The sequence below is a fragment of the Prunus mume genome, linkage group LG2 (genome assembly GCF_029339155.1).
Source record: "Prunus mume cultivar Tortuosa linkage group LG2, ASM2933915v1, whole genome shotgun sequence".
Classification (NCBI taxonomy): domain Eukaryota; kingdom Viridiplantae; phylum Streptophyta; class Magnoliopsida; order Rosales; family Rosaceae; genus Prunus; species Prunus mume.
The window spans coordinates 29,862,092-29,933,030 of record NC_142699.1 but is presented as its reverse complement, the minus strand read 5'-3'; the positions used below and the strand labels follow the sequence as shown (position 1 = coordinate 29,933,030).

Genomic DNA, 70,939 nt, shown 5'->3' with positions numbered 1-70,939 from the left:
TTTTTGAATTTTTGAATTTTGTTTATATATATGATTTAGCAGGTCTTGAATTTTGTTTAATTCATGTAGCCATGGGAGACTTATAAGTCAGACTTGTCGATTGATCTGAGCAAGCATCATGTGCCGAAGACGTTTCTGGACAAAGTTGCGTATAGGACCGTCAAGCTTCTTCGGATTCCAACTGATATTTTCTTTCAGGTTTTTGTTACTTTTGCTTATTTTTATTCTTTTTCACGTTATGCAAATACTAATTTTTCAATACAATCGATTGACACAAGAAGCAGAACATGTCAATTGTAGAATATTTTTGGTTCATGTTATCATTGTTTTCCTCTCTTTTTTGTTTACTGAATTCTACTGAGAACATTGGTGTGAAGAGAAAACAGCATTGTTGATCAGACTGTTTGTTATTGCTTATATGGTCACAGAGTTGTGCATAGCTGGTGTTCTTTAATTAGTTTATGTAAACATCAATTAGGGGAAATGTAGTTAGCTCTATAACTTCCTGGGTTTCAAGTCGAAAAATTTAACCACTTTTTATTGTAAATGCGTGTCAAGTTTGTTGATTTTTGTGGGTAAACACTTGCAAATACCATAACTGCAATTTAGTTTAGATGCCTCTTCGTTGTCAGGAGTTGTAATCTGTGTAGAAGCTTCCTAAGTTATTGTTCATAATCATACTAGTTAAAAGTCATGGTCAAAGCTTTTTTTTTTCCCCTTTTCTTTCCAATATGATCTGAAGTTCTGAACTAGTGAAATGTATGTTTCAGAGGCGGTATGGGTGCCGTGCAATGATGCTGGAAACTGTGGCAGCTGTACCTGGTATGGTGGGAGGAATGCTACTGCACTTAAGGTCTCTCCGCAAGTTCCAGCAGAGTGGTGGTTGGATCAAGGCTTTACTTGAAGAGGCAGAGAATGAGAGGATGCACCTCATGACGATGGTGGAACTTGTGAAGCCTGTGTGGTACGAGAGACTACTGGTTCTCGCTGTGCAGGGAGTGTTCTTCAATGCCTTCTTTGTTCTTTATGTGCTTTCCCCAAAACTGGCACATAGGGTTGTTGGGTATCTGGAGGAGGAGGCTATACACTCTTATACAGAGTATTTGAAGGATATCGATAGTGGCAAGATTGAAAATGTACCGGCTCCTGCAATTGCAATTGACTACTGGAGGCTTCCTAAAGATTCTACACTGAAGGATGTTATTACTGTGATTCGTGCCGATGAAGCTCATCATCGAGATGTCAACCATTTTGCATCTGTGAGTATTAAACACCTTTTCTATTATCATGCCTTTCACTGGTTTTTTACAATTTGTCACTTCTTTAGATGCGTTGAGCTCTGTTTTCTGTGGAAGCTTTCACGATTCTAATTCATTTAGTGAAGCCTATAATGAGCACCGGTCCTATAACCAGACAACCACGTTCACGTGTTCTTTACATTATCTCAAGGCTCGTCTTATTAATTCTGGATTTCCGGATTCTGTCTGCCTTTGTGTATGCAGGATATTCATTTTCAGGGCAAGGAATTGAGAGAGGCACCAGCTCCCCTTGGTTACCACTAGAAGGCATCTTGTATGCCAATTGTTGGAAGTGTTATATGTCTATCTGATATGATCTGTTTTGTAAATGATGGATGAAGGCTATGGTCTATGCGGACATAGATGGTTTTACAATTAGATATGACTCATGAGAGGGTAAAACAGTACGTAATCCCTCGCAGTTTCAGGTTGCCTTTTGATTGAATTTGATTGGCGATATATTCAGTATTGAGAAGGTTGTCTGGTTTTGTATGGGAATTTCCGATAGCCTCTATCAAGCTTCCCTACGTCAGTATTCCCCCTCTCGCAATATTGCTTGGAGCTAGTAAATGAAGAACCACCAACAATGCTATCTATTTTTCAATATTAAAATATATTTTTGGTCTATGAATTTTATAGAAAATTTCAAATTGATCACTGAATTTTATAGGAAATTTCAAATTGGTTACTGTTTTACTCAATGTTTACAATTTATAGAAATGCATTTAGTTTCCGTTAAGTGGTTGGGTTAAGTACCCACTTGGTTATTGAATTTTATATGAAATTTCAGCAATGAAAATGATATGCTCTTGCACAGGTTGCTCGTATGCTAAAAATTTATGGTAGGTGTAGTATCAATTAAATCTAAACTTATTCTTCAACTCAATCGTATTAATAAGGTTTAAGAATCCCCTCAAACAGTCAAGGTAACAAATAGCAAAGAGATTTTAAAAAAATTAAAATCATATCATGATAAAATAAGTTCATATCTAAATGAAATTTCTTAATCATTCGCCAAGGGTTAACACCACGTAGAAAGGCAAATCCATCTGTTCAAAAAAGCTCCAATTATAATCTTAATCCGCAGGCGGAGCTACATATAGGGCTCGGGTGGGCTATAGCCCAGGGAAGGTTTTGGGGGAAACAAAAGCTATACATCCTACTATTATTTTTGTTGCGTACAGCCCACTACGTTAACCGCAAATACCAATACGGCCCGACAACTAATGCAAAATGCAATACATATTAGTTTTTTTAAAGATGTATTTCATTTTAGAAATTACTTGGGTCATGTTGTATCTAATCAGGCCACCGTCAAAAAGACATTATTGTCCCAACATCACTTTTTGCCCTCTGCCACATATTGTTTGGATGTTTGATTGATTAATGTTTTCAAATAGCTAGTTTAATTATATTTTTAATGTTTATAATTTGAATTATCTAGTGAAAAAAAAAATGAAGTGAAAAAAATTCAATTTTAATATTGGTTTCATTGACTTGGATGGGCTCCGAAAGTTAGAACCCAAATACAATACACAACTAATGCAATACATATAGTTAAAGGTCTTCCATGTTGTGGCCATTGTCAAAAATTGTCCCAACATCAACGCTAGTCCTCACATTGACTTGTCTCCGAAAGAGAAGCAATTTTCTAAGTGAAATTCACCCTTTTGCTAGTATGGCTCTAATTTCATTGTTTTTATGCTTATAACTAATATATATGTGAAACTTAATTATTTATATTTTGCAATTTGCATTTGTGAAGCTTTTTTGTGTTCATTTAATATGGTGGAACTATAAATTATTTAAAGCTTCACAAAATACTTTAGCATAAAATGTATTAAATGAGTGTTCATTTCTAACTCCTAAATTTTCAATAAGCTTTTTTGTGTTCATTTCTAAACTCCCAAATTATTTATACTTATTTTATGTTAAAGCTTATTGAAAATTATTTGGTGGAACTATAAATTAGTGTGGTTGATATGATTTAATGAATCCTTTTATTTCTAGAAAAACTTTAGAAACTGTGGGTACCAAAAAAAAAAAAAGATTATTAGATTTTAAGCTAATAATTTAGTTAGCACACCCGTTGAAAATTTTGTGGTTCCTCCCTTCAATCATTATCACATTCTCATATTCACAAAAATTCAAATTCATAACTATGTCAATGCATTGATTTGACAAAAAATAAAAAGTAAAAAAGAAGTTTATAACAAAGTTGCAAGAGCTTAACATTTGCATGGTTTTTTCTTAAATTTTTTCTCTTTTGAGTGACCAAAATGAAATTCTGTGTAAAATCCAAAGGTATTTAGCCCACTAACTAAATGGAAACTAACAACAAGTCTACATACTTTAAAATTTTGGTAATACAGTGATTAATTTTGCTAAATATTTTTGCACGAGACCAAATTGAAATTTCGTATAAAACTCAATGACCAAAAAAGTTATTTAACCCTTTAATCAAAGGAAAATGGCTAATGAACAAAAGACACCCTGCAAGGTTTAGAGTGGTTCTCAATATGGACCCTAGGACATCAATTTTATCAATTTATGCCCTTACGTTTGCAACATCGTCCAATTTCATCATTCTATTAAGTTGACTGTGTGGTTAATCGTTAAATACTGATGTGTCTACTATGGGACCCATCCACTAATCAATTCCCAAATTTTTATTAAATAAAATGATAAAATAACATATAATTAAACAAAAACTATATAAATATAAATATATATATATATATAATTCCCCTTCTATTGAGGGATCCCTCAAATAATTTTATTTGAGGGACGCCCTTTAGGGTACACAATTTTTTTTCCATTGATCCAAACCATCTATTTTGAGGTATTCATTCATAGATCATCCTTACAAAAAATTAGACAAATCCCGTTTCGACATCTAATTGAGTCCTACAAAATCAATGAACAAGGTACTTCAAGAAAGTACTAAAATTTCAATAACTCAATTGAATGGTCAAATGATATCAGATTCAAGTGATTTTTTGTAGAGATGATCTTTGAATGTGTATCTACAAAATCGGTTTGGATTAGTGAAATACAATCCGGAGTGGGCCCTATAAGTGTCCCAAATAAGCTTATTTGAGGGATCCTCAATGGAAGTTCTATATATATATATATATATATATATATAATTAAGACGCACAGCCAGACCCACCCGACCCCCTCCCTATTTTCGTCCCTCTGTCTCTCTCCGTCCCTTTCTCCCCCATCCCATCTTCTCGAGTTCTCTGATTCCACCCCCCCTTTTGCCATCGACCTTTCCTTCGAGAGGCCTCTCGAAGTCTAGGTCCTACGATGCCGATCATACCAAGCTCATCAATCGGGCTCTTCCAATGGGCTCTGTGCTCCTCGAGGCTGCTAATCGTTCTGTGAGAAAACGAGCCTCCAAGCACAACTCTCTCACTTGGGCTCTCCCTCCAAACCTCCCTCCAAGCACAATTTGTATATATTGATAGGGATGGGAAGCTGGGAGGAGAGTGGGACGAAGAGAAAGAGCAGGATGAAGAGAGGGAGGGTGCTCTGGTGGTAAGGGGTAGGCACGCCGCTGTCGAGAACACATTTCCACCACGAGTCCACACAAGTTGAAATCAAGCTTCTCCGTTTTTCTAGTTCTGTAGCCACTTCGTCCCATTCATAGGCTTATCATGCTGCTTTCATTTTCCATTGATATTTGCTTTGTTACTCTCAAAAAAATCTTCCTTCCTTTATTTTTTATTTATTTCGATTATGAAATATGAATTTTGAATTGTGTGTTGCTTTGTTTCTCTAAAAAAATCTTCATACCTTTTTTTTCTTCTTACTGGAATTGGGTGTCTGTACCCAATTTTGGTAAACGGGTCAAAAATGGTCTCAAGGTTTAAAAAAAAAAAAAATGAGTTTTTGAGAAAAATAAAATCAGGCCTACGCAGCATTTGTTTTTTTATTAAAATTACCCATTTCCCAACTTGGCCCTTCATAATAAACAAGGGAAAAAGGCCCAAGTCATGAAAATCAGGTCTTTATCTCGCGTTACAAGTTCGAAAGATTGGTAAACGTGTTCTCTAAACCCACGTGGGAGGTCGAAAGAGGTTATCGCATTTAATGCGACTTGACCTTCTTCACTTCCAGCAAGAAAACAAGATGTACTGAAGCCTTCGAAACAAGAAGAGATCAAAGTTGTTAGCCAGGTTTTCAAATACAGATGAGTCAAATCAAGAAAGCTCCACAGAGGAAACCGACGGTTCTTGCCAGAAATCTTCCATCATTCCCCCTACGAACTGGTTAAGATCAACGAACTAGCAGCAGACCGTAAACCACAAGCCAAAGGTCTTGTCGCAGTTTCCATCATTACGAGTTCTTCCACCTCTATAAACAATAAGGGTCTATTTCAGACAAAGAGGATTCTCTCTCCAAAACCAGACGCAATGTCTCAAAACACTCAAAACTCTCAAGACAACAAGCTGCCCACTTTTTCTTTAGATACCCAGTTGACAACTCATGCGCTTATCTCCCATAGCTCTGTCATCTCTATGGTATGATTTTCTTTTAAGACATCTTTCTATTTCAATACATGTAATCATTTGGACTGGATCGAAGAATCTCCAGTTTTCTTTCTTTTACTCTGTAATTCGAATTCAAGGGTAATTAATGGATTAGTTAAAGAATCTTGTGTCAAATTTAACGTAAGAATCTATATTGATGAAATTTACTTGATTATCTAAAGAACGAATCACGGACTTTTTTAGTACATAAAATCGGATTCCCGCCCTTTTATCCTCAAACAGCTTAGAAAACTAGTGTTCGGGCCAGAAGAGTGTGGGGCCTAAAAAGCAATAATAAAAGTAAAAGGAGTTAAGTTTGGCCCGAAATTGCACTAACGGGCCTGGGTGAACCATTGATTCTGTTGAAAATGAAGAAATATTGAAACATGTTAATAAAACCCGGGCAAGGGTTCTTACTAACCACAAATTTGGTCTTGCTCTATTGTCTGTTTAGGTACTGCTCATACTTGTCAGGGCGACATTCATGAAGAAAAGAACATTGAAGTCCTCTTAACTGAGGCACAGAAAAGAATCTATCTAGGCCAAGATTACCCCTCCGGGGCACAATGGCTTGGTAAGAAGTCCAGGTAGGAAGCGCGAACTCCAGCAGCACCAATCATTCACATTCACACTAGATCTATTAGGCTAGTTGTATACCTAATAGTGGCACGCCTACGCAACGACAATAATCAATATTAAAAGAAGTTGTTTGACAAGGCCTCAATCGGGCCCGTCCGCTCTGGCAACTGATTCAACTTTCAATTTTGTTCGAAAATTGAGGGAGTCCACTCTACGAGCCAAGAAACACCATCCGATCGGGGCATTGGTGTTGATCCAACGATTCCTCCACGCCTCAGAGTGAACCGACTGCGGTTAGTGAAAGGACGAGAGACGGAAAATGACTAATAGGTGTTGTGCCACCAAACCGACGCCAAAGAGAGAGATGGATGGGGGGGTTAGTGTAGGGCGAGAAAGGGTAAACAGGGGGTGTTGGGTATGTTGGCCTCGGGAGGGGCTGAGGTTTTTTTTAAAGTTTTATTTTTATTTTTAAATTTATGTTATTTTATCATTTTATATAAAAAAATTTAGGAACTGGTTGGTTAGTAGGTGGGTCCCACAGTAGACATGTCAGTATATAATGATTGATCACATAGTCAACTTAACAGAATGATGAAATTAGATGATATTGCAAACGTAATGGTGTAAATTGATAAAATTGATACCTTAGAGTCCATATTGAGTGTTAGTATTGTATTAGCATTTCCTAGACTCTAGCATAGGTCTGGAATTAGTGTGTGAATATGTTTTATTGGAAGTTTTTAGCGCAACACATTCAATCCTGGATTTTTGAAGTGTGACTTTATCGATATGAGATTTCAGGTAAATCATGACATAATCATGCATTCATTATAGGATTCCTAGTTTGATTTATTTTCACTCAAGTACTTTTATGTTAGTCCTATTTTTAATACGATTAGATTTTATCTCTTGAGATTACTTTCCTAGTTGGACCTTATTTTGGTTTAAGTTAAAATATCCTTTTTCATCTTTGACTTGGAGAGCACGTTCTAGTTGGTTTAATTGTTTTATCTTTGTATGTATTGTTTCCTTGTATAACAATTGATGGGATTGGGAGTTATTTTAAGAATGCATAAGCTGATGAAATTGTAGAGAGAATCAAATCTGATTAGGCAAGATTTGATCTCTTGGTTTTATGCAATTCTCTTGGAAATAGGAGAATAGGTTTGTAGAAAGATAGGACGTGCTGGATTGTTTCAATTACAACTTTTAGACATTTTGGTTAAGCATCTAAAATTCCTAACAAAAGTTGCTGCGCATATCTTTGAGATAAGTCATCAAGTATTCCATGTTTACTTGGTGATTTATCAAATACTTTCATCATTCATATTGCATTCATTTGCATATTCAGTGAATCATACAGTTGAGGGCACCAAGACCGTGATGGTGGTTTTCCTCCGGTGAGCTTGAAACAATTCTGACTAGTATTGCATTCAACATAAGTTGAAAGATCATTCCGTGATAGAAGTTGAGTTACGAAGAAGTTCCATAAACATTATCTAGAATGTGTCTAAGATAAGTATGTGAGTGCTTCTTGTAATCATCGTTCTATAGTGGATTTGTGTTAAACTGAGGAGTTCCGTACATTTCAGGATTGATAAGTCATATCAATCATGCTACCGATGAAATGACCCTACCCAAATTCCACTTTGAAATCTGAGCCGAACCCTGTGTGTATCCGACACCTGGTGGGTGTCGGGCACAAATGACTGAAAAGCCCCGAATAACAAAAATACATTGACAATCTCAAAGACTCCAACTCGTGGCTGCACCTTGTAACCTTAGGCTGCCTACGTGCCCTTATTGAGGGATCAAGCCACACGTAGTTCTTTCCCCTACTCATAACTGTCACACACTGAAAATAGGTATGTCATACACTAAACTCCCTTATCTATCCTTGCATGCCTCGGAGATACTGCTTCTATCCAGGCCGGCACCTGTAAATAACTATCTATCCCATAACAGGATTTAGATAACTCATTTTAGTCCGGACTCGTTTACTGTATCAAAACCCGCTTCTAGGATTGGCATTTCTGGGTGTCCGAGACTCCGTTTTACAATCCGTCAAAAATTATAAGAACCTGGTACTATCTAGATCAATATATCTGAAAATGATTGTGATCTAACGGCTCAACATGATGAATCTAGAAATCACACACTAGCTGAGATTCGTTCGGGGTTCAAACATTATCCGAATTGAAAACCATAAGTACCCACACGCTCATGAGGACCAAGGAATTATTCTAGGACTAAATGTGGTGCCCAAAGGGATAACACTTCACCGGAAAATCTCCAAACCACGGCTCAAGGCTCCTACTCTAGGTGTAACACCATATTTGGAACCACTTTTGTTCTTGGACCTAACCCAAATACTGGCCGGTAAGGTGTCAAGCCGCCCATCCCATTTAAACTCGTGCTTTTAACCTCCCCCGAACCAATCCATTTAATTTGAATTTTTTTCACTTCATTTTTTTTTTCACTAGATAATTCAAATTATAAACCAAGAAATGATGAACTATTTGAAAACATTAATCAATCAAACATCCAAACAATATGAAAATGGTAGGGCAAAAAGTGTCAAACTCTACAAAGTCCACTTCAACTTTTCATCTTTAAACAACTTATTATTTTATATGTGAAATAATGTCTTACTTTGATTATAAGATAAGCATATATGTCATATGTACGATTAGATATCAAGTCCAATATTGTTTAATTAATTTGTAGTTGATATGTTTAATTAATTAGGACCCAAGTAATTTCCTAAAATGAAATACATCAAATATATATTTATGATTAAAAACATATAAATAATGACATTAGATGTCAAATTATTGCATTTTGACTTTTGAGAAAGCAAGATGTCGGGCCGTGGGCATCCATTGAACCTCATTTTTGATCAGGCTTAATATTCATGAAGCCAAAACCTAGTTCCCAAAATCGTTCTCCTACACACAAAATCAACCAATTCCTATCCAACAGCAGAAGATGAGATTTCATAACTTGATCACCGAAAATGGTGGTGGAGGAGAGAAATCGAACGGCTAGAAATTTGAGCTAAACCGGACTGTTCTCGGGTTCTTTCTTGTGGATTCATGCATAGCTTGACCAGGAAGGGAAAAGGGAGGCTGCCCAGTTCATTTGGGTCCGATCCCTTGGCCAGCTGTGGCTGTAGCAGTGATGGCGGCTTCTTGGAGCCTCCGGCTAGTAAATGAAAGGGATGAGTGGGTCGCAAGGGAGGGAGGGAGAGAGAGAGAGAGAGAGAGAGAGAGAGAGAGAGAGAGAGAGAGAGAGAGAGAGAGAGAGAGAGAGTGAAGTCAATTTTAAAATATCTGACCTGGCAAAATTACTATTTTGCCCATCAATGTATTTTGATCGTATATCCCTCAATACTACTCGAATTTGGGCCCACTACGTGTCTACTAACTCGTTCCGCCATGCTTTACGCAACGGTACTATTGAAATTCCCAAATTCCTTCCCAGTCAAAAATCAAATTTTAAACCATATAAAATATTTCGAGGGTATTCTAGTCCTTTCTTTGAATAAAATGATAGTTAAAAATTTATTTAAGGATTGGGTTGTTACAAAGTACCCCCTTATAGAAATTTCGTTTTCAAAATTTACATACCCACACTCGAAAAGGTGAGGGTACTAGGCCCGCATCTTCTACTCGAGTTCCTGTATGCTCCTCCAGAATTACACTCACCAATCGCATCTCAATATCCTCGAAGCAAAAACCCACACTTCTACCAGTATTATGTCATAATAAGCCTTGCCAACATCATCCCCTATATGAATATCACCCAAAACACTTACTTAAATGTCGGGACTTTAGTACCTCTCCCAACTCTAATCCCTTGATCAATTTCTGAGGAAACCAAATTTGGAACATGTTGCATTTAGAAATAAAGGGGCCAAGCAACTAATCGGCATGAGGAAAATCTTAGATTATGCAATCAAAGTGTAATCTAATCTAGAAAGGGTTGGCTCATGCTGTGAACATCTACCTCATGCAATACTATAAATATCCTTTTGCTTCTAATATTTCACATTGCTCAAAACTTTTGAATACCTTAGCATCAAGGTCTCTCTCTCTGGAGTCAAGAGAAGTCACAATCATGTTAACAGCCAAATCAAAAGCTTTGACTAAGCAAACAGAAAAAGAGAAATCTATCTCATCCTTTGATGGCTAATAAAATGCTTAATCTTCCATTGAAAGCTAAATGCTTCCATTTGTGATTTGCTTATCTTAATCACCTCAAACTACAAGTTACCTGTTCCAGGGGCCCACAATCAATGTAACCTCCTACTAGCTCAACCTGAACCACACGCATTCACATCTGTCTATAAGCCAATCATACTCTTAGTCAAACATTGATTCCTTGAAAGAATTCAAATCAACTTTAATCTACCACCTAGGTGTACCCATTTTATTTCCACAATTCTTGATTTTCCAGTCAATTCCCTCGCATCACCATTGGTGACACGCCCTCGCACGTCTCTATGACACAAGGTCAACACGAGCCGCCTTTCTTGTAGGATTCAGAGAATCCGCATTCCTTGCTCCCACAATCCGGATATTCTTAAGACTCGTGGGGCAACTGTCAAACATGCTGACCTAACCTAAGGCAACCGATTTATTATGCAGGGGTACCTAGGTGGTTTTAAGAAAATATAATTTTCTTGAAAAAGATTAAAATTTATAATCTACCTCTTTATTGACCTGAAATCCTGCTGTCATCAATCGAACAAATTTCCTTAGTCCTCATTCTCAGCTCGGCAGCATATAATAAGATATTGAACTCGTGCATTCCTATTTATACATAAATTAGCAAACAATAATCCTGCTGAAAAACATTGAATGTAAAGTTCATCCTATCATCTATGAATACTTATTTGATTCTGTCAAACCCTAAATTACTATCTATTCCTCGTGCCACTATGGTGACACGTCCTGCCTTGTAATCATTGCTGGACTCAGGAGACATCCGATCAACCTGATTCGCATTTCTCGCTCCCACGGTCCAGATATCTCTAAGACTTGTAGGGCAAAGTACACTAGAAATACTTGAGCTATTTAATACCATGTCCAATAATAAAAAGATAAGGCAAACAACTGAAATAAAATACAATATGATAAACAAGCCCCAAATACCCTTGTATCGAACTCATGTAAGGTTCATGAATAGTTAATTATGTATATATATATATATATCCGTCTTTCTCCTGTGACATAAATATATCGATTAAGAAAATGATAGTAAATGTATAAAATTCTTCCATTTTACTTTAAAAGCATTTTAAAGCTTAAATTCTCCTAATCCTGATATGTCAATTCCTTTAATACCGTCAATTCCATCCTTGCAGGTCTCGGAAACGTTTGAAGCATCCCTGAGACTCATGGGGCATTATCAAAATGACCAAACTGTTTCAAAGTAACTAGGGGTACCTTCACGGTGGGTTTGAAAACCATAACTCGTCTTTATATCAACATAAAATAAGTTAGTTCTTAACTGAACTTAGAATATATACATAAATACATACCAAAATCTGATAACAGCCAAAGGCTATGACTCATCCTTTTCAATTACTGGATATACATATATGAAACACTTAACTAGTATGTTAGTCATATCGATCTCTGATTAACATACCATTCAAATATTATAGTTCCTCTTGAACCTGTTTATTTTCAACCTAGGTACTATGTTTTTCATATGAAAACCTCAACAATTTTTTTTTTCCAAACCCTTCTGGATGCCTTAAACTCAATCACGCCGACAAGGCACTACAACATAAAGGACATCCAACAATTTATTAAAATAAGGATGCACACGTGGTGCTGTGTCTACAGAAAGTTAAACCTAATGTGCTGATACCAATTGAAAGGACCCGACCCAAATTCCACTTTGAAATATGAGCCGAACCTTGTGTGTATCCGACACCTGGTAGGTGTCGGGCAAAAATAATCGAAAATCCCTGAATAACAAAAATACCTTGACAATCTCAAAGATTCCAACTCGTGGCTGCACCTTGTAACCTTAGGCTGCCTTACCCTTCTGAGAGATCAAACCATGTGTAGTTCTTTTCCCAACTCATAACTGTCACACACTGAAAATAAGTATGTCATACACTAAACTCCCTTATCTATCCTCGCATGCCTCGGAGATACCGCTTCTATCCGGGCCGCCACCTGTAAATAACTATCTACTCATCCCATAACAGGATTTAGATAATTTCTTTCGGTCCGAACTATCTTACTATAAACCTAGCTCTAAGGTTGGCGTTTCGGGGTGTCTGGGACTCCGTTTTACAATCCGTCGAAAATTATATGAACCTGATACTATCTAGATCAATATATCTAAAAATGACTGTGATCTAACGGCTCAACATGCTGAATCTAGAAATCACACACTAGACGAGATCCGTTCAAACGTTATCCGAATTGGAAACCACAAGTACCCACACGCTCATGAGGACCAAGGAATTATTCTAGGACCAATATGGTCCCGCCTCGCTTACGCACCGCCACATGCGCGGCAGAGCGTGGTGCCCAAAGCGATAACGCTTCACCTAAAAATCTCCAAACCACGGCTCAAGGCTCCTACCCTAGGTGTAACACCATATTTGGAACCAATTTTGTTCTTGGACCTATCCCAAATCTGGCCGGAATCTCAACCTGAAAACCGGCCAAAACCTAGTTCCCAAAATCGTTCTCCTACACACAAATCAACCAATTCCTATCCAACATGCAGCTAGAGCTCAAAAAGTAAATGAGATTTCATACCTTGATCATTGAAAATGGTGGCTGGAGGAAAGAAATTGAACGGCTAGGAATTTTGAGCTAAACCGGACTGTTCTCAGGTTCTTTCCTGCAGATTCCGGTGGCTCGACGGCATAGCTTGACCAGAAAGGAAGAGGGAGGTGCCTAGTTCATTTGGGTCCGATCCCTTGGCGGTCGTGGCTGTAGCGTGATGGCGGCTCCTTAGAGTCACCTGTGCGTAAACGAAAGGGATGGGAATGGAGAGAGAGAGAGAGAGAGAGAGAGAGAGAGAGAGAGAGAGAGAGAGAAGTCAGTTTTAAAATATCTGACTGGCAAAAATTACTATTTTGCCCCTCAATGTATTTTGATCATATCTCCTCAATACAACTCGGATTTGGGCACTAAGTGTCTACGAACTCGTTCCGCCATACTTTACGTAACGGTACTATTGAAATTCCCAAATTCTTTCCCGGTCAAAAATCAACTTTTAAACCATATAAAATATTTCGGGGGTATTCTAGTCCTTTCCTTGAATAAAATGATAGTTAAAAATTTATTTTAGGATCGGGTTGTTACAACCAAAGTTTATTTTTTGTTTATTAATTATAATTTTAAAATGTAATTTCATTGAGAACCATCCCAAACCTACAAGTGTCTATTTCGTTGAATAGAAGGGAGATATTTGTAGGCCCGCCATTTGAAGAGGCTCGAATGTGTACACAAAGTCTCCCCAAGGCATGAAGGGTCACGTCCCCTGATTCGCCCTCCTTGTTCGCTTTGCGCCAATTGCGCGTTTCCAAAACTCATACGTGGCAAGCGGACATGTCCCCGTCCATCTCTACCAAGCATCTGGACTCGATTGCGTCCAGGTTACTTCCTTCACATTTCGTTTCATATTTCATACAAAAAACGAAGACGAAAGAAGCTCTTCGAAATTTGTAAATTATCCTCTGCATTTAGCTCCCTTCCAACTCCAGATCGTCTCTTCAAATCCGTAATTCTCTTATACAGTCTGGAGTTTTCAGAAGTTGACGTTTGGAAGAAGACGATGACGAGCCCGAGAAAAAGAGAGAGGGCCGGTCAGGTGCAAGTGCAGCAGGATCCTCCTTACCATGTTCTTCATAAGCTGCCTCCTGGTGACAGCCCCTACGTCAGAGCCAAGCACGTTCAGGTCTTTTTCTTTCACCTCATATCATATACTTGCGTTTGGGTTGAAATGAGACGTTAGATTAGATTATGGGTATTTATTTAATTGCTCTGTAATTGTTCATTATGTTTATAAATTTTGGATTTTGGGTTTGGTCAATTGATGAACTTTCAGTTTCATCTCAATTTAGTGATGCCTTAGACAGAGATATGATTGTGTGGGAAATTAGGGAAGCTTTTAATTTTCATTAATGGGCCCTTTGAAGTTAAGGTTTTGAGGATTCAATCCAAAAACAAAAAATGGTTAGTTTGAGAAAGTTTTATAATGAAAAAAGTATTAAACTTGCACTTTCCTATTTGGAATTTAACTTTCCCTATTAAGTTATTCTAATCCTTTTTTTGTGTGAGAATAACTCATGGGGGTTGGGTTGTTAGTCATGACCGTAGTGTACTATTAGAGTGGTAGAGTGATATGTGTCTTTTGATTTCATAACAAGTGTTTGCAATATCTAACTACATTCTTTTTTCTCTGTTTTTATTATGTTTTAATAGTTATTCATTTTCCTCCAAATGGCAAATTCTAAGAAGAAAGTTTGGAAATGCTTGCTCTTCTGGCCTGTTTGTAGAAATGGCATTAGAACTGAAATTCCAATCAGCAGAGGAATATGTTGAAAGCTATTTTTCTTATTAGTTATTATTATTGGAGATTTTTCATCAATTCTAAATGGCGTTGAAGCATGCGGTGCTATTGTCTTCTTGTGTTATCTTGGAGTCTTTCAGAATAAATATTGGTGCCGTTTTTATGTTTGATTGTGGATTGGTTATGAATTTTTTTTTTATCCTTTGGTAAATCTGAGTTTGGTAAGCAACTGTCAAATGGTCTACTATTTAGCTAATATTGTTCTGTTCATATGTTCTTTGTGCAAATGCAGTTAGTTCAGAAGGATCCAGAAGCAGCTATAGTTTTGTTCTGGAAGGCAATAAACGCTGGAGATAGGGTGGATAGTGCCCTCAAAGACATGGCAGTAGTCATGAAGCAGCAAGATAGAGCAGAAGAAGCAATTGAAGCAATAAAGTCTTTCAGGGATCGCTGCTCTAAGCAGGCACAAGAATCCCTAGACAATGTACTAATTGACTTGTACAAGGTAAATATAGAAGCTTAGCTCTCATTTCCGAGGCTTGATATCCTTTCCTAAAAGAGGCATATGGATATCTCATCAACAAATGCCTATTTTTGTAGCAGGCCTGTATGATCCTCATGACTTTAGACCCACCCTCAGTTCCTAACAAGTGCTAATGTTTTTTCAATTAATTGGCAATTGTGGTGATGTCTTCACTATCAATCACTTCACCCTCTTCTGTGGATGTTAACCTCAAATGCCAAGGGTTTGGCAGTTTTGGAGAACACTTGTGGGCTTATGCTCTCTCTTTCCTCTCCTCCCTGTTGGCAAAAAATTTATTGCAGAAGCTTGCGCATGATATAGAATGGTTTAGGGTTACCCACCCAAAACTTAGCTTTTGTGTCCAATACCTAAGTAGCGTCACTCTTTCTGACCATAATAAGAATTTTCAGGTTTTGGAATTTGGTTCTCACCATATATGTGAACTTGGCAGAAATGTGGTAGAGTTGGAGGAGCAAATAGAGCTACTGAAGCAGAAACTTTGGATGATTTACCAGGGAGAGGCCTTCAATGGTAAGCTTACCAAGACAGCGCGCTCCCATGGAAGGAAGTTTCAAGTCACAATCAAGAAAGAGACTTCCAGGATACTGGTTAGTACTAAGCTACATTAGTAACTTTTCTCTCCATTGCTAAACCAGACTGCATAAAACTTGTGACTGGACCTAAACTGTTGCCTTTTTGAGATTTTATTGAACTTGTCATTCAAGAAAACAAGGTTTAAAAATAATAAAAAACTCAGTATAACCTAGTTTTCTCTGTAGGTTGCTTTAGAATCTAAAAAGTACTTAAATCAATTATCCAGCACGGTCATGTTTTCTGTACTATTCTGTTTCCTAATTTGTTTATTTTGTAGATTTAGCTTTTGTAGAAAAAAATAATATATAAACAGAAAGAATCCACCTGCCTACTTACGTATGCAGAATGAGTTGCTTGCTGGTCAGGCGATTCAGCTACTAAGTATAACTCCTTGTCTTTGCAAATAATTCTGATTTGGTAATAGAACAACATGATGCGTATTCTAATCAGATTTTTGTACTCTTTCCGTAACAGTTATAAAACAAAAATGAAGGTACGGTCATAAGCATCATTTCCTAGCTATAAGATTCACCTTTCAGCTAATGAAGTATTTCATAATCAATGGCTGTTTTCTTGTGCAAGAACAAGCTTCTCAGATAATTACCTTAATAGCCCCCCTGAAAGATCCTATTGTACATAAGCGCAGCTGACTTCAAAGTTTTCTCACCATGCTTTGTTTCCTCCATCATCCGAATCAAAATCTAATTAATATAGATAATGCTGCTTTCTAAGCATCTGAATGAATTGTTTTCCCTTCCCCCTTTTTTTTTTGGTCAAAGTTTGGAAGGGGAGGGGAGGGGGAAGGTGCATTTCACTTCTATTTATGTCATCAATTATTTGCCTTGCCATCTCAAAGTCTGACCTAACAGATCTGTGATCAGGGGAACTTAGGTTGGGCCTACATGCAACAAGGGAACCATGTGGCTGCAGAAGTGGTGTATCGTAAAGCCCAAATCATCGACCCTGATGCCAACAAGGCCTGCAACCTATGCCTATGCCTGATGAAGCAAACACGATACGTCGAGGCACAATCAGTTCTTGATGATGTCTTGCAGGGCACGCTTTCAGGATCTGATGAGCCCAAATCAAAAATTCGCGCCAAGGAACTGCTCCAGGAGCTAGAGCAATGTCAAACTGTAGTTTTGTCATCGAATTCATTGAGTTTGAATATAGAAGATGCTTTTCTGGAGGGGCTTGACCACTTGATGAAGCACTGGACCCCTCTAAGGTCTAGGAGACTTCCTATCTTTGAAGAGATTTCTTCATTTAGAGATCAATTAGCTTGTTGATTTTGTAGGGAGTTTGTAGATACTTCTCCATTATTTTTTGATGTTTGTATAAATACTATAGGAAAGTATAATCACTTGGCCATCTGTTCTCTTTGCTCAAGTGGATATCTTGTCCACTTTTTGTACTTTTTTCTCTTGTTAATGAAATTTGTTCCCAATCAAAAGAATGAGGAAAAAAACACTTTTAACAAACGAGTAATCAAAGGTATACAACCGAGTGAAATCTTTTGTCTGCTGTCAAAAGAATAAGAAAAAAAAAATACACTTTAACAAATGAGTAAAACCAAAGGCGACGAGTTGAAATGTCTCAATATTGAAAAATGAAATATTTTTCTCACCATTTATTTCTTGCAATTATCGCCACACTAATTGTCATTGGATGAGTTGAATTTTTGTAAATAAAATAAAGAACAGATTGATGCAGACATGCTTTGCTCTCACAAGACTATTTCAAACACTTTGCCCAATTGCTACAGAGCTTCAATGGAGTATAGGAGAGTTAGCATCGACTATTTCAAACACTTTGCCCAATTGCTACAGAGCTTCAATGGAGTATAGGAGAGTTAGCAAAATAGTAGACAAACCTCATTTGTCTTGCCATATCAGCATTTTCATACTCCAACGGAAAAGGCAAATGAGTAGGCAAAATATATACACTCTTCTCAACAAGGCAACATTGCCTACTTTAAAGTGAAGATGTATATTGGACCCTACGTTCTTTTTATAATAAGCTCCATGACATCTTTGAGTCGAGCAACAATCTTATTGGGTTGAGGCAGTCCAAAAGGAAATATACATATATAAGTAAATGTATATATGAGAGGGGGCCTGAGCCTTAGGTCCCATTTGGGATTGCTTTTTGGCCAAAAACCTGCTTAACTTTAAGGTTAAACAGTTTAAGGTGTTTGGTAAAAATAAAATATCCTTCTTATTTTAAAAGCAATGATCTTTTGACAGCAACTTTTAAAAGCAACCTCGGGGTTGCTTTTTAAAGTCGCTTTTAATTGAAACAGCGCACTCCCTTTAATGAAATTTTCACAATTCCACAAATAACCTTTATTAGGTTAGAAATTTATCCTCACATATTTCTCTCAAATCTGTAGACACCAAAGTTCATCTTCACGTAGTCTCCCAAGTTTGGAGACGACCATTCACTCAATCTCTTTCACAATGTAGATTATCAATCTCTTCAAAGTTATTGATTATAATTTTCTGGGATATATTTATTCTTCAATCTCTCACACTTTTTGTCGACGTGCTACTTCTGTTTTTTTTTTTTTTTTCTTTCTACTAGTTGTGCTTTGCTGTAAAACACAAGGATGAAGATTTTAGAAACACAGCCGAAGATTTAAGTCCAGCTGCTTATTATGTACATCTGATTCTATTATGAACCTACTAACGTGGTGATCTTTTTATCTTTGTTGGAATTTATTCAATACATAATTATTGTTTGCTTATCCCAGACCTTGAGAGTTTAAATTTGTACATACCCAAGGTTGTTCTAGTAGAATATGAAGTGATTGTGTATTATGGTATTTGAGGCTAAAAAAAGGTATGTTATATTTGGTCCGAAAAAAATTGATTTTTTCTTTTTTTTTGAATCTTGAATTTGAATTTTTACTTTTCTTTAAGCAAAGATTAATATTATTTTTAGGGAGAAAAGTATAAAAGCACTTTACAGTTTTATTTTTTACCAAACAGATTAGTAAAAAGCACTTTCAGCATCATGACCATTTTAGTCATTATAAATAGTTACAGCACTTTTAGGTAAAATTTACCAAACGCTTTGATACTGCTTTTCATACTCACAACACTTTTAAAATTACAGTTTACCAAACGTTCAACTGCTTTACTTTACAACTGATTCTTTTTAAAGCATAGTAGAAACATCTTTTTTTTTAAAGCGGCAGCAATCCCAAACTAGGTCTTAGGTGGCTCTGCCATTGGTTACGGGTGTTAATATCCTACTATTTTGTGGAGATTAGATGGGATAAAGTTTCTTCATTAGTTATATTCATCTTCTACTTTCAACTTGGTCAATTTATTTCTTCCTTTAACATGCTTTTTAAATATATGGAGTTATCCTACCCAATCCAATTCCAAACGAACTTGGTCAATTTATTTCTTCCTTTAACATGCTTTTTAAATATATGGAGTTATCCTACCCAATCCAATTCCAAACGAGAAATTTGGAGAAATAAAACATTTCAATGATGTGCTAATTACCAAATCCTTTCTCTTTTGATATAAAAAAAAAATGGCTTTACGTACCTCAAATCTATCATCTTTATGTTAATGACTTTATTCTGCATCATTATTTGAATGGAGATGTGCACATGCTTCCCCTTCATCATTATTTCAAGCTTATAAATAGCATGGTAGAGTATAATCACTTGTTTTTTTTTTTTTTTTTTGGTTGGTCAATTATAACAATACAAATGAGTAATAAACCCAATTCTAGACATGTATTTATATGCACTATTTAAACATAGAAACACACCCAAAATCAACCCCAAAGTCAACTTTTTGGGTGTGTTTATAAATGAATGTGTCTAATGAAATAAAGTGTGGGTGTTGGGTTTTTTTATAATTTCAACCTCCATTTTGGGTGTTTTAGTGAAACTCCCACAGAAATAAATAATTTTTTTCCATGATAGTTGAGCCCCAAGCAACAACGGTCTAAAATGGTTTGATGTTCCCTCGAAACAGACGATCAAAATCCCTTTCCAGCAACATCCTATTCCTCTGCCCTCCCAACCGCTTGTCCACGAAGACCCAAAATCACACAAAACTAACTAAGAAACCGTTCATTTCCAAAACCTCCAACGTTAACGATCTCTCTTGGACCGGAGAAGATGAACAGGATCGCGGTGAGGTCAGTTGTAGGCGGTCTGCGCGGTAGCCAGACCCAGAACTGCAACAGCTACATTTCCACGGCGGTGCCCCTCACGCCATTGGATGGCGCCGAGTTTCTGCATTCCCTGAAGGGTGACGTTTCGGGCGGCTTTTACAGGACGAGGATGATGAGCACAGTGCCGCAGTCTGCTAAAACGGTGGAGGAGCGGAGGGAGAGCAAGAGCTCAGTCTCCGATGATGCGAAGAAAGGAAGTGATAGGGTAGTAGTTTCGGATTACTGGGGGATTTATAGGCCGAAGATCACAAGGGGGGACGTGAGTGAGTGGACTTGGAATTGCTTCATGGTCAGGAGGACTACTCTGAAATCACATTTTCTTTAATTTTGTATTTAATATATGAATTAGCGGATCTTGAATTTTGTTTAGTGAATGTAGCCATGGGATACTTATAAACCGGACTTATCGATTGATCTGAGCAAGCACCATGTGCCGAAGACGTTTATGGACAGATTTGCGTATAGGACCGTCAAGGTTCTTCGGATGCCAACTGATATTTTCTTTAAGGTTTTGCTACCTTCTCCCTTCTTTTTTTTCTTTCTATAATTCTTTTTCATGTTATGTGCAAGATGACATATATTATTCTTTGTTTTTTTGGTAATCGATTTTATCATCCGTCTTATTTTGCTGAACATAAGTTTAGCTTGCTTGCTGCATGTGTTCTTGCAGATAATTTTATTTTGATGCCAATCCCTAGTCTTGATTTACCCGCGATTTAAGATGTTTTACACTCACTATTTATCATACATGACATGGTCGCTAGAAGGACGATTATAGAAGCATTTTATAAGAAGCAAACATGTTGTTTTGGTTAGGTATGTTATTGTTTTTTTCCTGTGTTTTGGTTACAGAATTTTACTGAGGACAGTGGTTCAAAGTCCAAAAATTGAACCACTTGTAATTGTAATGCATGTCAAGTTTGTCTCTTCTTTGTCAGGAAATGTGATCTGTGTAGAAGCTTTCAAAGTTACTGTTTTTTCATGTTTCAGAGAAGGTATGGGTGTCGTGCAATGATGCTGGAAACTGTGGCAGCTGTCCCTGGCATTGTGGGAGGAATGCTACTGCACTTAAGGTCTCTCCGCAAGTTCCAGCAGAGCGGTGGTTGGGTCAAGGCTCTACTTGAAGAGGCAGAGAATGAGAGGATGCACCTCATGACAATGGTGGAACTTGTACAGCCCATGTGGTACGAGAGGCTACTGGTTCTTCTTGTGCAGGGAGTGTTCTTCAATGCCTTCTTTGTTCTTTATTTGCTTTCTCCCAAACTGGCGCATAGGATTGTTGGGTATCTGGAGGAGGAGGCTATACACTCTTATACAGAGTATTTGAAGGACATCGATAGTGGAAAGATTGAAAATGTACAAGCTCCTGCAATCGCAATCGACTACTGGAGGCTTCCTAAAGATGCTACGCTAAGGGATGTTATTACTGTGATTCGTGCCGATGAAGCTCATCATCGAGATGTCAACCATTATGCATCTGTGAGTATTAAATTAAACACCTTTTCCAATTTTCATGCCTTTCATTGGTTTTACAATTTTGTTACTTGTTTAGATGTATTGAGCTCTGTTTTCTGTGGAAGCTTTCAAGATTCTAGTAATCCTTATGTTCCATTTTGTGAAGCCTATAATGAACACCTGTGTATGTATGTTTCGTGTTCTCCAAATCTTCTCATCTTTCGTCCTATTAATTCTGGTTTCTGGAATCTGTCTGTCTTTTTGTTTGCAGGATATTCAATTTCAGGGTAAGGAATTGAGAGAGGCACCGGCTCCCTTTGATTATCACTGAAAGTTATCTTGTATGCCAATAGTTAGAAGTGTTATGTCTTTCTGATATGAGCTATGTTGTATATGATGGATGAAGGCTATGATCTATACGGACATAAATGTGATTTCAATTAGATATGGGAGAGAGGAGAGAGAAGGGTAAAACAGTATGACGTTGGATTGAATTTGATAGCTTATATAATCCAAGTATTGATATTGAACAAAGTTGTTTCGGTTTTGTATGTGTATCTCTGATAGTTTACCGGAGGAGAGGCCTTCAATGGTAAGCTTACCAAGACGACATCACGATCTTACCCAAGGCTGTACATAGCATAATTCTTTTTTACTTTTAGCGTATAGCCGCCCGGCTATACTACGGTAGGTGTTTTTTTTTTAAAGTATCGCCACGTGGCTATGTTTTTTTTGACACTTGGGTCCCCCCATTTTTTTTCCTACTAAATTGTGTAGCTGTGCCATGCCGCGCTGCGCAGCGCCGCATTACCACGGAAATTTTTTTTTTAAATAGTATAGCCGCTCGGCTATACCGGGTGGGTCCTCCTTTCCTATAAAGCCGCGGCGGCTGTATGCTCGGTTATTTTACAAAATCGTATAGCCGTACGGCTATACGGTTTTACTATACTTTTTATTTAGTATAGCTGTTTTTTTTCCCAAAAATACCGACTAGCAAAATATTTTTTAAATAAGGGAAAAGTATAGCCAGGACGGCGATACTACAGCATATATATATTTTACACTCTCTATCCCTCTCAGAGTACCTAGATATGTTTGATGCAAGTTCAGCCGCAGATGACTCAACCGTTGAACCACAAAAATTATTTTCAGAACCAGTTAGGATTATTCAGAAATATCCTTCTGGTGAAGGTGGCGATTCAAAGAAGAAAAGCGCAGTATGCTTCAGTTGGTTGCTTTCTGATCAACCCCTAGACTAGGAGACTCAGGATAACGCTTGGCCTTTTGTCTATTATAATGTTTAGAACTCCCGCTTCTTTACTGAGTAAAATCTTGCTGGAAAGTTGGGAGAAGAAGTTTGTGTTGGATTTGATGTTCATTTACCTCAACATATATATAGTTATTGTATGAATGGTTTTCTGAAGATGACATTCAAAAGGTACAAGAACTAGTCATGAGTACAGTTAAAAAGTTAGCAGAGGAAGGTTTCGGTACAGATACGTAGAAGCGTCGGTAAATATATTGGAGTTCAACCTCAGGAAAAACAAAACAGGATCATTTCCTCGCGGCATGTTCTTAATGCAAAAATCCATTGTAAGATATGCCCCTTTTCAGTTTTGTGTTCTTTTGTGTTCTTTGTTTGTTATTTTCTGTTTTTGATAAAATACCTGCCATATCTTTTGCCCATTTATTCTTGGTCATGAGCTTAATACAATAATTTTCTGCAGGAGAAATGGATATATGACATGGATCCCTTTGGGCACTAAAAGTATGATAAGTATTTAATGGCAGTCAAAGCCAAGATACAAAAGGTAGGCTCTAAAGCTGCTCTCTCCTCTAATAGAGAAATTCATTTTGAACAATCCTCATCGAGTTGTCGTTGAATTGCTGGTAACGAATTCCAAATTTTTGTGCAAAACTTGCTTGCCATGTTCCCTGTACTCCTAATGGGTAAATTTTTTGTCAGCCTGATCCAGAGAAAGCTTCCAATGATAAAGCAGCTGAGAAAGAAATCCTGGAGAAATATAAATCAGGTATGACAAAGGGCTGAACTACCACGTGCTACGCAAGAGCTGCGACGGAAGGCGGAAACTCCTGACCCACCAGAAGTCTTGAGAAGTTTTCCAAGTCTCGTTCTGCAAGACATTGCAAAGGAACCCATTCCTGTTCCCACAGAGGTTATCACCTAAAACTTTTGGTTTAGTCATCTAAAAGTAAATAATAAACACCTGTGAAATGTAGGTTGGGGATATCCATGGAGTTAAAAGTTTTGCAGCATGAGCTTTTACTAATGATGTTGTTCACGTTGAAGTCGTGTTCGACATGAGCTCAATAGATTTGGCGCTTCTTCCCTTTGTACCCTTTTTCTGGTAAGATGTTTTCTTCAATATTTGTCACCCTAATTTCTTTATTATTACTGGTTTCACTGTGAACATGATACGTGCTATCCAAATTAATTGTTCTTGAAAGGGCGTTTACTTAGAGCTTTCTTTGTTTTCTATGGCTATGCCAGCATGCATTAAATGGTCCTGCAAATACTTATTTCTCGGTGATTTAACAATTCTATCCTCAAGCCTCTCTGATCTCTATCATCAATCTAATATACACAATACAATAGCAAAGTCAATGGCCTTTGGACCAAAATGGCATCTCCTCCGTCTTTGTCAGACGTATTATTTCAGTTTGTTAGTTTAACTTAGCTGCCTGTCAATAATTGAGAAAAATGGAAAGGCTGAACTTGATCCCCATTCTAGGCCACATCCCTCAGATAGTCAATAAGCCGAACTGATTCTCTCATGATTTTTTTTAAAATTGAATCTTGCTCTATTAGTCTCAGTTAAGAAAATCATACCCTCATTTCTTAAATCATGTTAGTGTTAAGGACAATTCCATTATTTTTGGAGTATAACTGTCCTATGGCGATTATTTGTATGTTCTTAAGAACACAAAACATGCCATCACATTTCTGAGACTCTAATGGAGTCGTAGAAATGGTTTCAACTTCAATTAATTACATAGGAATTTTGCCTAATTATAGCACTGTATTCATTGTTTACAAGTACATGTACATAACTATTACTCTCTTTTACTACCTATAGTTATTCTCCATGCCACCATACTCATGTAGGGCAATTTATTTTTATTGATTCTGTAAATACACAAGCGTGCATATTTCCTTCTGAATACTCCAAGACTTTCAATAAGACACTAATGTCATGTCCACTGGTGTCGGTGGATAATACTCATGAAAGAAAATACAATAAGAATAATGGTAGTATTAGTAGTAGTTGCAGCAACGGTGGTGGTGGTGTGAGTATCAAAGAAAGTTAGTAACTGTGATTCGATTCAAAGAAAAATGTCATATTCTTTGTAAGTCTGGGGAAGAAAATGTAGATCACTTTGCTCTCCTCTGTCCCTTTACTTTACAAATCTGGTGATATTTTTGTAATGAAGCTCATGCAAGTTGGGTGAATCGAAAAGGATGTTACGAGCTGCTAAAGGTATTGGGAAAAAGGCAAGTAAGCCAAAACTATGTGGTGTTGCAGAGTGATTTAAGTTTTATGGGTCTTATGGGTGGGTCTGGATGAACTTTCGGGTTGAGTTATGCTTTGGTCTGTCCTTTGGGCATTGTCATTGTGGAGTTCAGGGAGTCTTCCTTGTCAGCATTATTTGCTGGTTTGGAAAGTGTCCATAAGTAGATGTATTCTCTTTCAAGTTGGGTGAACCTTTTTTTTTAATAATGATGCTTCTGTTCCTTAAAAAAAAGTCCAATTAATGTTTGAACAACAGATTTTTCTGTACATGTTGCTTATTTAAATTCAAATAAGATCGTATGTAAATGACTATATCATGATGTTTTTGACAATCAGTCTTTGCTGGTTTTGACAGTCAATCTTTGCTGGAGATGGGTACAAAAGACTTGATTTTTGTGCAACTTAATGAGTTGATTGAAAGGAAAACAGGAGGGATATCAGTTTATCCATGGACATCATCTGTAAAGGGCAAGGAGGATCCTTGTAGCCATATAATTCTTCGAGGCAAAGCTGTGGCAAGACAAGCTGAAGACTTATTTCACCTGGTAATTTTTGCTTTTTCTTTTAAGAGTTAGCAAAGGAGTATTTACATTTTTTTTACTTCTCAAATAACTTATGTCAAGCACGCCTCACGTACTACCTACTTGGGTGTGCAATTTGGTTGAACATAGGTGGAATTGCAAATGATGTTTTATTTCTGTCTATTACTTCTTGGCAGGCGATAGGTATCCCATTGATTTAACTGTCACCCAGTGTACGTTGCTGTATATAACAGATAAAGGCTTTAATGCATGCATTTTGTGTTATTGCAGATCAATTGTGTTCTCCAAGAAGTCCAGATTCCAGACAGACAGATGTTTAAGCAGTTTGTTTCCCAAAACAAAGCTAGAACTGAAGTCATTATAAATTTTATTTTGTTGGTTTATGGAAGAACAATAAAGTGATTTTACGGATGTTATTACTGTGATTCGTGCCGATGAAGCTCATCATCGAGATGTCAACCATTATGCATCCGTGAGTATTAAATTAAACACCTTTTCCATTTTCATTCCTTTCATTGGTTTTACAATTTTGTTACTTGTTTAGATGTATTGAGCTCTGTTTTCTGTGGAAGCTTTCAAGATTCTAGTAATCCTTATGTTTCATTTTGTGAAGCCTATAATGATCACCTGTGTATGTATGTTTTAGCCTGTTTTCGAATAACAAGACAACCATGTTCACATGTTCTCCAAATTATCTCATCTTTCGTCATATTAATTCTGGATTTCCGGAATCTGTCTGTCTTTGTGTTTGCAGGATATTCAATTTCGGGGTAAGGAATTGAGAGAGGCACCGGCTCCCTTTGATTATCACTGAAAGTCATCTTGTACGCCAATAGTTAGAAGTGTTGTGTCTTTCTGACATGACCTGTCTTGTATATGATGGATGAAGGCTATGATCTATATGGACATAGATGTGATTTCAATTAGATATGGGAGAGGGGAGAGAGAGGGTAAAACAGTATGACGTTGGATTGAATTTGATAGCTTATATAATCCAAGTATTGATATTGAACAAGGTTGTTCGGTTTTGTATGTGTATCTCTGATAGTTTGCCGGGGAGAGGCCTTCAATTGTAAGCTTACCAAGACGACATCACGATCTTAGGCTGTACTACAGCATTTCGTTTTTCTTTTTAACAGTATAGCCCCCCGGCTATTTCCAAAAGTACCGCCCGCTATACTATTTTTAAAAATAAAAATACCTGAGTATAGCCGCGCGGCTTGACTTCGAAATTGTTTTTTTAAATCGTATAGCTACACGGCTATACTGGTTTGTTTTTTACCAGAATACGCTGGTTTTTTTTAAATTATAATTTTTAATAAATAGTATTGTCGTATATGTATATATACTGGGATCTTCTTCTCTTTTTTTCTTTTAAAAAAAAATTTTCTCTTTGATTTTCTTTTATCGATAAGAGTAGTAAGTTAGAGCATTATCCATTGCAAATTAGGCCGTTACCCGAGTCCCTATTGTTCTCTTTGATTTTTTTACTTTGTCAAAGTTATTACCCATATAAAGAATTTAACATTTTTCACATTTAATACTGGTATTATACACATATGTATGTTGTTTTTTCAATAATCCATCAGTTTTCTGTACACATCTTGAGCTTTGTGATTTAAATTAAACCCGATTAATTAATTATTTTTAAAATTTCAAATATCATATATATATTTTTTTGAATCATGCAACATAATATAGCTGCACCTCATCACGTCAGTAATCGCAGAATAATCGGAATTGGTTTGGCTATATACGAACATTGAAGTGAAATTAAAGTGCAAGCCAAACCAAAACACGTTTGTCTTTGACGCCCACGACAGAGGTAAAGAACATAAAATATGCGAGTGAAACCAAACATTTTACAAGCTGACGTATAATTTACAGGATAAGGCAAATTTCTTTATATTTGATGAAGAATTGGTATAAGCATTCTCGTACGTCGTAATTTCTTTGGGTTCTCAAAAACACAAAAAACCTCAAGTGAGTTTATATTTATCATACAATTAACATCATATATGTAATATTAGTAATTCATCAGTTATTAAGTGAACAAAACAATTGTATTTAGGTCATGTTTGGTCATTGAAATTGAATTAAATTATGAAATAAAATTGGATTCTATTGAATTATATTGAACAAAACAATGATGTGTTTGATACTACACATAATTACTGGTTAAATTAATTGAAATATATTATTACATGATCTAGTACGATCCATCTGTATAGATATCATCATCTATATGCGGAATTCAAAATCCTATTACATTTAGGGCCTACTAGAATTAGATATAATCCAATCCGAGTTATTTTACTTATACCATTATAAATCTTGTACAACCATATAATCCATCTCGTGAGCTGACAATGAATTTGCTCCCTTACACTCAAATTCAAATTTCGCACCCCCTTAGATTTTAGATTAAGTAGTTTAACCTATTGTTTGTATTAAAAAAAAAGTTTAATAACTATAAATAATAATAAATAAATAAAGGGAAACCAAGAAGCAAACCATAGTTTCTATGCACTAAAGAAAAATTGGAAATAGTCACTATTATTAGTTACTAAATGTTACCAAATAATGGTGACTGTTGCCATTATTTTTTTAAAGTGTTGTCATGGGTTGACTCTAGTCACTCCACGTGGGTTTCAATTGCCTGTAAAAGACACGTAGACAAAAGACTGTCCTTTAGGGCACGCGTTGAAATAGGAGAACGGCAAACTCAAACTCTAACCAGCCATGCAATTCAGCTCTCGATCGACTGCAAAAGGTAGAGGAAGAAACCAAGGGCTTGGAAATGACAATACATATATATATATAGGGAAAGTGCCATGCCGTGCACGTGGGTGACCATATGCTTCTGGTCATGGCTTTGCATTCATTTGCATGGAGGTCAAATGGACAAGGGAGGAGGTGGTCAAGAGCTCCTCACCCACGTGTCCTTGTATACATATGTCATTCCTAATTCATGCTTAGATCACCTTATTTGTTTATCTCCTTGTTTTTGTTTTTGTTTTTGTTTTTTGTGTGTGTTCTATTTCTAAATAAAAAACCAAAATTCAATTCAATGCTAGAGCTAATATGCATGATGCACACGCGATCCGATCCAATCCAATGATAAACATCTAACCATAATGGTGTCTTATATTTCAACATCGCATTGAGCCGTATTTGGATGGAGAAATTTAGACTTTGTTAATAACATTATACATTAGCTAATAATTGGAAGAACCATGAAAGTACTATATAAACGAATATCAAGTCTATTTAATTTTCTTAATCTTTGATCTCATTTATTGATACGATGAATTGTTTACGGTGAGAATCACCATTTATAGCTTGGATTTTAGGTTTGAAGTATCAGATTTTGGGCTAACGTAAAATTTAAGCTCTAAGAGTACTTACATCCATTTTTCATGGCAAATAAGAACAATAGCAAGTAAGGGCGGTTAATGTTCACATTAATAATATCTGCCCTAACCTTTTTTTTTAAAACTTTTTTACCCATCGACATGGCAACCTAAAGGCAATTATTATTCACATGAGATTATTTTTATTTATACGTATGAGATTAATAAATAAAAAATTTCTAGGTATTTATAAATAAATAAAACTCTGAATTTTGTGTTTTTTTTTTCAATTTTTTTATTTAATGACATCAAGTTGGCGTCAGCGTTCGTGGGCAATAGGTCGAGCTTATCTTGCCTTGGGTTTTGCCCGGACTTGATGGACCCCACGTCTTGCTAGAGCTAGATTTCACTGCTGGAATGGGTTTTGGGAGCCTGGAAAGCCTTTTGACTGGGTTAGACTCACTGCTAGAAATGCTCTAAAAGGTCGAGTTTACACAAATATTGAATGAGAGTTACGAATCTCTGCCCACATAAATGAAGGTATAAGAACTCAACCGACTGAGCTACCCACTGGCTTATATTCAGACCAACTTAAAACATCAAATGGATTCCCTATCTTTCACATTTTACATTCTAAACAGGCATGGCATTAACTAACAATCGTGTTTGTTTCATCAATCTCATCTTACCATTAATCAGGCACATTAATTTGTTTGGGAGTGATACGTGTCATTGTATTGTTCATATATTTACTACGTGTCAATTATAAGTACCTCCTTGGACTGAGAAAGCAAAAGATACTTACGTGTCCACAAGTATCTTCTACATTGCACCTGTGTAATTTCCTTCCACTTAGGTTTGTTTCTCTTTGAACTTTGAGATTTTTGTTTTCTGTATATATCTTTGAAGGTTGAACAGAGAAGAAAAACTACACTCATATGATCTTCAACACTCTTAACGATCGAGATCAAGCAAGAACCATATATATATACCACGTATCACTTGCTGGAAATGTGACCTAGACCCCACTCAACACACTTTCCACTTCTACTATATATTCACCCTTCTACCCATCTTATTCATCACACCTCTCTCTCTCTCTCTCTCGCTCGCTCTCTGTGTCTCTCTCTAAAATTGTAGTTATGCATGCCTCTTTGCACTTCACCACCACCAACACTCCTCCATCCTCTTCCACACTTTCCAAAAATTCCATTCAAATTACTCGCTCACCCACAACACAGATCACATGCAAAATCCTCATCAACCCATCCAAGAAAACCCTACCCCAGAAAACCCAAAAACCTCTATGGCCAAACACTAAACCATTGTTACCACAAGTGAACCCTATCAAACCCAATATTCACCAACCTCGCCTAAACCCACTTCAAAAATTAGCAGCCTCACTCCTGAACACAATAGAAACCTCACTGATAGAGCCTCTAGAAAAGAAGCAAAGTTTGCCCAAAACCATTGACCCGGCGGTCCAAATATCCGGTAATTTCTCACCGGTTCGGGAGTGTCCAGTTCAGTACGGTTTAGAGGTGGTGGGTCAAATCCCAGATTGTCTACGTGGCGTTTATGTCCGAAACGGCGCCAATCCAATGTTTGCGCCGGCAGGCGGACACCACTTGTTTGATGGGGACGGTATGATCCACGCGCTCACTCTAGGCTCAGCTAACCGAGCCAGCTACAGCTGTAGGTACACCCGCACGAGCCGGCTAGAGCAAGAAGTCAAGATGGGCAGGTCTATATTCCCGAAGCCGATTGGTGAGCTTCATGGTCACTCAGGACTGGCTCGGCTCTGCTTGTTCATGGCTCGAGCCGCAGTCGGCTTGGTTGACTGCTCTCGTGGGACTGGCGTGGCTAATGCCGGCTTGGTTTATTTTAACGGACGATTATTAGCCATGTCCGAAGATGATCTTCCGTACAATGTGAAAATCAAGGGTGATGGTGATCTTGAAACAATTGGACGGTTCGATTTTAACGGTGGGCTGGACCGGCCCATGATTGCTCATCCCAAGGTGGACCCCGTAACGGGTGAGCTCTACGTGCTGAGCTACGACGTGGTGAAGAAACCGTACCTCAAGTACTTCAAGTTTGGCGCGAGCGGGACAAAGTCACGTGACGTGGACATCACGCTAGACCAACCAACTATGGTGCATGATTTTGCTATAACCCAGAACTATGTGGTGATCCCGGATCAGCAAGTGGTATTCAAGTTATCCGAAATGATCAAAGGCGGGTCGCCCGTCATCTACAACCCGAACAAGACGTCTCGGTTTGGAATTTTGCCTAAAAACGATGTGGATGAATCGGGGATTCAGTGGATTGACGTGCCCAATTGCTTTTGTTTCCATTTGTGTAATGCATGGGAGGAAACTTCGGAAGTGGGTGACCCGATTATTGTTGTGATCGGGTCGTGCATGGACCCACCTGATTCGGTGTTTAACGAGCACGAAAACAACCCAATTCGGGCTGAATTGACGGAAATGCGAATGAATTTGAGGACTCGAGAATCAAGCCGCCGTGTCTTGGTCCCGGGTTTGAATTTGGAAGTGGGGCAAGTGAATAAAGAGGTGGTAGGGCGAAAGAGCAAGTATGTGTACATGGCTATAGCCGAGCCGTGGCCCAAGTGTTCGGGCATTGCTAAGGTGGACTTGGAAACTGGTTCGGTGACTAAGCATTTGTATGGGACCGGCCGGTTTGGGGGTGAACCCTTTTATGTGCCGAAAAGGAAAAATGATAGCATGGGAAACCATGTTGAAGAAGATGATGATGGGTTTATAATGGGTTTTGTGAGGGACGAGGTTGATGAGAGCTCGGAGCTAGTGATATTGAAAGCTTCAAGCATGAAGCAAGTGGGGTTGGTTAGATTGCCCGCTAGGGTTCCATATGGATTCCATGGTACATTTATTAGTGAACAAGATTTGAAGGAACAGGCATAAATTAAGTGTAGCAATGCATGTGTATACTTATTTAGGCACTTGTGTGATTAAAATAGTGTCCCCCAAGAATGTAAGTAAATTTCTTCACTACATGAATTATGTGTACGTCGAATAAGTTTGATTTAATCTAGCATTATGAAAAATGGAACCAACTACACATGAAAACTCATCTATTGCGGAAATGTTAGTTATATCACATTTATATACCACATCTTTAATAGAGATGGATTCCATTGTATCGGTAAATTCCACCTCCATACAAAATATAGTTTGCAAATGCGTCAATACCAAAATTGTTGTGGGGTGTGGCAATAGAAGAACATTGGTTATGTGTACGTAGTACCTTACTTTTTGGGTCAACAAATAATGTCATTGTAGATAAGAAGATGAGGATGCAGTTCCTAGAACAATGCGACCATAAAACAAAATAGAAGATCCTATAATAATAAATAAATAAATAATCTTCACGATCAACCTACTCATCCCATGCCACTTGGCTAAAGTTTATAAACAATCAACTAGCTATTTGATTAGGATGAAGTAACTAAAACCTTTCAATTTAACATGTTTTTGGTGGTAGGTTTAAATTGTATAAAATTTTCAAACATTTCAATTGAGTGTCCAACATATTGCAAAATACCACTTCCGTTGGGTCCTCCATTGATTTAAATGTTTAAAAAATTCAGAAAAAAAACAAAACAAAACAAAACAAAACAAAAAAACTTTTTTTACTCTTCTCTCTCTCATTCCTGTCCCCCACCAACACACCCCATCATGATGCCAAGTGGCGGAGCCACGTAGGGACCATAGGAGTCCCAGGCGCCTACTTAACTCTCTCTCTCTCTCCAGCAATTTCACTCTTCTTTTCTTTCTTTCTCTCTCTATGTGTAAATAATTTAATGTTGTGTATATGAATTGAATTGAATATTGAAAAATGATACATATATACAACAATCATAACTTGATGTGTGAAAGCCGTAATTTAAAGCGTATTTTCTGATTTTTTTACTTTAGCTATACGAGAACTTATAGTGTTTATGCTCTCATTCCCTTTATTTTTATATTTTGCAAGATGGCTCCCTCTAATCTCAATTCCTGGCTCTGCCGACACTTGCCATACACAGCTCCTCTCACGACCCTCCCAAACTCAATTCCACGGTGAAGCTCTCTCTCCCCCACACCTTTTCCTTTTTCTTTTAATTTTTAATTTTATTAATTGTTTTAGTATTATAGAATCAACTTGCTAATTTACTCCTAAATTTAACTGAGAAATTGAGCCAACTGACAAAAAGCATTAATAGTGCAACTTTTATTTGCCTATGTATTTTGTTTCCTATAACGCGCTTGTATACCTGCTAATTAATCAACTAAGAAGGTTTTTCTGAATAAGTTACTAATATTTTTTATAGTGCATTTTGATAAGAGAAATAAACTTGTAATTTAGATAAAATTCAAAATTTCTAAATTTACACAAACCAATTCCCGTGTTTGGATAACAAAACAAAGAAATTTATAAATTCCGCGTGGGAAAAAACATGGAATTTGGAGGTCATAAATCCCAACTTTAAATTCTATCTAAATAGTCTTCATTTCTAAAATTCCAGGAGAGATTGAGTTTTAAAAAAAAATAACTTTACAATTAAACATTAAATTACATGTTTAAATATGTTAGTCAAACACTAAATTTTATAAATTCTAGAATATTAATTTGCGTCATTTATGAATACCTTTGTACTTTTAAATTTCCTCATCCAAACACATTTAGGTACCAAATATTCACTCGAGCGAGCATCAAGCGAAGAAACTCTAGGAGCCGCTGCTCTTTTGGGGCCGGTGACTTCCCATCCCCCTCCTTTCTCTTCTCCTCCCTTCCTCCCTCCATCCTTGCCCCTCCTTTCCTCTTGCTCCTTTTGTTTTGTTTTGTTTTTTTTTGCAAACTTGGTTGTGGCTGTCTCTACTCTTGTAGATTTTCACAAAAAACCATGTCTTAGCGGGCGGAGGAGAGTTAGAACGAGAAGCTTCATATCTAGGGGTTTATTCCCCGTCGATGCTCCTCTCCTCTTGGCAGATCTTGTTGCCTCTGTTATGGATTTGAATGGCTTTGGTTGTGCATCATTTGCAAAGCAAAGTGTTGCTGCTCCTTTAGTTGGTGTTGTTTGGTTTCTTAGATTTGGTTTACTTTGTTATTAAAGTCTAGAAACTCTATGAATTGTCTGGTTTTCTCTTGTAATTCCCAGAAATTTTGATGTATTAGTTAGGTGGTCTAGTTTCTCTAGCAAAGTTATGTTGGTTAGCAGTCACGTTTTGTCCTTAATGTAACTGACTTGATCTAGGACAACTTAGAAGGTAGATAGGGGTTTTTAGACAAGTTCTTTGCGATTTATTTTCTTAAGATCCTTTTAGCTCTAGAGCTTACTCTAGTCACTAGGGAAGCTTTACCCATGTCCGTTGTATTACTAATCGAGATGGCTTTATATGCACTTTTTTAATTGATCTAATAAAATACTATGGCTTGTTTGGTAAAAAATAAAGAAGTTGAAAATAGAAATGTTGTGGTCATATATGGCCCTTGTAGATAAAAGATTCCCTGATATAAGAAAGTGTGATGCCAAAGTGTTACCCAAAAGAAGCATGTTTATTTTCTCATACCTAATTGTCCTTTTTGGGAATTTTCAGTTAATGATGTTACACAACAAGTTTTGCAAGGGGCTTATAGCTCAAGTGATTAAGAGTATTTATCTATGCATCTGAAATCCTAGATTCAAAAAAACAAAATAAAAGGCACATTATACGAAGTTTGTTTTAAGGTATGTCATTAATTGCGTTTCAAGGACACTCGGGTAATGCTAATATATCAGAGCATGAATAGCATGTTCTGATACTATATTAGAATGTGAGTATTTAACTAAAATTCAATTGGCACCAAGTAGAGATGCCCAATATTTTTAAACACCAAGGCAAACAAATATTATATATCACAACAGGAAACAAATAATGAAGATGCCCAATATATAATTCATAAGGGAAGTTTTTGAGAGATTGCATTGTATATATTATGCTTCTGGCACTTCGCCATTGCATTGATTGAAATGGCTGAGTTGGCTATAGATGACCAGTATTTATATATGATGCATCATTCATTACGTATGCCAGCACAATCACCAGTGGGTTTCCATGGCTCCTTTTCCCTGGCTCTTAATATTGATTACCATTTAATCATATTTTAGGCATCATTTTAGTTCATGATTATGCTTACTTTACTGATAATTAGCCAAGCTTACCTTGTTATAATAATGTAAACATAATATGTTCATTGTTTTCATCCGAAAAAAACAAAGTTGGGATCCACCGAAAGAGGAGGAAAAGGGACAGCAAGATTTGACTATGTTGACACTTGAAATGGGATTGAGACAATGTGTCCTGTGGTAACGATTATGTTTGCCATTTTCTTTTTGCATGTTCAATGGGCTGATCAATCGAAAGTCTAATAGAAGGGGTTGACTTAAGCTGGGGATGAGAACCATTTGACTTGGAAAGCATTTGACTTGGAAAGCATATAACCCCACACACTACCCAATGTTGGAAAACAAATGGCTTTAAATAGAGTACTTTTTTGAATGCGATAGATTCGTAACCAGTTGACAAATGGTACATAAAATATCATTGAAACTTTTTAATAAACTACATACATGTGAAGAAATATCGACATATTTAGTATCGTGTAATTGTGTTTGCACTAATCATCTAGCTTTCCCCTAATAACCCATCAAATAAACAAGGTTTCTAAAGTCCGAATGAATTAGAGCATCCAATCAAAAATTAATTCACAATTAATATAAGTAGCCCAAGTGTGAGCAGCTAGCTAGCACAAGCCAAACGCTGATCAGTGGCCGAACATCAAGCTGACAATTATGGAAAAAAAATGTCAACGCTTCTACAACCGCAAAAGAAGAGAGGGGTCGAGGATCAGAAGCAAAAAGTTGGTTGGTAGTCTTTCTTTGGCAAGTAGCTTAATTAGATGATTGAAAGTCTTAACTTTTGGATCAATTGATTGCTTAAAGAAATAAATAAATAAAAAGGCGTATTATAGTAAGCAAATTAGCTAATTAGCCCAATATCCGTGGCGGCATATAGTAGCTTTTCAATAAGTTGCAGTACAATGTGATCATGGAAAATGCATACAGACCTTTGTGTTTATTTCTCTCACTCACCTATATTTTAGATCTGTTTCTTTATGTAAGTACTTTCACATTATGTGTGGGGAAAGACATACACAAAAGTGTATGCACCGTGTGACATGCAAGTTATGTATAATTAAAATATAGACCGGTGTTCCTATTTCTTAGTTTTGTTTTAGTCTAATAATTTTCAAAAACTTTTTAGGAGTTTGTTGTGCTTTATTTTCTATTTAGGATTTTTATTTATTTTTAACTTTTGGCTTTCGATATAGATTTGCGGTTGCACGGCGAATCTGTATTATAGGTATGAGTACATGTGCTTCTAGTTGTTGAATTGGGGATTTAGTCATTGTTTGAGTTGTGAGTGATTCTCTCCATATCAATTCAACATGTTGTTGTGTTTGATCACTGAAGAAGTTTTATCCATATTCAGCGCATAATTGCTTTGTACTTTTATTTGTTTATCAATATTATACTATTTCTTATTTTCATAAAACTATAGACCTAGTTATTTTGTACTATCAGGACAATTGCTAATCCTACACTATGCCTATAAAAGCACACACTACAGTGGTGCCTTTAGCAACGTTATCTAAACTTTTGGGGGGGACAGGATAACCAAAGCAATGCTGTCGAGTAATGCCTTTGCTTTTATAATGCTTACACATTAAGATAGGACTAGCCACTAATCTTTCATGTTAGTATATTTTCTTTTCCATTGGTGCACAAGTTTTTCAAGAAGATGATACCGCCATAGATAGGATAGGACAATTGGACGGATAGATAGGCAATGGCGGTGGTGAAGTATTCTTGGATTTGAAGAGCTTTTCTTTCGCAATCACAATTATTCTGCTAGGGCCAAGCAAAACAATAAAGGTCAAAGTATATCTATCTATTTTTTAGGGTGTTGAGACTATGAATTGCACATGGTGGACTTAAAACATTACTTAAGGCTCAGTTGGGAGTGATTTCAAATAGACCAGAATTACTTCTGGGAAGAAGCACATCTCATGTGCATCTCCAAAAAATTCACTTTTAGTGATTTTAAGTGGTTCTGAGAAGAAGCACATTATAAAATCACTTAAAATTATTTAAAGTAATTATTTTGAGAAGAGATTCTCCATAAAAGTGATTATTGGCCTCTCTAAAATCACTCCCAAACAAGCCCTTAATATTTTAAAATATCTTGAGTATCTTCACTTATTGTCAATTAGTTTTCGATTAAATGCTCACGTTTTAATACGGTATTAGACTTTAAAAGATCTTAGACCTCTTCATCCATTGTGAATTGATTTTGGATTTGATACTCACATTCTAATATCTCTCAGCCCATGTCACACCGTATAATTATGACCATCAAATAGTCAAGGCTATCAAGATATTGAAGTGTTTTTCGGGAGCTGACTGCCAATCTCCATACTTTTTCTTTACCCATCTTCTTTCTCTATCTATTTTTTGTCAACAGGATCTAGCCCTATATAAAGGCCTTGACTAACCTGTGCTATAGCCCATGTGACTTTGTCTTTTTAAGCCTAAACTGATACACCCATCGCACCCAGTGAATAGCCCTGCACTGCACTGTCATAATCCCCCTTCACCTTTTTTCCTCTCTTTTTCTTTTTGGTACAAAAGGGGCCAAAGGCCAAACACCAAAAACCCCTACTTTTATTTTTTTGGTCGAAAACAACACTTCTTATTTCCTTTTTTGGTAAAAAATACCCCCCCTCCACTTCACATACCCCTGCACGTAGAGAATATAAAAGAACTATGTACTAGATGTGTTTTGAAGGGTAAAACTCATTACGCCATCATGATTAGGCATAGTCTTTTGTTATCAATGAATTTCACTTAATACTGTCAAGTTTGATAGCTATGTGCGTAAGGTAAATTTAGCTCACCCCAATTTGAAATCCTGGGTCCGTCTTGCAGATCAATGGTCTCAATTTGGAACCTCCATGGCATCTTGATAGTGTGTATGTGAGAAGCCCCCATTGTAATTTAGACTATTGCTTGTATTAAAAAAAAATTATTTATTTATTTATTTTTCACAGTGCTTACACATGATATGCAGGACAAAGACTATGAGAATATATGGTTGGAAATTGATTGCGAAGTTTACTTAATATATTAGATAGAACGAAAGAAAGATCTCAAACCTCCCATTCACATGTCAAGGATATTAATAAACTACGAAATTTGTCTTCGGTTCTTCAGTGCAAAAGTCATCCCAACAACTACATATGCAAGTATAAAAGAAATAATTCATCGTTGTAAAGAAACCCATTGCAACTGTAAAATGGTAGTGAAAGCTTTCCAACAAAAGTGACTTCACCGAGATAAATTCATAGGGAAAAATTCGAGAACAGATTAAACATATTGTTTCTATTGTTGTTTGAAAGAAAATAAAAAGTGAGACGATTCTGGTTAGATAATTATCAAATCATCATGATTAACATAAATATCCGCTTGTCATTAAATATTGTTGATAAAATGATTTTTCAGATTCAAAAAGCTTCGTCTTTTTCATCATATTTGAATGCATGTTTTTCTGCATGTGTCTTTCCCTAAGTATAAATTTTTACATTCACTGGTTTGGTTAGCACCTATGAAGCCCCAACTCTGACGGAGAAAGTTTAACAGATCTCTCAGCTTTGTGCGCTTGTGTGTGGGCGGGTGTATGATTTTTTCTTGGTCACGAAAGGTATGCCGTGAGCCAATCGACTAAGATCATTTCAGTTGATTCATATTGGTCAGCACAGGAATTTTGCAATATAGTGTAAGGCCCTAAAACTAGGTAGCTTGATGCCCAAGTTAACTAATTCAAGGTTCACAGATATATGTCAGGGATGTTATTGGGTTTTCTGGAGTGGGAATGACCACTTAATAGAAGACCGGGCAGTGTTACCCCGTTTGCTTCATGGAATGAATTTGAGGAGAAATCGTTTCTCATGTCATTCTCCAAGGAATGGGAATGGAAGATTCATTTCCCACGTTAGGTAATGCTGGAAAAGTAACCGGGAAATATCACTTTATTTCTTTTCCCATGTTTGTTTTGAGTAAGAATGGAAGACAAAGTTTGTATAAATTTTCAATTATACCCATATTAAATCAAATAAAAAAAGAATGTATTTAATGATATATTGTAATTCTAAATTGTTAATGGGGATAACATGGTCATAAAAAATATGTATTTAATGTTAGCTCATTTTCCCAAACTTTCCCATGATGAGGGAAAACAAAACCCAAGTTGGGAGGATGACTTCACTTTCCCCCCTACTTTCCCATGAGCCAGTCAACGCTTTCCCATACGTAGACTTACCAAATATGGGAAAACAATTGATTTCCCATTCCCAAGTCTCATTTCCCATGAACCAAACGGGAAGGATATTCAAAAGGTCCGGGCTGCCTGGAGCCATATGTAATAATTGCAACCAATGGAAAAATTTATAGATTTCATTCATGTATTCAGTCTATGAAGATCAAAATTTACAGGAATATTAATTATACTAAGTGTTGAAACTATTTCTATGTTAGTGAGTCTGACTTACATGAGGATTTTAAGTTTCATCTACTTGCAAGATTAGGGCGCTTTTTCTGGAGTGCCATTGACATATCACGCAGCCTATGTGTAATCTCTGTGAATGACGGGCGATCAGCAGGATCCGGTGACCAGCACTGTTCCATTAAATTTTTCCACTCAGACTCACAACGCTTTGGAATAGGAGGCCTCAGTGTGTTATTTACAATTCCCCCTTCAATGAAAAGACGATAAAACAAAAATTTGTCAAAATTTGTAAGAAAAACCTCCAAAAAGGACAATGTTATGTCTACAAATCCTGGTAAATAAATAACAAATCAAATCTTTTTGAAATGAAGACCATGTTGCAAGGTACAAGGCATAGGCAAAGACAAGGTTCTATTAGGAAAATTAAAATTTTCAGATATGTGAGCTAGATACAGATCTAGTTTTACTAAGGCATGGTTTGGTAACATATAGCTATCCTCAAAATGAAAACATTTCACAATACTTCAACTTTGACATCGCTTTTTAATATGATGAAGAAGCTTAGGTTTCTTCTTAGATCTACATGAAGGTCAAAACTCTTCTGATTTGAAGTGGTCAAGAGAATCTAAGTAACTTCTTTTAATTTCTTAACACTGTATAAAAGTATAACTCATTGAATTGTTTCCCAAGATGGTTGATCCAGAAAAAGTTGAGGATTGAATTACTTATCCTCAATCAGTCATGAGAAGGGATGTGTGGATATTTATGTAGGAAAATGCTGAAAGCATACATTCTTCGTACGGGAAAATGTATGGTAAGAGTTACTAGAGCACGGTTCATATTCTCGCTGGAGTAGTTGAAGTAAATTTCAAGAAGTGGCTCCCTCCAAACAATCAAATGAACTCAAATTCTAATTACTACATTTTCCCACTGGCAGTCTCATACATTGAAACTGCAGAGAGTTATTCCTTCATGAGTTGCCTTCCAAGGACATCAGTTTTTCAGAAAGGAGTCTCTTGAGGAGGCTTAAGAATGAACTTAGAAGAGACAAACATTTAAGCAATAGGCTAGAATAACTTACCTATGATAGCACCGCAGTGCATGTTAGCATACGGTTCCTCCCCAGTCAGGATCTCCCACATTACAATACCAAACGAGTAAACATCAACCTATTAAAGAAGGAACACCAAAAAGATCAGGTTAAAGAATCAGAAATGCTTGGCTTCGGATCCTACTTTGCTCAATCTCCCTGGCAAAAGTGATTGGTTATATTCTAATTCCTAACCTTCTCGGAGACCCGGTTACTGCTTCCATTTAATAATTCTGGTGCCATCCACGGAAGGGTTCCTCGTACGCCACCAGATACTAGTGTGTTGCGTTTGATTCTTGACAACCCAAAATCTCCAACCTGCAAAGCAGATAACCACCCTAGGAGAACTGTATAATGCATCCTATATACGAAAAGGCATTCCTGACTAGTAAATAAAAAATGGACTTTTTGAAACAACTAATTGTTAACAGCTCATTGAGAAATATACCAAAACTAGTAATTAAGTTTAAATCCACTGTCTAAACAAATATGGAAGAGGGGAAGGTATGCAACATATTGTTTTTCACCAATTACCTTGCATATGGGACGTTCAGGATCCCTCAGATTAACAAGCAAATTGTCACACTTCAAATCAAAGTGGACAATATTTTTCAAATGCAAATACTCCATGCCAAAAGCTGCGTCCATTAAGATTATGAGCCTCTTTCGACGATCAAGCACTCTGCAGAAAGAATCGACAGACTACATAAATCTATTTCAAGTTAGAGGATATATTGAACGAAATAAAAATGGATGAACTAACCTATCCTTCCTTATTAGAACATGTCTCAGTGATCCATTCACCATAAATTCAGCTACAGTTTCCAATGTTGCCCCAGGCCCATCAGGCACCACCCCATAAAATGCTACAACATTTGGATGGTGAAGGGTGGACAGAATCTTTGCCTCTCTCCAGAAGTCTTTAGTCTGCCAAAACAAGTGAATTTTTCATTTTCATTGCGAAAAGTATCTTAAACTTTTGGATCTACATTTAACCCCAAGCCATTTATATATACTTCAAGGAATGGGAAGCTGTAACATCAATTCAGCACATGAACATCACAACCAGAACTGAAACAGATAAGAAACTCCACTGCTTGGACACTAATGAGTTCGGGGACTCACCAGTCGCTCTTGCTCTGATGATCTGCCCGAGAAACAGCTCTTTTTTATTCTCTTAATAGCAACATCTGTTCCTCTCCACTTCCCATGATAGACAGTTCCATATGTACCAGATCCTAACTCTTGCAGTTCTTCGAGATCATCATTCTTTATGATCTGCCAAACAAATTAAGCATCCATCATATGCTGAGAAGAGATAAGTAATATCAGATCACGCATAAATCCATCAAGATAGTCGTTCTCAACCTGCAAACCATAGATGCCCGCTTCCATTTCAGCTATTGCAACATCGCTAATAGTTTCATGCCTATGATTGCCATCAGCTCTCACACCCTATAAAATAGAGGATAGGAGCTTAAGTTTACCACCAGACACATTAACATAAAAATCTTAGCTTAAATTTAATAAGGAGTATGTTTACCTTGTCATCAGATTCTGGAGCTGTACTTCCTGTGTCTGTTTCTCTGGGAGACGAACATTCATCACTGTCCTCATCTTCTATATTTGAGACATGATAGGCCACTTTAGAGGAGGGGATACCTGGCGGTGTACTATTAGTTAAGTCCTCAACAATAACCACTGATTCCTTCGCCTTGTTGTCATGATGATCATCCAAGCGCTGTGACTGGACAGGGATAGCATCGTCACACTTCATTACCTCAGAAGACTGTCTGCTAAGACCTACGTTTTCGACCACATACTCAGGATAATTCACAGGGTCCTTGTCAAGGGGAGAATATTCTCCGTCTGAAGCAGCACTTGTAGCCAATTTCTGAAATAGGTAGAACTTATTAAGAATTTTTAGAAAATATTTTTTACAAATCTGCAAAGGGAAAAAATACTTACATCTAAGAATTCCTGAGTGGCAACCCTGCTGATCCCTGGTTGACCACTTATTCTCTCAGTTGTAGCACTCTGCTGATCCATTGTACAACTTTGGCTCCTAAGAAAAAACTGAGAAGTTGTGTCAAATTCGTAGCCTTGGAGACCCATAGTATCTTTAGAACCTTCATTTTCAGAAATTGGTAAACCAGAAACCCCACCTCCGGGGAATTGTGAATCATCTGAAGATAAGGAAACACTGCTCAGGCAGTTCACATTTTGAACCTTCTTAAATTCCATGACAGTATCATTTGATATATCATCAACACTTCCTTCAAATTTGTTCCAGTTTTTATCAGCACTAGTGTCATTCCTGTCTGTCCGGTTCAACATCCCCAGACCTTGTTCCTCCTTATATTGGTCAGGTTTCCTGATTGTGAATTGATTACTATATTCAACCATTTCATGTTTCCCATCAACCATGTCTTCCTGTTGCACAGGCCATTCTTGCGAGGATCTTTGCATCTTCAATGAAGGTGAATTTGCTCTTCTGCATTTCAATGAGGACACTGGGACAACTTCTCCTTCTGAGGACCTCTGAACATGTCCATGCAACTGAGAGTCAGAAAGTACTGCATGCATTATTCTGTGATGAGAAGCATCTCTGTCATCAGACCCTGAAAATAATCCCACTGTAGGATGAGAAACAGACTTTTCAGATTGTAGGGCCTTTTCCAGAGGCACAAGTCTCTCAGAGTTCATACCACTTAGACCATACTTTGGAGAAGGCACAGAATTCTCACTGAAGCTACGATTGTGGGAGTGCACATTCTGGGACTTTCTTGCCCGGGAAGTTTCAGCCAAGTATTTGTTATGATGATGGTAATTCAACACTGGAGGCCCATGATGAAGATTTTCATTATAGCCCACAGCATCCAGATAATAGGTATTGTCACATGGAAGTTTTTCCATAACAGAGGGAGCAATGCCTCTGTTACCATCACAATATGGTCGATCCAAATAAAACTGCACATTAGAACTCTTGGGATCTCTATGTTGAAGTGGAACAGGAGATATGGGAGGGGAGTGATTAAAAGACTTCTTTGGGATCTGAAGAGTAGCTAGGAACTGAGGAACAGGTTTAGTTAATGTTCCCAACACATTTGAGGAACTGGGACTATAATCTTTGGTCTCTAAATATGTGGCTGTAGGAGATTCTCTACGAAAAGTTGGACTATAATCCGAGGTATTTCCAAACTGGCTAGTCTGACTGGCCAAACTTTGCCCACTGGAACTTTTCCGAGGACTTGGGTCTAGCATGCCATTAACAGCAAAAACAAATTGGGAGTCGGCACCAATTGGATGCGTTACCCTTGCTTCCACAGAACTTGGGCTCTCAGTTTCATTTAAAGGAACAAGAAAGATCCGCAATCTTTGAGAAGTTCTTTCTAGCTCAAGATATTCCTCTATCATATGATGAAGGTCCTCATCTGAACACACAGATACAAGTGCATCAAGATCCTCACCAGGAAGTTGGTACTTAATAGTGTGAGGTTGGTTACAAATTGCAAAAGTCTTATTCATTAGTTCCTCCAAATTGGTGCCTTTGCGAATAGATAAAATCCGTGTATCTCCACCCACATATCTGAGCTTCCCATCATTTGGCCTTGGTAATATTCTTCCCCCAAAGCTGCAGAGAAATTTCATTTTGAAAGAGAAAGAACCTTCAGAAAATACTTGACCATAAGGATGGTATGACTGAGGGGATTCCAGTACATAAAGAGGTGGAGTAGTTGGTTTTCCAATAACCCGATCACAATTAACTTCATCCAAAAACTTACCTGATACTTGCCCAATAGCACCATATTCCCAGTGGTATCTGCTTATGTTACTAGGATAAACAGTTTTCTCTATGTCAGCCACAAAGCCGGTAGCAGCCGCTGGACTAAAATCTGAGAATTCTGAACTGCAGTCAGAATCTGTTCTCCTTAGTCCAACAACACCAGCGAGATCCTCATAAACAAGCTTATGGTTTTTATTTAAATTAAAACCCACTCTTTTCGACTGGCGCTGATCAACGCCAGTCATTACTGGGGCTAATCTTCTTTGTGAAATACGATCCTGCAGAAACTCCGCTGAAAATTCCTCACCAGTCTGTGCACAAATATTATTTTCATTGTCATCTGCAGCACTTTTGTTACTTCGATCATGATTTATTGTATCTTTGCAGAACTGTTGACGAGAAGTACCAGGAGCCTCACTAGTCATGGTCTCAAAAGGAGTTTACTTCATTTGAGGCTTCACATATGAGCATTCTCTGGCGTTCAAGCTTTAGATCCTTGATGACAAGTAATTAAAAATCTGCTTCTCCAAATTGAAGTACATAATACTAAACACAAAAAACTTGTTCTATATAAAAACTCATCCCATGATGCAGCTATAAACACTCTCTAGCCTCCATCATATATCTTCAAAAAATTCTTCTTTTGTAACGAAAGCCGCAGTGAGCTTGACATTGAATGCCAAATTACTAAACTGTGTACGAAGTCTTTGATGGGTCATCTCCATACTTCCTGTCTTTATGAAAGTTACCTTCAAGAACATCCAAAACCAACAAGATCATGCATTTGTGGAAAATTAACCATTACCAGGTTCCTCAATTCCATAATGAAAGATAGCCCCCAAAAAAGAAAGGTGCAAAGATTTTCATAGAGTTGAATCTCAATGAAGAACGCCTTTGCATAACCAAACCAACCCGATATTGCTTTCCTTTCCACCTAACCAAACAATTAAGAAAACCAACCCAAATTTCCATTGTTATGCTTTGTACTTTTGACAAACATCTTGTCATCAAGTATTTAAGAGAACATGAGAATGAAAGCTCAAACATGAACATGCAAAAAGAAAATGAACATGAACATGGAAAAGAAAAGAAATAGCAAAATGGGTACCTTTATGGTCGTAAAAATGCGCTGATCAAGCTTTGAAATCAAAGCTTAAAGGCTGTTGCACTGGTATTTCAACATTTTGGGTCAAATCAGAAAGAAACAAAAAAAGATAAAAATGGATTTGGGTTGGGGTTTTGTTTGTTTTGAGAGAGAGAGAGAACGTTGCATAAGGGTCGGAGTTGAAACGACAAACAATACAAAGGATTACGCGGCATCATTGCAGGGAATGGAGGGAAAGGAATAGGCCTAACTGCTAAACTAATTTATGAATCTCTCTTCTTTTTCTTTTTTTTTCTTTTTCTTTTTATCTTTTTCTTTTCATAGATATTTTGATTAAAAGATCTCACGGCAAAGCCATTTTGATACACAAAATAAAGTAGATAAACAGAAATATACACAAAAATAGAATGTGAGTTAAACTGAAATTCATGGACCGAAGTGTGAGGCTTTTAGGCCTCGGACGGGCTATTAAAATGAACCTCATGCATCGTCATAATTTTTGTTAAAATACAAATGATAGTTTAAACTATAAATAGAGGTGGGTTTCACAAAGTAAAGTCTTTTTCCAATGAGTTAGACCCTGTTGGCCATCCATTATCACATTTAAATAAATAGTTTTGGATTATTTGAATTTTGTATATTTTTTTGTTTGTATTTAAGTTGGGAACTGTTATTAACATGTTAAAATAGTTAATATGTACTCCCTTAGTCAAAAAAAAAGAAAGAAAGAAAGAAAGGGTGCAAGATGAGTATTTTGAAGTGCTAACAACTGTTTCTTTTTAATTTGAATGACACTTTTGTTGTATATGACTATTTGAGTTTTGAGTAATGAGTTTGGTTCGGAAGATTTATTTTTTGTTCTGGTGGCCGCTGCCATTGGAGCTTCAAGCCCTCCACAAAGATTGAGCCCTTTTGAATTCTTGAGTTTTGGCACTTAATTTGTGATTAAAGAAACTAACTCCTTGTGTCTAAAATAAGAGCTATTACCAGGGTTTTAGGTCATCAATTAGAGCATTTGTAAGGGCTCTTTTTCTCTTGTTTAATCCTACTTTTTGCTTGGTCGGAGGTGCAAAGTAGGCTTGGTGGAAGAAGATACGGCCGGTTGCTTTTGGGAGGTGCAAGACCTCACTGCTTACTGCAAATCCAAGGATGATAACTTCGGAGTCCAGGTTGTACCTTCCTGTGGAAGACAACTCCGGCGAGTTTAAGATCGATGCCGAGAAAGAAAACTCTAGAGAGTTTAAGATCAATGCCGAGACTCAAAAGAAGTGCAGTTGGACTATGCTTGAGGATGGTGTTTCTGGTTATGAAGACTAGTTTGGTTCGGACAAAAAAAATATTAAGAAAACAGAAGATTTTGGAAGAGGTCAATATTACTCCACCCTTTGTTTTAGAGTCCTTTGAAGTGTTAGTACCTATCAACTTGGAAAGCATGCCTTTCGTACAACTTAACCTATTCACATCACACCCCATCTCTTCTGCTGAACCATGCAATTGGATACCAAATGTCCAAATGTCGAAAACAATTCAAAATGGCTCAGATGAACTCTTAACTTCAGCTGATATAGAAATCCAAATCAATTTTTTTAATTTTTTGTTTTTGGAAAACAGACGAGTTCATTGTTAAAACACCATACAAATTACATCCAGGGAATAGTCTGAGCATTGACATGAAAGAATATCAGACAATCTAACCAACCACAATACAAAAGGCATGAGTTTAAATTTCTGTCTGTCTGAAGATCATAGTCTGCTGTGTAATGTGCAGAAATACGTGGAGCCCATAAATATACCGTGTGTTTACCTGTATGACTCTGGACGCTTTGGCTTGCTTTGAACAATAGCCTCAATCTTCTCCATCACAGCGGGAGTTAATAGAGGGATTACATCTACAGCTTTCATGTTCTCTTGAATCTGCATAGACGATAACAGCTTTTGGTCACTATAAACAGATGACATTGCTATTGCCCACCTTTTTAGTGGGAATGGGAGAACATAAAAACTCTATTTGCTTCTACAGTATCATCATTTCCAACAAACAGAGTTCTCCCTACAATGGAATGCTTCACGCTTGTTTACCTATTTCATATTGTTAGATGTTTTGTGGATTTAAAGATTTGGGAAGCCTACGTTGACGGCATCACACTTTGCAAATGACCACTATTTTAAGAATGTTGTACACAACAAATTACTGGAACTGGCACATTTTAACCAACATTTTACCCTCCATATGAAAAATGACCTACTGAATAAGAGTATGGCAGTAGGCCCATGGCTTGCAGAAATTATATTCACTTGGTAGGCTTCACATAACACAATATGAAAATCATAAATACCAAATCAGGAATATACGGCAGGCGGGAATAACTGCAATAAACTTAAAACATAAGAAGTAAACAAAGTGCTAATACTTTAATTTAAACTATTAATATTTAAAATTTGAATCCTACATATAAAATTCGGATAAACTGATAGGACCACTCAAAGATCAATAAATCATTTCTTGAAGAGCACAGTCAAACAAAAGGAACAATAGTAATGCCCACCACATCTCACAAAAACAGGAATAACAACATTCATTGAACACCATTATTAAGATGAAAAATAACGTTCAGACCCCTTTGGAGGCATGACACAGACAGAGATGAAAATTTTCATACAGTTGAATAATAGCCAAACACAAGCAGATCAAGCACATGCATGGTAGCAAAGAATCACAGCCTTAATATTATCTCTCAGAGATGTGATATTTTGAAAACAAACCTGGGACTCCTTTGTAGCACCAGTAATAACTGATGTGACGTTAGGATTAGCAGCACACCATGCAATTGCAAGTTGAGCTAATGGTACACCTAATTCATCTGCAATTGGCTTCAGACCATTAACCTTTTTCAGCACATCATCAACCAGTGATCGACTAGCAAGATTCTGCAAGGCATAAGTCAAAAAATTAATGTCCTACCCATAAAGAAGAAAAAAGTACAACAGTATATGCAACTTTGACACCAGAATGATAATTTATGATAATACGATAAAAAAAATGAAACTAAAAGATTGATCTCAACAATACTCCTCTATTGATTTTGAAGAGACACAAAATACAGACTACAGCAGTTTGGGGTCATCAATTTAGACAATTCAACAATGCATATACTTAGGAACAGAGCTATCATAGTGATTAATTGAAATCTTACTTTGTAATTGTCCAATGCAAATCGGCTATCAGGTGGTATATTTCCCTTGTTATATTTTCCAGTGAGCACACCAGAAGCAAGCGGGCTCCAAGTGGTAAGACCCAGACCGTAGTTGGTGTACAGTGGGAGGTACTCAGACTCAACCTGCACCCATGTAATAGTTGAAGGAATCATCAGTATATGAGAGAGAGAGAGAGAGAGAGAGAGAGAGAGGACAAAATCCATCCGTTGCTGTTTCGCTTCTCCATAAAAGGGACAGATATCATCAGTAGATATAAAGGCATGGAAAAAAAAATCCGTACAAACATAAGCCCAATTAACAGGCATGGACGTCAACTGTAATATAGTAATAAATGAAAGACATGGATGAGTAGAAATGCCACAAAGTTTAAGATAAAGCATTGAGCTAGAGATAGCACAACAATTGAAATCATAATTTCTTGATTGTTGGTTAGAACTAAAGATAAGAGCTTTCTAGGTTCCGAGAACAAATAAACACATTCAATACAGAGAGGGTAACAGAAAATCATTAAAGATCATTTACAAGGAATACTCATCTCTTGCTAAGTTGCTACTGATTTAATTTCATGGCCCATGACAAGGAAATAACAATAATATAGAACACGGCTATGAAAATGAGAAATGAAGTTTGAAGGACGCTGCCATTCTAGTGGCATAACTGAATGAATATACGGTTATGGGAGAGTTGCTTCAGTCCCTGTTGTACAGGGACTTCAGCTTCAAAGAAGGGAAGAAAGGTGGAAGGAAAGTTAGCAATGAATGAAAACTGGCAAAAATGGGGTTACCAATATAAATATGAACTTCTGCATATTCAAATTAGTTAGCATCTGCTTATGTAAACATCAGCCACTAAGTCTAAAATGCAATCATCAAATATCCAATCCCTCCAATCAAAAACATCAATTATCTTTTATTTTCTAAAGAAAACGCACTACCAAGTGATCAACCAACTGCATCTCATCCTAAAAGTGAAATGAAAGCAACCCCCTTTCACATAACAGTTATCACACTAAATCCACCACCAAATCAAAACCCATAAACTACATCACATACATAATCCAACCAACAATTTTGTTTTTACTTTGGGTGGGGGCTGTTATTTAATCCAACCCACAATTTTTTTTTTTTTTTTCAGAATTATTGAATAAATCTTCACATCTAATCAATGGGTACACACTAAAAACCCCAAAATTCCACAAACCCTCATAAAAAAGCCAAACGTATTCCCCATCTGGGCACAACCACAAACGAAAAATCAAAAACAATATAAAAAAAACCCACTAACCTTGTGCCTGGACAACAAATTATACTCAGGCTGCTCAACAATGGGCCCCACCAAATCCAACCTCTCGGCGATCCCCCAAGCCTCAGTGATCTGCTGAGCCGACCACTCACTGGTCCCCCAATAAAAAGCCCAACCCTTATCAATCACATAGTTCATAGCCCTCACCGTCTCCTCAATCGGCGTAGTGACATCCGGCCTGTGGCAATAGATAAGATCAACATAATCCATATCCAGCCTCTTCAACGACGCCTTGGTGCCTTCGACGACGTGCTTTCTGGAGAGGCCCTTGTCGTTGGGGCCGGGCCCACCCCAGAAGATCTTGGTGGAAACGACGACGTCGGAGCGCTTCCATCCGAGCTCGCGGATGGCCTGGCCCATGATCTCCTCGGCGCGGCCGGAGGCGTAGACCTCGGCGTTATCGAAGAAGTTGACGCCGTGGTCTCGGCAGGTCTGGAGGAGAGACTTGGCCTCCTTGACGTCGAGCTGGTTGCCGAAGCTGACCCATGCTCCGTACGAGAGCTGGCTCACCTTGAGCCCCGAGCGGCCCAGATTCTTGTACTGCATATTGTTCGACGACATTGAATTCCAGTTGAAATTGAGTGAAAGAGAGAGTGAGTCAAAATGCTCAGGTCCTGAGGAGGAGGAGGAGGAAGGTTTATTTATGAAGACGATGAAGAGGACACGTGGGTTTTAGTTGCGTGGAGATCTAGGAGGCATGTGGGAGGTCCAAACGTTTTCTTTTGCTTTCAATGTTCTTCGGCTTTCTTTATTTATATATTTCAAATAAATAAATAAATGGCTGCTAATCAAGATTTGGAAACTAATAATTATGAGGTTTATTATTGCCAGCAAAATGGTGATGGTACGAAGAAGAAGAAATCTGAGAGTCTCTAATGATGGTGAAGTGGGGTTGATTCATCTATAAATAAATAAATAAATAAATAAAAATTAGACTAAGCCCAACTGAATTTGGGTTATTGTTCAAAATATTGCAGCCCAAGTCCAAGATTGGGATTGCTCTCACACTCTTTAGAAAAGCTGCTCATGTCATGTGCTTTGAAACTAAAATCATTTTCTAATTATTCAAATTATTTTAAAAATATATTCAAATTTTAAAAATAATTTCAAAGTCCAAAAATTATTTAAGATAAGTAAATATAATTAATTTGTATTTATTATGTAATTTATTAAATTAATTAAAATATTTAATGCTAATTATTCATTAAATAAAGAATAATTAAAACATAAATATTAAATAAATCAAGATATTACTTAATTGAAAATATTAAAATAAAAATAATAATTTTGTATCTAAATAAATAAATAAAAACAAAGTCCATAAAATAATTTTAATTAATTAATTACTATTTATTAAGTAATTTATGAAATTAGTAAAATATTTAAATACTAATTATTCACTAAATAAAGTCATTTAAAAAAGGCTAAGATAAAAACCATTTTGTGAATATAGCCGCCGGCTATACTTTTAAAATATTCATATATATATATTAGAGAGTAATTGAATAAATTTATAAAGTATAGCGAGTGGGTATCGTTAAAAGATTCGAATATATTTAGAAAGTTTAGTTGCGCGGCTATACTGTTAAAATATTCATATATACTGAGTATAGCCGTGCGGCGATATTCTTTAAATATTAATATATTTTAAACGTATAGGTAATACAAATGCAAACGCTTGCAGTTCCAAATTTTCAATTGACACCATGAAGTTTTTTTTTCCATTAAAATTTCTTTTTTTCTTTTTTCTTTTTTAAATCAAAATAAAAAAGCCTTCAGTTCCCCACATGGGCATCGACTCACAACATTTTCATTTAGAGAAACACTATATATGTTTCGTTACCAATTCCAGTCACTTTTCTACATAAGTTTTCGTGTTATAGATCCGAAGATGGTGGCATCTCACACCATTTTCCATCCCATCAATCAATTTTGCAGATATATATTAGGCCCCGTTTGGTTCATGAGAAAGGAGAGGTGGGAGTGGGAATTCAATTGTTTTCCCATATTTAGTAAGTCCAGAAATGGGAAATGGTTGTCTGCACATGGAAAAATAGGGGGAAAGTGAAGTCCTCCCTTCAACTTGGGTTTTGTTTTCCCTCCTCATGGAAAAGTTTGGGAAAATGAGCCAACATTCAATGCACAATTTTCATAACTATTTTGTCTCCATGAACAATTTAGAATTACAATGTATTATTAAATGCATTCTTTTTTTAATTTGATTTAATATTGGTATAATTGGAAAATTATACAAACTTTGTTTTTCATTCCTACTTAAAAGAAACATGGGAAAGGAAACATAGTGAAATTCCCGATTACTTTCCCGACATTACCAAACGTGGAAAATGAATCTTTCATTCCCCTTCCTTAGGAAATTACATGGGAAGTGATTTCCCCTAAAATCCATTCCGCGAACCAAACGGGGCCTTAGGGTTGATATTAATTTTGGATACCATCCTTCATGCCTAGGAGACAGGCTAACTTGGAATGTGAAGACTTGATTCCAAGACCATCCTTTAAGCCTAAGGAATCCATTGTTTTAAACAATCCAGGGCTTAATTTCTCTTAAAATTCATATTTATCGAACAAATTTGAAGAGTTGTACAGTCTCACTTTCATAACCACAAACATTTACATTTGCAAATCATTCTTATAATCCATTCTTAACATTCACCATGGCACAAAAGCAATTGAGGCAATCTTCATCTAACCACCATTTGAATGATCTTATACGAAGAACAATTGAGGCAATCTATCCATTTTGGAAGCTTCTGTAGCAGTGAACAACAAGAAAATTAGATACAAGAAATTAAGCCGATAGTCAGATCAAACACCTATGAGCCGTTTAGGCAATAAATAAATAGATACGATACCAATTGTCAGACAAAAACTAGAAATAATAAGAAAAGGACATAGAATTATAATTTCAGAGAGTGAGCTTACCTGAGATTTAAAAGAGAAAGCACAAAAATGCACAGATGCACAGCCGCAGAGCGAAAGAGACTACTTGGATGAGGAGAGGAGAGAAAACATTCCCAAGAGTGGCAAGGAGAGAGAGAGCACCTAGGAGACCAAAATTTGAATTTAAAGAATGTCTTTTTATCATAGTGAACAAGTGAGGGAAAAAGGAGCTTACCAGAGAGTGCAATGCAGCAGAGAGTGAGGGCAGAGAGGGAGAAACTGATGGCTGGTAGTTTGAGAAGGATGATTGAAAAAAAAAAGTGAGTGTGAAAGTAGGAGTAATTGATCAAAAAGAAAGTAAGTCATTGCAAATCTTTTTATGGCCATCGAAACAAATAAAAATTACACAAATTTTTCCGTACATAGCTAAAGATCAAGCCACCACCTAAGTTGAGCCATTGTGAAACTTTTCAACTCTGTGCAGTTAGAACATGCTTTGCTAACCCAATTCAACACTGAAAATGACAAGTTTCAGCAGTGTAGAAAAGTTTTAGTTTTGAACTAAGAAATCACCTTTACAGATGGGGAGCACAGTTCGGGTTGTCGCACAATGTATATTTGATCACCATGGCTATCTTCCTTATATGTATCTTGATTTCTGTGCCAAGTCCAGAGAGCGTATGTAGAATTCACAACCTGCATTTAGATATAAAAGGGTCATGGAAGATCTCTATAAAAGTGTAGCTCAGAAAGAATGAAGACATCACGAAAGATCGCGCTTAGCTCCTCTACTTTCATGGTTTGCGCCTCTGAAGCAAATACAGAAACATTTACATTTGCTAATCATGGCCAAACTAATCAATAAACATTGTAGATAAGTTTGTCTTACTAGGGAAGTAAAAAACGATGCAGAATATTAGAAACTGAGATAATACCTCAAGTATGCCATGTCCAAAACTGCTTTCTCTAAATGCACTCCACTCTGGCTGTTTGTTCCAACAAAAACTGCCTTTAGCAGGCCCTGAAGAAAAGTTCAAATGACAAACCCCTCCAAACTCTGGTGTGTTGTCTCCGGCTGAAGGACACTTTCCAGGGTCATCAGCAAAATCAACATCAACTTGCTCAATATTTCCACCATCTCCAACTGTTATGTAAACAGGTCCACATCGATCCAACGTGTAGTTATATACTCTATTCATCCGTTCATAGGCATGGACCTGAAAAGAAGCATATTGCACTCATTCAGCATCAAAATAGAAATTTGTTCCAACAATAAGAACCTAAGGTATTTTTCCAGTTTCATTTCTATGGCCTCTTTGAATTGCCTACTACTGTTGTATCTAGCCTACAATGATGATCCTAGTCAAGAATCTCATGTCTGCCACACCAAATTGGAATCAAATCTCTGTAATTATTATTAATCACATGCATGTAGAAATTTCCCATTTATTGGGGCATTGAGTAAGAATCTGCAACTTGGGCTCTCTTTTTTTTCTTTCTTTTTTTCACTCTGAGCAACAAACTTTGGTGCTTTTGGATGAAAGAGACCAAATATTGATGTCATGAAAGATATGAGTTGTCGTAGAACTTATTTATTTAACAAATTTAATTAGATCATGCATCACAGTACAAGTGTTTCTTTCTTGGGGGCGTAATCATACAGTATAAGTTCGTTACAATGAATAAGATGTACTTATTTACCAATAAAAATCATGTGTTTACTTCTGGAAGAATTCCAGTTCAAAAAATAATAAAATCTTATGAATGCTTCATTAACCAACTTCCATGGCAGAGAAGATTAGTACAATTGAGATGGATGGAAATGTACACTTGATCTTCTTTCTTTTTCATCTTTTTCCTAAAGATCACATGTCAACTAACTTATATACCTGCCTTCCATAATATATATTGCTACCACAGAAGCATATTGTGGCCTAACATGCAATTAGCAAATTTTCAGGTTTTTTCAATTTCAGGGAAGAGCCAACAGGTACGTGTTCTTTGACATCAATAGAAAATAACATACTAATTTCTGAAAGTATTTGAAGCACAGAAGATACATCAAAGCTAAACTACAGAGAGAAATTTTCCAAATAAGTAAGCATATCGATAACAAATGACTACAGATAGAATCCACTAACTTACATGACCAGAAAAAACAATATCAACACCATATTGATAAAGTAGGGCTTCCATTTCTTGTCTCATGCATTCAAATTCCTGATAATGAGAAGAGTAGCTATTATACCAAGGTGGATGCCATGCAGCTACCAGCCATGGGGTCACTGTCCGGTCTAGTTGATGTAGATCATCTTTAAGCCAAGCATACTGAGCACCTGGAATGAGCAGTGATAGGACATTGCATACAATTAAGAACAAAAGATTCCGAGGAAGTATTACATTTTGATAATTTAGCATTGCAGCACCACGCACGAACATTCAAAACTCATTTGTAATTAGCAGTTAATTTATCAATTAGAAAGGCTATGGCATCAATTACCAGTAGCATTGTAGTCGACATATGCTCCCAACATGATAAAATGTACTCCTCCAGCATCAAAAGAGTAATAGAAGTTACTTTTAGAGCCAGATTCCTCTGAAGGCACTGCAAACCTTGTCAAATAGGATTTGAAAGTGATGCCAGAAACTTGGGGCTCAATCTCATGGTTGCCCTCAATAACCATCATAGGAACTCTTGAGGTCAAAGGCTCCATGAACCTGAGCTTCCATTTTGACCGTGTTAATAGGATTTCAATGAATTCAAGAGAAGCAGAATCACAAATGGTCTCAGATATCAAAATTCATAACAGTGAAACAGGATGCAAAGGCATTTAGATCCATACTAATTCAGACAGTTTACCTTCCCCACCCGTCCCAGCGTGGTTGATATGTTTCTCTGATAGGGGCATCTGGGAATGCACATGAAAAGCATGAAGCTCCTTTCCCACCAGTTGTAAGGTACTGATTTGCATAGGTTAAGTCTCCAACCATTAAAATCATTGAAGGATCATTCTGGATTAAATGATCAATAGTTGTACTGGTATTGCTTGTGAGCCCCAAATCTCCAACGACAGCTATTCGATGAGGATATGTGCTTTGGCTAGGCATTGGTAAAGTTTCAAAGGCATGCTCTTCACTCATAGCAGGGATAGAGCTATCCCCACATTTGTAATAATATTTTGTTCCTGGTTTAAGACCTACAACAAAGAAGAGAGCTCTTCATATTTTGTTCCACTTATCATCTTCTAGGTGCTCATTATGTAACTAAATGACCATCCTCTGAAGATGAAATCAAGTTTCACTCTGTTAACAACTTAACACTATGATGAAACGGAGCTAATTTCATCTAAAAGGCCCCAATTGAGCAACCATCAACACCATTATGAATAAAGCACAAATTTTGCTTCACCAAAATATGTGTTTTTCTCTCTTCTCTCCAACTTATAAAATAATCAACCGGGATTCTTTTCGCATTCGGTACTTAATATTTTCAAAATAGTATTGGCAATTCAACTGTATAAACAAAACACAATCAAAAAGTTATATAAGAATCAAAAGGTTTCCATACCATCAATCCTCACATGATGAATGATGCCAGAGGTGTAATTCAAGAGGCCTTCAAATGGGTACAATTGGCTATAAACAACTGAAACCCCTTTCTTCACACTCTCATACTTCCCACTTTCTTTTCCATAGCGCACCTCACTCCCAACCTTGGAAGGATCAAGTGGTGTCACATTTTTCCCAATCTGAGCGTCCCCTGACCCCAAAAAACCAACCAACCCAGTTCATCAATTCCATTCAACCAAACAAAGAAAGCAAGAAAACAACACAAAACACTCAGAATTTCAAATTGCACAGACAAGTACCAGTAACCCAAGAAACCCACATGGAAGTAGGTGAGGATATTGCAAGTGCTATCTGTTCTGGGAAATTCAGAGTCACATTCTTCTTCAGCCTGGGATGGTCCATAGGTAAGTCATTGCTGCCTCTGCGAAGTGATGGGTCGAAACGCCGCGTTGCAGGCTCAAATGGGCCTTCTAGAGTTGTGGGAATGGGAGACTGAGCCACTGCCATCTTTGTTACAATCAGTAAAATGATCAAAGTGATCATCCATAGCTTACAGTTCTGCATAACATTAATTCTGTATTTTCTGCCGCTTCTTTTTTTGTAAAGTTGATGAAGCTTCAGAATTCAAGCTGGGAATGAGCGGAAGGAAAGAGTTCAGTAGTGATAATGAGATTTGTCATCTTTGAGATGGGAATATTCTGTTTCTTTCGCTGTTTTTGGTATTATTGATTATCTAAAGAAAGAGTAGCCGTGGAGAGTGGTTCATGCAAATTTGCAATGGAAGGAAGTGTACGAAATCTTCTTCTTCTCTGTCTTTATTTCTCCACTGCTTGCCGTTGCCGTTCGGCTGTCACCTCTTATTAGGAGTCAATTACACCGTTGCTAAATAGTCCTTCTTCGGTTAAATAACTTAGAACCTTGATTCGCTCCATACACGTAAATAGTCATTCCTCTGTCAAGAAGAAGTTCACCCAAAAAAAAAAGTTCAACTCGTATAGAGGGGGACGGTCATGGGGTAGTGCAAGTGGTGTCATTGCTCTCATGGCCCCCGATTTTTGAGAACCTTGGTTCGTGTCAAAAAATTTAGAATCTTGATTCGCTCCTTACATGTAAATAGTCATTCATCCGTCCAATAAAAGTTAAACACATGTAGGCTTAGAGTGGCTACTTATTAAAATATAAATATAAAATTTATGTACACGTGTTAAATTATAGTTGACATATAGCAAGAAATGATTCTTTACATATAAGCAGACAAATATTTTTCAAAAATTTATACAGTACGTGAATACATATCTATAATATTGTCAGGAGAATCGTCTTTGTCAACCAAAATGACCATTTCTTCCTTTCTTATTAATGAGTTTAATAATAGCTTTGCCACATGATTTTAGTAGAAATAGGGAGGGAAAAATAAATGACCTTAGAGCATCTCTAAGGGAGATGTCAAATACCAAACATCAAATTTAAATTTGATGGTTGATGTGGCAATTTGACATCTTATACAGTTTTACATTCCACCCAATATGTCAAATTAAATTATTATTTTATTGCATTTTAATGTTGATTCATTTTTAATTAAAAAGAAAAGAAAATAATAAAATAATAAAATATTCATTTGACATCTTGCTTTTCAAATGTCGAAAATAACATTTCAACATCCAACCTTCATTCCACATCAGCTTTGACACATCGGTTGGAGTGATGTGAGATGTTATTTCTAACTGTTAAATATTTATATAACACGTTTGACACATCAATATGAGATGCTCTAAAACGAGTGTGGGGTTGCTAAGAGCCCGCAGGCCAAGGAGGAAAATGAAGGTTGCTGCTCATTAGCCGTGGCCTTTAAATTACCATTCAACTTTCTGGGCTCACCTTTCTTCTTACATAAGGCTACGTCCAGTTTTTCTTCAATAGTATTGGGCTTGACATGTGGATTTTGAACTTTAGTCCTTTTCTTTTTGACTTAACACATAAAATTTTAAATCTTTACGTAGTTAGAGATCGGATACCACTAAACCAAATGGTTATTACCTATAAAAGTTGATATATAAATCCCATTGCTTACACTTCATTGTTTTGTTGTATTTATAATCTTTAAAATTCTTTTTGATCTAAAAGCTTTTAAATTTACAAAGTACATGAGTTTTATTGATTACACGCCTTTTTTTTTTTAAATAAAGAAATTTTGTAATTTCATTCATAATTCAGCCAAAAAAGTCATTAGTCACAAAAGACCAATACAAACTAACCACAAAATGCCATTACAATAATGAAGCAATCTAACATCAAAATTAAGGCAAGAGCTCCTCCACTAATGATCACTCAAGATCGAAAAAATTCTAGCATAGGCATCTCAACTAAGAGTGCAAACTTTGAACAACTAAAAATGGATACAACTTGAAAAAACCAAGTCATAACAAAACAAATAAAACTCTCACAAAGAAAAGGTGGAGAGTTCTCACAAAGGATAAGTGAAAAATTCTCACAAAATTAGAGATGAAAACTACACAAAAAACCTAAAAGGTCTCTTCGACTTATTCCAAACATGAAGAACCAGCAAAAAAGATGATGGTAGAGATCCGATACCAAAATGTAAAGTGATTACACGCCTTTAAGTTTATTTTATGACATTGTACTATATGATAAAATGAATTATATGAAAGGTTCTTCTAATTAGATAAATCGAGAATATTTTCGAAATCTAAAACATTACACTAACAATTTGATTTTATATAGCAGTGTAAAAGGTAAATATATAGAAGTACTATTTCCTTCTTCTTCTTCTTCTTTTACAAATAATTCTCGTAATTAATTAACCATGTTTTGAATAAATCAGTTTTTCTTTTATTTTTTCAGGGAAAAAAGAAAGAAAGGAAAAACAAGAAAAGAGACGTGTCGAAGATTTGGGAAATATTTGACAATTAGCTCATGACGAGGTGGGAGAATGCGTGAGCTAGGATAATACTTTTGCATTGCATGTGTAAGATGGAATTGTGGTGAACTTTTTTCTTTTTAATTTTATTTTTAATATTTGTAGAGTGCACGTGAAATCATGTGAGTAGGACCTTCTATGGGCTCCATTTGCCTACATGCGTGCACGCCGCCCTACATGCAAAACTTGCGCTCATACTTGGGACGAGAGACTCGATAGCATAACATGCACGAGACAGACAGAGAGAGAGACAAGGGATTATATATATATTTGTTCGATCTTCTTTTCCACCTGATTGTTGAATTCACTGAAAAATATTAGGGTTACAGCTTAGACGACAACTTCGATCTGAATCCTCACGACTCCAACTTGGTATAAAATGAATTAGATTGAATTGAGTTCATGTCGTGGCAACTTGAGCGTTAACGGAGATCATTATATGAATTTTTGTTTTAAAATTGTCCACATTGCTACAAATACCTTAGAACAGTATATAGATAGAGAACTACACGTAAGTTGGGATACAAAAGTCATCTCAAACCTACACGTGGCTCCGTCACTACATGTAAACATCAATTTCGACTTGAATCTCTCACCTTAAATTATTCTAATCTAACTAGTACCTACAACTGTGACAGGACCTGCCCGAATTTCTAAACCTAGGCGGACCGTCTTGGTGCCGACATCACACCGATGCGGGCCCACTACTAAAAATCCAAGACATCCTACCAAAATTTTGGCAGAGTCTCCTCTGTAAAATGCTCAAACCCAACGATATTCAACCTGCATAATTTACATAATAGATATATTCCAATCACAACATGCTTTTAACATACAACAATCCAACATAAAATGGCCTCCGGCCTCATGTAGCAACATAACATGGGCGATAACAGAGCATCTACAGAATTTGTTTACAGCAAGCGGTTGAGTAGAAGGAATTTACATGACCTAACAATCGATGAAAAGTTTGGAGCTCAACGCTTCCAAAAGCAACTCTGCGCAAAATGAAATATGTGAGTGGACAAAAATAACGTTTGCACTTTAAATCAACATAATAACCCCACCATGTAAAAATAATGCTCTAGCATGCAGTTTCACAATTCAGAAACCAAAAACTCAAAACACATTATCCCAAAGTCCAATACATCTCCACATCTCAAATCCACAACTCATTTCCCAAAGATATGCAACTCTCATCAACCCGTAAACACTCATATATATATATATATACATATATAACTATAACTATAATATAATATATTCTTCTCTCCATACTAATGTACCGGGGAAACAATCCAACCGGGGGATTGTTAGCTAGTACGCAGGATTTCGAACACTAACCTCGTCCGGATGAGTAGTCCAATCGGGGACATAACTCCATAGCTCACACGCCCGCCAACGACACGTGTAGCTCACAAATCTCATATCAAGTCCTACGCGCGCTGATATCATCACCCCACCGGCACTGCCAACGACGTGTGTGATGATACTCAAGCAATATACATACTCTTCCCATACGCGGTCGGAACGACACGTATGGAAAGTGTCTCACACACCGGCACCGCCAACGACATGTGTGAGACCCGCAATCTCATGGCCTTCCCACCCTACCTGCACTGCCAACGACGTGTGTGGGAAGCCTAATAACTAGGGAATGATACTCACCTAACATACTCATAACCATCCTTCAAACTCGTATCTTTCCACAATCTCACCACAACAACCTCTCATACTCTATACATAGACAATATAGATAGACATCCCGAAATCCATATAAACATATTCATCATACTCAAATATATCCATACTCAAAATATATTGCCATTACGCATAAGAATATTCAAATCCATCAACCAAATAATTATTAAATCAAAACCACCATTTAAAATATATGCACAAATCTTTCATCAATAAAACCATGCATATGCTTAAAACAAAGTCCACTCACAAATAATCCCAAGCTGCCCGGCCCCGAGAGGGTCCTGCCTGCTGCGAATGATCAACCGAAGTACCTATTTCGAGATACGAACCCTTGATTAACATAACGCACTTCCAAAATAGAAATTCACAAAAGAAAATACTTAAATCCCCAAGTTCCCGGTGCGCGTACGTTCAAAGGAATATCCTAAGGTCCGGTTACAGTTTGGGAATCGCTTCCCAATCGTACGGTTATCGCGATTCCCCAAACTTCAAATTATTGAATCGGAACATCCGGGGCTCCGATTCACGATCCGCGAATTCCTATAGGTTTCTAAGAGTACCTAGATCAACATACTTCAGTTTGGAAACGATCCAACGGTTAGAACTTATCGAACCCGGATAACGCACAATATGCGAAATCCGTTCGATAGTCAAACGACATCCAAATTGAGATCCGCAAAATCCTACGCACTCGTGACAACCTAAGGATCTCATCAAGATAAAAAGCAACTTCACCAGCCTTGCCCACGCGCCGCCACACGCGCCGGCAGCGCGTGGGTGTGTAGAGAAATTTCCGGCGACGGAAAATCTCCAAATCACGAGCCACCCTTCCAATCCTAGATACTACTCAACGAATGGAGCATCTTTTTCAACTACGGCCAAGTCCAATTCGGAAGGCAAGTGGCCGGAATTTCACATTGAAAACCGGCCAAAACCTAGGTTTCAAAATCAACTTCCAAACTTCAAAATCGATCCAAACCTACCCCAAAATCAGCTAGAGCATGTAAAAAGGAGAAGAAACCTCACCTAGATCACCGGAATTGGACGGCGGAGACGACGGCGCAACACCGTGAAAAATCCGGTTTGAACCAGTCGATATCGTGGTCGGATTTCGAGTTTTCCGGTCGGGATAACGGTGGGTTGTGATCGGGACTTCGAGATGAGTCGAACGGAACCGTGCCGCCCTTCGTTCCGAGAGAATCAAGAGAGAGAAAGAGAGTCGGGGAGAGAGAAACGGAAGAGAGAGAGAGAGTGTACGCGGGAGAGAGAGAGAGAGAGAGAGAGAGAGAGAGAGAGAGAGAGAGAGAGAGAGAGAGAGAGAGTGAGGTAAAAATTGAAACTTCTGATTTTTACTAAACCCTTCAAAATAATTACGGTTCCGCCACCGAACGTATTTTGATCGCCAAAACTTCGTTAAATCTCCGATTCAAGCCTACCGCCTGTCTATGGTTTCGTCTCAGTACCACCTACGCAACCAAACCACTCGTGGTCCCAAAATCTTCCCGGATAAGAAATTGACCAAAATTACCCTTAACCCAAGAATAAATTAATATTTTCTCTTAATTTAATTAAAATATGAAATAATTGGAGTCGGGGTGTTACAACCTGAATTCATACCTCAAACCGAGCTTAATCTTCTCATTTTTCTTTGGTATGGCTAAAATAAGAAATTTACAAACATGAAACCCCAGGCACAACCCAATCGACTTGAGCTTAATTGAGCTAGAGGCCACAAACCGAGCTTAATCGAAATCATGAATTACTCACTACTTGAGCTTTAGTTAGCCCGTTCTAAACCCTAATTTTCATTGGCAAACAATGAAACACACAGGGGCGGAACCACACTAAGGGCTACAACCCTATATATTTAACTTGTTTTCAATATTAGCCCGTCAGTGGCGAACTTATTAAAGCGCAAGGAGGTGCAAATACACCTCCCATCACCGGAAAAACCACTGTATGTGCTTCAAATTGTCACTTTGCTCAGCTGGTGGTGGTGCACTCCAGATGTACAGTGTAACAACCCGGTCCTTAATTAATATTTAATTATTAATTTATTCTGATAAAAGACACTTATACCCCCAGAATATTTTATTAGTTTAAAAGTTGACTTTTTGACCGGAAAGGAATTTAGGGATTTCAATTATACCGTTGCATAGAGCGCGACGAAACGAGTTCGTAGACACGTAGTGGACTCAAATCAGAGTTGTAACGAAGGAGTTACGATCAAAAGAAATTCAGTGGCATAATCGTAAATATTTCAATCTTCAGTTTATATAAACCTAGATTTTCTGGTTTTCGGGGGACAACCAGTCGACTTTGGGAGCTTTTTTCTCTCAGCTCCGACCTCCAATTCAGGCAAGACCAGTGCCAAACGAACCACCAAACTTCCTTCCAACCTCAGCCATTCGCCTCTCGATCCGCGTCATAGTCGCGAAACATGAAACAGCGGTCTTTGGGCGATTTTGATAGAACTTCCAAGCTTTCATTCTCCATCGTCCGCCACCAAATCGGACGAGTGAGGTATGGATTTGTAGCTATTTTTCATGCTCTAGCTGCTAGTTGGATAGGATTTCAGAAATTTCCAGCGGTAGCTCGATTTACGAGCTAGGTTTCAGCAGGTTTTTGGGTCCTGTTCCGCCACTTCCGTCCAGTTTTTGGGGTAGGTCCAAGAACAAAAGTGGCTCCAAATGGGGTGTTATACCTAGGATAGGAGTCTTGAGTCATGATTTGGAGTTTTTCTGACGAAGCGTTATCGCTTTAGGCACCACGCGCTGCCGGCGTGAGCAGCAGTGGGGACCACAAGTCCTAAAATAATCTCCTAGTCCCCACGAGCACATAGAATTTCGCGGATCCTAATTGGATAACGTTGGACCCCGACGGATCTTGCCTAGTGTGTGATTTCGGGGTCGATATGTTTGAACCGTTGGATCACAGTCAATTTCAAGTATGTTGATCTAGGTAATTCCAGGATCTTATAGTATTTGACGGATCGTTAAACAGAGTCGATTACTCCGAAATGTCAGCCCTAGAGCGAGTTTTACGGATAAATAAACCATTGAGATCGAGAACAGAGGAAAGAACTACGTGTGGCTTGATCCTCGAAAGGGTACGAGGCGCCTATAGTTATCAGTGCAGCCACGAATCGAGTCCTCGGTTGTATTCTTTCGTGACATTTTAGTCATTTACGACCCACGTTTACAGTGTCGATTTTAAATAGGTTTCGACCGGATTCCAAAGTGGAAATTGGGTCAGGTCGTCTCATACAGAGTGTAAGATGGTAATACATCTTTGACTCATTAAAGTGATCTTCTAATCATTGAGGGATATTGCTAGGACTCCAAGTTAATCAAGAACTCAAAGACTTACTCCACCAACAACTTTGGATAATATGTTAAACATAAATCTAAAAGCCTTTGGGATTCCTAACTCCATTAGGATTGAGACTCCAATATCTACTGTATTAAGGACATCTCCTAGAGTTCCTTGATGGGCAAAACTCTAAGAGATATATGCATATAAATAGAAAGTTCCTTCCAGAACCAACAACACACGCTTTAGCTATCAGATATTTACCCCGTCAGGATAAGCATACAGTGTTGGTTTCTTGGAGAAGATCTTTCTAGTTCCTACGACTAATCTGGACAAAAGGTTAGTATATTTGATTTTATAGCTTGTTAAGAACTTACACAAGTAACTTATTTCCATTTTCAACATTTAAGTAAATGTCTTTGTCTTTTTACTTTCATTTATTTTTATATTACTCAATTTACTTAAGTATATAATGTAAATAATGAAGTATCCCCCATTTGAATTCAAATAAAAATACTAGAAAATCAAATTCCCACCAAATCAAAATATGAAATTTTGATTTTAGTGCAAAATATAATATTTTTACATAAAACAATTTTTCATGTATGAATACATGAAGGGACCTAAGGTCAATCTAGGTAAAAAGCCTTAGATTTTCAATCCACTATGGTGTTAAACCCTATTTGGTTTATGTTAAAACTTATTGAAAATTAGTTTATGGAAAATTAGCGTGATTTATATGATTTAATGTTTACTTTTTTTTTCTTTCTAAAAGGACTATAGAAATTGTAAGTACAACAAAAAAAACAAAAAAAAAAAAAAAAAAACTAATCATTAAATTGTAAACTAATAACTGTGGCTAGCCCACCTATTGAAAAAATCCTAATTGTGCCCTTGGAAACACATGTAGACGTTGCTGTTGGAGATGATGCATGTACTTATTATTGATAAGCATAAGCTGGAATGAGAATTGACAAGATGGAAACCAACCATAAATATACCTTTAATCCAAAGGGTACGTACAATACGTACATTTTACAGGACATGCAATTATACGGTTGATCTGCTCTTTCTTATATGTGAATGCTGTCAAAAGCCACACTTAATGTGTACATTAATAATACATGTGGAACATGACGGTGGGAATTGCATCCACAGTGTTTTCTTCTTTTTTCAATATTTTCGGTCTTAAATTAATTCAATCAGTTCAGTACCCACCCACCACCATCACCAGAGAAAAAAAGACAAGAAAAAAGGCGACAATTTAACTCATACACCGACACATGGGAGGCCAAAGCGCATGCATGGTTGGTATGGTTTCCGTACGTTTACTTGACCCAAGTTATAAGCTCTAGTTTGAATGTACTCACATCCCCCTTTGAGATAGAGCACTCCACAGCTGTTAGTCATTTAATGTGCTCTACATCTTCAAGGGTTTGGGTCCATCAACTGCTCTACATCTTCCACCGCAAAAGGGAATTTATTGTTCTTTAGTTTGTTTTTATAGAGAAAACAGAAATGCAAGCTTCAACACCCTAAAAACACCACATTCAATCGAGTTATAATTCACCCTTTAATTTCTTTTTTTTCATTGATCAACGAGGGAGAAGTGATTAATCCGGCTTAGGAAGAACTTAGAATCTCAGTAAATGCTCTTAAACACTTGAGTTATAAAATGCTCGATTTTAACTCAATATCACTAAACTAAAAACTAATTAACAAATATTATACAACAAAAGTGTATTTCAAATTAACGCGTGTTGTGCTGTATTGAAGTTTGTCATTGTCGATTCAATCAATATAAGAAAGTATATATAGCAAATCAGTACGAGTTGCAATCAATGACTAATTTGAAGTTTTTCCACTGGTTGAATCTTGTCAACCATGACTCACCAAATAAGAATTTTGACAGTATTTGATAGTTTCTTTATCTTCTTTTGGAATATTTATGAGCAAAATGATAGAGGCACATGAGTCGGGTAAAAACGATGATTACTTCTGAAAGGGCCTGGCTGTGACAAGTCGTTTCATCTTCCCCTTTTGGGAGAGCAAGCATGCCACATTAATCTTCCAAAACATTTTTTTTTTACCTTTATTATTTAGAGGAGCGATAATATCAAATACATTACACGGATGCTAAAACTCGAACCCATGACTTTTTTCGGGAGAACAATTGCTCTAAACCACTACACTAGTGAGTACTTTGCTGTAATCTTCCAAAACATAAAAACCAAGAAGTAAAATCTAAGCAAAGATTTCCTAAAAAAAGCTCGAGCCCCGTATAATTGAATCGAATCATATAGGTTGGAAGGTGAAACGATAGGTTAGGCTTTATATATCTAGCTTGAACAAAGTGATGATATATTGACTTGTGACCAGTGAGAAAGCATCTTTAAAGGTCACTTTAAAAAGTTTTGACTATTTTATTCAACCTTTTTATCCTGGAAGTAAAGCTTTTGCATCAAGGCTGGGGGATCATAAAAAAGTGCAATGCATTATGCATATATGGATTTACTATTTGCTCTCACAATCTCATTTCCAGCTGCAATATGCAAGGCGATGATTAGGTTAGATGTAAAAGAATGGGTTTCTAATGATCATAATCAACATTTTGATTGCATTTTTTCCAAGATTTTGGAGCCCACTATTTCCCTCTCATGTTTTTTGGTTGGTTGGTCGAGCAAAGATCAACAACATTACCTTAAGCTTGATTTTCGCACAAAAGCAAAGATTTAGTAAACCATAAACCATGTGAATGTGGGGTTAATTAACACAATGCATCATCTTGTCCAAGCCATTTTGATGAGATTTAATTATAATCTAGTTAGGCAAGAATGCCAGGAACTAAAAAGCTGGAGGGCACAAGGTGATTTCATACTAAAAAGTTTCAAATAATATTGGGTTAATATTTACTGCCCTAATAAGGTTGAGGATTACAATTAACTTCATACTGAGAGTTAATAATCATTCATTTTTAAATATATTTTGTTCGCCTATCTCTAAACCCTAGCCTCCCTTCTCTCTTTCAAACCCTCTTTAGTTGTGTTCCAGGAGGGGGGAGGAGGTCAATCCTCCTCCTCTCTCCCTTTTCCTTACCTCCCACTTATTTTTCCATTTCCCATCTACTGGAATTTAGGGTTTTAATTGTGGGGAGGTTACTTGTGTCTAGATCTGCTTGGTTTTGTGGTTTTGTTGGTTGGTGTTTTAGTTGAAAGGTGACTAGCTACAATCTCGATGGCATTCTATGTCTATGGTGGCGGCAACAACAACGGCGGTAGTGGATCTGTTGGTTTTTGGTTGTTTGTTGGTAGTTTTCTTATTTTTGTAATAATTGCATCAACTCCTTGTTAGTTGGGTGTTTAATTATTTTATAGTCTCTACTTGTATTTTGTACTTGTGAGAGTTAAAAGTTGTAGTTATATTGGTTGATTTGGGCACTATGATTCATGTCTGGTTTGTTCAGGCATGTGGCTTTTACGCCATAATTTCTTTGGCCTTTGGTGACATGTATCTGGAGTAACCCTACGTACCTAGAGTAACAATATTTGTATTACCCCTTTATGGACATTTGTATTTGCCCTTGTGGCTGATGGTCTTTTTGCCTAATTTATGAATACAATTATTGTTTTTCTCTATAAAAAAAATATATATATATATCATTCAATTTTTACCCGTGTTGTTGTTTTTTGGAACAATCACTCTGCAAGAAGTTGCTTCATCTTTCCTCCATGTTTGACTATGGGATTGCCTTGTTTTTTTTATTTTTATCATTCACTATAAGAAGGGGAATGGGAGTATTAAATTGGGTTGTCTCAAGTTTGTCTTCTATGTAAATCGAACCCAGGTGCATTTAAGGAGGAGAATGAGAGTTTGGCCCGTTTTTTCATTGTGGTATCACCAGTGGCAGACCTGTGCAGGCGCAAGAAGGTGCATCTACATCTCCGATCGCCGGAAAAGTCCATTACCACAGCTGGAATTGCACCTCTACTTCGAAATGAGATGCAGAACCTGCTTCGACGAAATGCCCAAACCACAGGCACAGGAGAGTTGCATTCTTTGTCGCGCGCTTGGGTCTTTAACACTGGCCAAACGCACGTCGTTTTGGACCAAGCTTTAAAAGAGGCGATGTTGTGTTTATTTTTATTTTATTTTTACCTGGCCAAAACGACGTTGTTTTGGAAGGGTTTTTTTTTTAAAAAAACGGTAAAATATAAGGAAACTGCTGTGCTGCTGGGCTATTCTATTGGGCTTTTTAATTTATATTATTCCTTACTTAATTGGGATTGGAATTCTCTATATAAAGGACCAATTTATTCAATTGTGTATGCATCACAAGAATCCTACGTTTTTTCTTCTTCTTGAGTACGCCAATCCAAAGTATGTCAAATGCATTTTTTTTCTCTTGAGCAAACGCCAATTTTGTTTATTCTTTTTTTAATAAATTTATTTTTTCTTATTTAGCTATTAGTAAGATCAGTAGCAAACACGAGAAGGAATAGGCTACTAGACACGCTATTCAAGGTATAATTAATTTTTATTTGTTTATTTAATTGATAATTTGATATTGATTTGTTTATTTAATTGATAAATTATAGTCAATTAGTCATAATAATATATATAAAACCCTTATTTTGTTTTAATTATACAGTAATGGAACGGTACTTTCAAAGAAAGAGTTTAAATCCTCCTTCAAATAATCCGAGTAGTTCAAATCCTCCCTCAAATAATCTAGCTAGTTCCAACCCTCCTTCAAATAATCCAGCTAGTTCAAATCAACCTTCAAATAATCTGCCTACTTCATATCCTCCCTTAAATAATTCGGGTAGTTCAAAACGATCGCAAGTCACAATAATTGTAGGTTAATTATATTAGTAATGCAAATATAATGCGACGTTTTCATGATATGAAAGCTCGTCGGCAACAATTGTAGGTTAATTGTAATGTTATTATTTTAATTAATTATGAATAACATTAGTATTGTTTAAATTATAAGGATGTTTAATTATCTTCTTTTTTTCTTTTTCCTTTTTTTTTTTTGGTTTTGAGCTCTTAGCTTTTAAAAATTGCACCTCCGTTGAAAAATTTCTGGTCCGCCACTGGGTGTCATCCCATGTGCGACTATTGAATTGCCTTGTTGCTCTCACATTTTTTGTCTATGGTTCCAGCATATATATATATATATATATATAAGCATTCCTATCTCCACCATCTTCTCTTTTGAGGCTCTCCATCATCTGAAAGAAGTTTTCAACAGCCACATTCAAGTCGAGAAAGGCTTCAATATGTTCGACATCCACATTCAACATTACAAGCAACCATTCATTTACAAATACAAAGCTTTTGAAATTTACAAACTGAAAAACATGGTTTAGCCAAAGAATTTACCACTGAAGTACCGTTCTCACTAGAAAACTTTAAAGAATGGGTTTCAGAGTATGTCAACAAACAATTCTTTGTTAATTAGAGTCAAAACCTCACAAAAATCTGCTAGCTAGACAAGGTCGCAATATTGCATGGCACAGTACCTGAAATTGTAGAGGTGAAGAATTGCGTCTAAGGGGAAAGAAGGCGCAACAAAAACAAACCTTCTTGACTAAGTTAAAACACATTTCATGCTTATACAACATGCTAAAGTATGGGGTCCCATAATCCATACCATATCTACCATATCTCATCGTCGTCGTCGTCTTCTTCTTCTCTCTCTCTCTCTCTCTCTCTCTCTCTCTCTCTCTCTCTCTCTCTTAAATAGTAATTGCATACCATAGGTTGAAAAGCGATGATTGGCACGCAATACCATAGGTTGAAACCCAATAAGGCCTTCATATTTGGGAAGATTATTCTTGTCATAAAGAGACGTATCTTGAAAATATTATATTAAGTCATGGAGTGATTTGTGGCTATAAGTTACTATTTTATTCATCAAGAGGATCAAAAACATATTAGGCCATAACTTTTTCCTCAAATAAAATAACAAAAATACAAAATAAATCCAAAATCCCATGTCTCCCATTCCCCTCAATATTTTAACCAAGAAAACAAACGCCAACTTTTCTGATTATAAAATCCAAACAAAACCATTTTTTTAATAGAAAATGCTGTTTTTATATATTAATAAATAAAAAAGAGAAACATACGATAACATATCAGCTTTATTCTCTGTCAACCATCAAAACCCTTTTTTTCTCTGTCTCTCTCTGTCTCTCTCTCTCTCTCTGGATAAG

General features: G+C 36.9%; 8 protein-coding genes across 10 annotated transcripts in view; 5 read left to right on the top strand and 3 right to left on the bottom strand.

Annotated features, from left to right (window-relative positions):
- Positions 1–1,923, top strand: part of LOC103323702 (ubiquinol oxidase, mitochondrial-like) — a 2,485-nt gene extending 562 nt beyond the window's left edge. For both annotated transcript variants that reach the window (XM_089046421.1, XM_089046420.1), the window contains exons 3-5: positions 70–198; positions 771–1,259; positions 1,503–1,923. In XM_089046421.1, coding sequence (XP_088902547.1) covers positions 70–198; positions 771–1,259; positions 1,503–1,562 — 678 coding nt within the window. In that variant the 3' untranslated portion in view covers positions 1,563–1,923. The remainder of the gene's footprint in view (positions 1–69; positions 199–770; positions 1,260–1,502) is intronic.
- Positions 1,924–14,083: 12,160 nt separating this feature from the next.
- On the top strand, positions 14,084–17,563 carry LOC103323704 (Tetratricopeptide repeat (TPR)-like superfamily protein). The gene is given in 5 exon segments (XM_008225709.3): positions 14,084–14,350; positions 15,258–15,470; positions 15,940–15,954; positions 15,956–16,096; positions 16,964–17,563. Coding segments are annotated over 5 exon segments (900 nt in total). The 5' UTR covers positions 14,084–14,227; the 3' UTR covers positions 17,372–17,563.
- A 2,518-nt stretch (positions 17,564–20,081) lies between these two features.
- Positions 20,082–22,271, top strand: LOC103323746 (ubiquinol oxidase, mitochondrial-like). The gene is made up of 4 exons (XM_008225757.3): positions 20,082–20,571; positions 20,662–20,790; positions 21,273–21,761; positions 22,009–22,271. The coding sequence occupies exons 1-4, from the start codon at positions 20,227–20,229 to the stop codon at positions 22,066–22,068; spliced, it is 1,023 nt and encodes a 340-aa protein (XP_008223979.2). The 5' UTR covers positions 20,082–20,226; the 3' UTR covers positions 22,069–22,271.
- A 561-nt stretch (positions 22,272–22,832) lies between these two features.
- LOC103323758 (presequence protease 1, chloroplastic/mitochondrial-like) lies at positions 22,833–26,827 on the top strand. Its single transcript, XM_089047009.1, is given in 8 exon segments — positions 22,833–23,330; positions 23,465–23,548; positions 23,704–23,780; positions 23,782–23,914; positions 23,979–24,106; positions 25,626–25,815; positions 26,083–26,284; positions 26,567–26,827. Coding segments are annotated over 6 exon segments (687 nt in total). The 5' UTR covers positions 22,833–23,330; positions 23,465–23,521; the 3' UTR covers positions 26,215–26,284; positions 26,567–26,827.
- A 3,425-nt stretch (positions 26,828–30,252) lies between these two features.
- On the top strand, positions 30,253–32,235 carry NCED6 (nine-cis-epoxycarotenoid dioxygenase 6). Its single transcript, XM_008225756.2, has one exon. The coding sequence runs from the start codon at positions 30,308–30,310 to the stop codon at positions 32,108–32,110; it is 1,803 nt and encodes a 600-aa protein (XP_008223978.2). The 5' UTR covers positions 30,253–30,307; the 3' UTR covers positions 32,111–32,235.
- Positions 32,236–39,723: 7,488 nt separating this feature from the next.
- Positions 39,724–47,191, bottom strand: LOC103323757 (PB1 domain-containing protein tyrosine kinase). The gene is made up of 10 exons (XM_089045214.1): positions 45,779–47,191; positions 42,852–45,604; positions 42,427–42,777; positions 42,252–42,338; positions 42,009–42,161; positions 41,647–41,810; positions 41,418–41,565; positions 41,079–41,201; positions 40,875–40,962; positions 39,724–40,040 (listed from the first exon to the last, which is right to left on the bottom strand). The coding sequence occupies exons 2-10, from the start codon at positions 45,093–45,095 to the stop codon at positions 39,853–39,855; spliced, it is 3,546 nt and encodes a 1,181-aa protein (XP_088901340.1). The 5' UTR covers positions 45,096–45,604; positions 45,779–47,191; the 3' UTR covers positions 39,724–39,852.
- Positions 47,192–47,338: 147 nt separating this feature from the next.
- KAB1 (potassium channel beta subunit 1) lies at positions 47,339–51,149 on the bottom strand. The gene is made up of 4 exons (XM_008225754.3): positions 50,276–51,149; positions 48,970–49,113; positions 48,539–48,703; positions 47,339–47,689 (listed from the first exon to the last, which is right to left on the bottom strand). The coding sequence occupies exons 1-4, from the start codon at positions 50,852–50,854 to the stop codon at positions 47,576–47,578; spliced, it is 1,002 nt and encodes a 333-aa protein (XP_008223976.1). The 5' UTR covers positions 50,855–51,149; the 3' UTR covers positions 47,339–47,575.
- Positions 51,150–52,827: 1,678 nt separating this feature from the next.
- On the bottom strand, positions 52,828–57,616 carry PAP23 (purple acid phosphatase 23). 2 transcript variants are annotated; one of them, XR_016124434.1, is made up of 10 exons: positions 57,064–57,616; positions 56,763–56,954; positions 56,055–56,391; positions 55,695–55,912; positions 55,340–55,530; positions 54,130–54,411; positions 53,768–53,890; positions 53,430–53,480; positions 53,237–53,356; positions 52,828–53,064 (listed from the first exon to the last, which is right to left on the bottom strand). XR_016124434.1 is itself a non-coding variant. In XM_089046789.1 (7 exons), the coding sequence occupies exons 1-7, from the start codon at positions 57,326–57,328 to the stop codon at positions 53,756–53,758; spliced, it is 1,620 nt and encodes a 539-aa protein (XP_088902915.1). In that variant the 5' UTR covers positions 57,329–57,465; the 3' UTR covers positions 53,621–53,755. The 2 variants fall into 2 exon arrangements, 1 of the variants encoding a protein (XP_088902915.1); XM_089046789.1 differs by lacking the exons at positions 52,828–53,064; positions 53,237–53,356; positions 53,430–53,480 and having other exon boundaries at positions 53,621–53,890; positions 57,064–57,465.
- Positions 57,617–70,939: the final 13,323 nt, after the last annotated feature.

Bases quoted from the DNA above. Each gene is read 5' to 3' on its own strand.
- LOC103323757 (XM_089045214.1), bottom strand. From the start codon at position 45,095: ATGACTAGTGAGGCTCCTGGTACTTCTCGTCAACAGTTCTGCAAAGAT. The intron at 40,963-41,078 runs GTTAGGAATTAG...CTTCTTTAATAG, and splicing joins GTAACCGGGTCTCCGAGAAG to GTTGATGTTTACTCGTTTGG. The intron at 40,041-40,874 runs GTAAGTTATTCT...TTTTCATTGAAG, and splicing joins GCACTGCGGTGCTATCATAG to GGGGAATTGTAAATAACACA.
- KAB1 (XM_008225754.3), bottom strand. From the start codon at position 50,854: ATGTCGTCGAACAATATGCAGTACAAGAATCTGGGCCGCTCGGGGCTC. The intron at 49,114-50,275 runs GTTAGTGGGTTT...ACATGGGTGCAG, and splicing joins ATTTGTTGTCCAGGCACAAG to GTTGAGTCTGAGTACCTCCC. The intron at 47,690-48,538 runs GTTTGTTTTCAA...TCGTCTATGCAG, and splicing joins GTGCTACAAAGGAGTCCCAG to ATTCAAGAGAACATGAAAGC.
- LOC103323746 (XM_008225757.3), top strand. From the start codon at position 20,227: ATGAACAGGATCGCGGTGAGGTCAGTTGTAGGCGGTCTGCGCGGTAGC. The intron at 20,791-21,272 runs GTTTTGCTACCT...TTCATGTTTCAG, and splicing joins CAACTGATATTTTCTTTAAG to AGAAGGTATGGGTGTCGTGC. The intron at 21,762-22,008 runs GTGAGTATTAAA...TTTTGTTTGCAG, and splicing joins ATGTCAACCATTATGCATCT to GATATTCAATTTCAGGGTAA.
- NCED6 (XM_008225756.2), top strand. From the start codon at position 30,308: ATGCATGCCTCTTTGCACTTCACCACCACCAACACTCCTCCATCCTCT.
- PAP23 (XM_089046789.1), bottom strand. From the start codon at position 57,328: ATGCAGAACTGTAAGCTATGGATGATCACTTTGATCATTTTACTGATT. The intron at 55,913-56,054 runs GTAAACTGTCTG...ATGGAAGCTCAG, and splicing joins CGCTGGGACGGGTGGGGAAG to GTTCATGGAGCCTTTGACCT. The intron at 53,891-54,129 runs GTATTATCTCAG...ATCTAAATGCAG, and splicing joins TTGGACATGGCATACTTGAG to GTTGTGAATTCTACATACGC.